The sequence below is a fragment of the Ictalurus punctatus genome, chromosome 18 (genome assembly GCF_001660625.3).
Source record: "Ictalurus punctatus breed USDA103 chromosome 18, Coco_2.0, whole genome shotgun sequence".
Lineage (NCBI taxonomy): Eukaryota > Metazoa > Chordata > Actinopteri > Siluriformes > Ictaluridae > Ictalurus > Ictalurus punctatus.
In genome coordinates, this window is record NC_030433.2 from 15,767,895 (window position 1) to 15,839,983 (window position 72,089).

The 72,089-nt window shown below is 38.0% G+C and overlaps 7 protein-coding genes and 1 pseudogene across 9 annotated transcripts in view; 2 read left to right on the forward strand and 6 right to left on the reverse strand.

The window, feature by feature from the left end:
• Window positions 1-11,581: 11,581 nt before the first annotated feature.
• Window positions 11,582-12,617, reverse strand: LOC108278647 (odorant receptor 131-2-like). The gene has a single exon (XM_017492106.3). It carries the CDS (start codon window positions 12,548-12,550, stop codon window positions 11,582-11,584), a length of 969 nt encoding a protein of 322 aa, XP_017347595.1. The 5' UTR covers window positions 12,551-12,617.
• A 5,738-nt stretch (window positions 12,618-18,355) lies between these two features.
• On the reverse strand, window positions 18,356-19,324 carry LOC108278644 (odorant receptor 131-2-like). Its single transcript, XM_017492102.3, has one exon. The coding sequence runs from the start codon at window positions 19,322-19,324 to the stop codon at window positions 18,356-18,358; it is 969 nt and encodes a 322-aa protein (XP_017347591.2).
• Window positions 19,325-21,032: 1,708 nt separating this feature from the next.
• LOC108278572 (odorant receptor 131-2-like) lies at window positions 21,033-22,011 on the reverse strand (annotated as a pseudogene).
• Window positions 22,012-24,600: 2,589 nt separating this feature from the next.
• On the reverse strand, window positions 24,601-25,569 carry LOC108278649 (odorant receptor 131-2). The gene has a single exon (XM_017492107.3). It carries the CDS (start codon window positions 25,567-25,569, stop codon window positions 24,601-24,603), a length of 969 nt encoding a protein of 322 aa, XP_017347596.1.
• A 4,666-nt stretch (window positions 25,570-30,235) lies between these two features.
• Window positions 30,236-31,204, reverse strand: LOC108278646 (odorant receptor 131-2-like). Its single transcript, XM_017492105.3, has one exon. It carries the CDS (start codon window positions 31,202-31,204, stop codon window positions 30,236-30,238), a length of 969 nt encoding a protein of 322 aa, XP_017347594.1.
• Window positions 31,205-35,818: 4,614 nt separating this feature from the next.
• Window positions 35,819-36,790, reverse strand: LOC108278573 (odorant receptor 131-2-like). Its single transcript, XM_017492022.3, has one exon. It carries the CDS (start codon window positions 36,788-36,790, stop codon window positions 35,819-35,821), a length of 972 nt encoding a protein of 323 aa, XP_017347511.1.
• Window positions 36,791-42,757: 5,967 nt separating this feature from the next.
• On the forward strand, window positions 42,758-67,381 carry st14b (ST14 transmembrane serine protease matriptase b). The gene is made up of 19 exons (XM_017492650.3): window positions 42,758-43,400; window positions 48,331-48,490; window positions 48,581-48,711; window positions 49,142-49,212; window positions 49,838-50,025; window positions 50,888-50,923; window positions 51,013-51,247; window positions 52,579-52,721; window positions 52,822-52,919; window positions 53,032-53,141; window positions 54,403-54,536; window positions 54,664-54,768; window positions 55,271-55,378; window positions 55,479-55,595; window positions 57,029-57,151; window positions 60,743-60,920; window positions 62,338-62,615; window positions 66,000-66,133; window positions 66,226-67,381. Exons 1-19 carry the CDS (start codon window positions 43,356-43,358, stop codon window positions 66,388-66,390), a joined length of 2,559 nt encoding a protein of 852 aa, XP_017348139.1. The 5' UTR covers window positions 42,758-43,355; the 3' UTR covers window positions 66,391-67,381.
• Window positions 67,382-67,477: 96 nt separating this feature from the next.
• The window catches only part of nfrkb (nuclear factor related to kappaB binding protein), a 22,591-nt gene continuing 17,979 nt past the window's right edge, over window positions 67,478-72,089 (forward strand). For all 3 annotated transcript variants that reach the window (XM_017492647.3, XM_017492648.3, XM_017492649.3), the window contains exons 1-5: window positions 67,478-67,610; window positions 68,142-68,278; window positions 69,310-69,511; window positions 71,601-71,728; window positions 71,828-71,999. In XM_017492647.3, coding sequence (XP_017348136.1) covers window positions 68,153-68,278; window positions 69,310-69,511; window positions 71,601-71,728; window positions 71,828-71,999 — 628 coding nt within the window. In that variant the 5' untranslated portion in view covers window positions 67,478-67,610; window positions 68,142-68,152. The remainder of the gene's footprint in view (window positions 67,611-68,141; window positions 68,279-69,309; window positions 69,512-71,600; window positions 71,729-71,827; window positions 72,000-72,089) is intronic.

The window sequence follows — 72,089 nt, forward strand, 5'->3', positions numbered from 1 at the left end:
CACTTTGGAGAAGCTCTAAGCAATGCCATTACCTTTACCCACCCCTCTGCCACCCCAACCCCCTTCCTCTTCACGCTTTTATCTCGTTTAATTTACAATTGACACTGTGGGATGTTTGTTAGTTCCTGCTATCTCTTTTAACATTAATAATGCAAAAAAAATTATTCTTGCTATAATTAGACCCCCAAAATTAAATTTTTCTTCCTCTAGTTGCATTTCATGTTTGTTCTTTTAGATCAATATTTTTCCCTACATTGCTCAAGCTCTCCACAAGTAAGAATAAATGAATTTTGTTATTTTCAATTAACTTCGTATTTTGAAAAAATCTTTTCTTTCTTCATTAACAGATCTGCACAGAGCCCAGGACTGAAGGACCGGTGTAAAATCCCTCATCCCTCAATACTCATCCCTTTATACTCTACCCCTCAGTACTTTATCCTGATCCCCATCACTCTATTCTTTTCCTTTACAGTTGTAAATAGAATTGTTTGTAAATAGTTTTTATTTAGTGCTTATATAGTTTGTTAATAAAGGTTTTCATTTGCTCCTATTGCAGCCTAATTGTGATTCTTTTTAATCATCTGTATATGTAATAATCCTTTAAGAAGCAACACACTGTTTTCCTGCCCCGCTAAGAACGCTGCTGTGCTTTTCTGAGGGCATCGCACAGCTGTTCGGCTCCTCTGAGGACGTCGCTCTGATTTCCTGCTCCGCTGAGGACATCGCTCTGATTTCCTGCTCCGCTGAGGACATCGCTCTGATTTCCTGCTCCGCTGAGGTCGTCGCTCTGATTTCCTGCTCTGCTGAGGACAGTTTGCTACCTTTGTCTCTGCTGCCGTGTTTTTGTCTTTGGTTTGTGTTTCGTCTTTGCCACAGCCTTAGAGTTATAGTGTCTTTTGTATTTTGTTTGTTTCTTTATTAAATCTTTAAATTCTGCATTTGCATCCGTCTCAATTTCGAAACATGACACTCACTCATATACAAATCCTTTTTAAAGAATTTCTGAAATGGTGAAAATTGACAAATAACAAAATTAAAATATTTATAACCTTGGAAAATTTGATGATGGCCCCAAACTGTAGAAAAATCAGGATTTGGAGATTTGCACATATACATTATACAAGTATAATATACAAGTGTCCATACATATACAAGTGTCCATAACAAAACTGTAAATAAAAAAACAGAAAATATATATAAGAAATCTTTAGATTATAGTTGGAAAATCTCATTGTTGAGGACCAAAATTCTGGGAGATTTGACCATTTTAAACGGGAAATTACACCAGTATAATACATTATTTATATTAGGACATCACTCTGAACTCTCAAGGTCATGTTTTAAGAAGAAATATTTCTGAATCAGCAAAAATATTTGAAAGGTGTTTTCCATAACTGTGCTTCATGTAAAAAATGATATAAATAAATAAATAAATCCTGGTTCCAAAAATGCCAGTTGGTTAGATGTTTGGAACCGCTGTTGATAATGTTAATATTGAAGATGCTTCCTTCTCTGATCACAAGCCCATTGTTTTTAATGTCCCTGCTGTGAGCTCTGCCATTGTGACTAGGCCTTCAGGATATTATTCCCGTTGTATTAATTCACTCACCGCCTCTCAGTTTAGTGGAAGTTTTCTAGCTAATGCTGTTGAAACATCTATCTTGAGTCTTCTTCTGGCCCTGATGATTTGATTGCCTTATTTTACACATTTTGCTCCAATATTTTAGATTCCATTGCTCCTTTTAACCTGAAGCAACCAAATCGTAAATCTTATTACTGGCTCGACGATAATACTCGTTCTCTCAGACAGGCTTGTCGTAGAGCTGAGTGGAGATGGAAGCATGATCAGTTAACTGTGTCCTTCCAGATTTTTAAAGATTGTTTGTTTAAGTTTCAGAGTGCAGCAAAGTCAGCTAGGTCTAGGTATTTCTCTGACTTAATTGCTGCACACTGTCATAGACCAAAGATCTTATTCACCATGATAAATTCAATTATTAATCCGAGTTGCCAATTCCATGGGGAACCCTCGGCTGAACTTTGTGAGAAGTTCAAACCGCCATCTTTTATTGATCCCGCAAACTGACCTGAACTTTTACCTGCTTGTGTAGATACAGTGGCATCGGGCGGAGTAAATTAATAATAATGCTAACGCTACAAGGTGGGTTTAATTCAAACTTCTTTATTAAATAATTCCTCACCAATCATAATCAAGAGTAGCAACTGTTCAGAAGGAGTACGCTGCTGCTCTCCTTTACGCTCTTCAGTAACTCAAATACATAGCGTATTCACTTCATTTAAACTCTTGATTGCCAGATATCACTAGAAAAGTCAGCTTTATTCCCCAAAACACAATATTATCAGCAGACATGGCAACACTGTACTGGGGGAACCCATCTAAAAGGAACAACTGTTAAAACAAACAAACAGAAAACTAATAAAATGTAAAGACAGAAAATGTGCTTAGTTATAAATAAAGCATTTAATATTAAAAATAGGTATTATAATAACTTCATAAAATATAAATAAAATTAGAAATGAAATAATGTTTAATTACTATGGGTTGCATTTAATATCAATTTGACATTACGCTTAGTTCGCTATTTCCTTAGAAGGCTATTAGCCTTTTTCCTAATATGGATCATGCTTGTGTTAATCTACTTTTAATTAGGACTCTTTATTGATTAAGATGTTTAAAAATAAATATTTTATGCTTGTTTATTTATCAATTAACTAGCAGTATTTCTCATCGCTATTATTTTAACTCAATTAACAGTGACCATGAGCAGAGAGCTTACAGTTAACTGTTTATGACAGACCTCCTGATTAAAGCTTAAATAAAAAAAGATTGGTATCTGGATCGGTTTTGGCTGTAAAAATCCTGCATCCCTAATGAACACCATTAAACTAAAGCGCTTTGCATCTGACAGGTACATGGACTCACCCAATCACATCCTATATGAGATTATTCAGATATCTACACAATATACACAGAGTGGTTCGAGAAGTGACTCCAGCCCAGAACCATGACAGCGGAAAATGTCTAATAGTGTAACTTCAATATATATTTAAGAGGAGCAGACTTCAAAGACTGAAAATTGAGGTTTATTGTATTTGTTTACAAGGTGGAACACGTTAACAGTGTTTTTTCCTTGCATACAGTCTGTAAAATGATCTGAAAATATTATATTTAGTTTATCAGAAGGTAAATTAATTTGTCATGACTCACACTATGTTCCCAAATTCTGTCATAATTGAGCAGCTCAAGTTTTCTCATGCCTACTTGTGCGTTATATTGTGGCACATTAATGTTACCATCTCTAAAAAAACTAAACAAAATAAAAACAAAATAAAAAAAACCGTGCTCCTAATTTTTGTAATTAGGTGCACAAGTGCTCCTAAAATAAATTGACTTGCGTCTCTCCACCTGTAAACACTGTTATTGCCTTTTCTGCATTCGCCTGAATTGTTTTCATTTGGTTGATGGCATTTTTATTTTTACTCATCCTATATTTTGGGTACAATTTTATTTATATTTTGCTTCTTCGAGATGATGCACTTTAAGGATCAGTCTAATTTGATGCAAAGATTTGTACATTAGCAGGAATGTAGCACAACCTGGAGGTGAAAGCAATGGTCTGTTTACTTAAATGTGAAATTGCAATAAAAATATGTTGTCTCTAAAATCAGCAAATAATCATGATAAATAATCGTGATCTCAATATTGATCAAAATAATTGCAATTATCATTTTGACCATAATCGTGCAGCTCTAGTGCAGACCAAAGACAGCTTTTCAAGAGAAGAAATGTGTTATGGTTTGGGGTTACTTCACTCTCTCAGGGACTGGACAGTTTGCATTCACTGATTTAACTATATATTCTGCATCATATCAAAAAGTGCTGGAAGATAATGTGAGGCCATCTGTCCAAAAGTTGAAGTTGAACCAGAAGTGAACCTTTCAGCAGGGTAATGATGAATGACTCAAAAAGAAGAAATGGACGGTTATGGAATGGCCTAGTCAAAGCCTGGATTTGAATCCCATTGAAATGATGTTGGGGGATTTGAAATGGGTAGTACATGCAAGAAAACCCTCAAACATCTTTCAACTGAAAGAATATTGCATGAAAGAGTGGTCAAAAATACCAGCAAGCCTGGTGGACAATTGAGCAAAATGCCTACAAGAAGTCATTTCTGCTAAAGGTGACAATACTAGCTTCTGAGGCCAAGGGTGTACTTACTTTTTCCACATAAGAATACCATATCTCTAGCATATCTCTCTAAACTTTAGATATTTCTGTTGAATAAATGATTGAAAAAGCTCATTGTCCTTGTGGTTTTGTTCAAGTATATCAACTTTATAAATAGGCACTGTTTCAAAGAGGACGGAATGTTTGCTTGTTCAAATACATTAAAAAAAAAAAAAAGGAAAAATTCCATGGGGTGTACTTATTTTTTTTCACATGACTATATGTAATATCACAAACTGTCAACAGTGACTTATAGAAGGATATATTGTGGCAATGCATATGTAACCAAGTGGTAAATGGTCTGTGTATTTTGTTTCCTTCCTTGTATTGAAATGAAATCTATTTCATGTTCAGTTGAACATTTCCAGCTAAGTATAAAGGCAAGAAAAGCTGTTATTGCCTAAGTTATCCTGGAGATGTCAGTAAGTAGCGATGTTGGGTACAAGTGAAGAGGCTAGGCACCTGCGCGCGCACACACACACGCACACACACACACACACACACACACACACACACACACACACACACACACACACACACAAACACACTATGCAATGCTCTGTGAGAAGTGTGTTTGTGTTCATCGAAAATGCTGGGAGTTTCAACTCCTGGGGATTGAAGGTATTGTGTGGTTCAGGAGCTCATAATTTTTCCCACTGCTGTATTGTCAGATGTCAAACTTGTTATAGTCAAATCACTTATCAGATCAATTACTGAATAAACTTAAATCTAAAGAACCCTTTAAATGTGTTCCTGGTGGTCAATCTAAATGCATAGACACACATTTTTGGTACCAGGAGTGAGGTTGTTTATTCAATTTGATCAATGTGCAACAATAACATAGCTAAGCAAGACAATATGGCAGTGATGAAGATTTGTAGGGATTTTTCAGATTTGCACGGAATACTTCCTACAGCCAAAGGTTTAGCTCCCAGGATTTCACAGCTGCATCCCCGGGCAGTGTGGCAGCGTGCATGCATGCCCGAGGTATGAAAGGACTGAGAGGACTTAATGAATTTTACACCAAGGACTGTACTAAAGGACTCTGTACTAAAATCGATTTAATCTTGAGAAATTCCTATCCGACCCACTCTTGTAAAATGTCAGACTCAGAAGAAATGCCTGTTGGGGGTGTGCAGGCTGTGTGTAAAGATATAATGTAATGAAAGAGCAAATGAGAGGTCAAATTCAGGGGTTAAGGGATTGGATGAATGATACCCTGGCAAATAGGGCTACCAGTAAGGGCAATCCGACCCGCTCTTATATTTATGTTCCTCGAGAACGTCAGGTTCAACCTTTTAGCAGGGAGTACATCAAAGTTGGGGGGTCCGTAGAGGAGTTTCTTAAGGAGGTGGAAAGGGTTCTAAGCACTAGAGATCAAACTCTGGTAGAACAGTTGGACTTCATCGTCTCACACTTGAGGGGCTCTGCGCTAGAAGAGGTGCATTTGTGTGTGGGAAATCAGTCCATGCAGGCTGGTGATCTCTTCACTTTCCTGCATGAGGCATTTAGGGAACGATGTAGTGGGATTCAATTGTTGCAAACCTTTTACAATCGTAAACAATTAGAGGGTGAAAGCCTTCGTAATTACTCTCACACACTTTCTCGCATTTTAAGCTCTGTTGCAAAACAATCCGTAGGAGGCATGCTAATGAGCAGGTGATATTGCATGATCAGTTTATGGAGGGGGTGAGGGACACTGCGTTAAGGTGGGAACTGCGCAAGATCATCAGAGAAAAACCCAACCTTACCCTGCTAGACATTCGTAATGAGGCCATTCTTTGGTCCATTGAGGAGACCAGCCCTGCAAGACCTGTGAGTAGCAGATCAGAAGTGCTTGGTGAAACTGGGTGATCCTTTGCTGTGGCCGAGAACAAAACATCTACTGTGTTAGATGATATTTTACAGGTGATTTCTCAGCATGACCAACGAATAAGTGAGCAGGAACAGAATATCTCAGAGCTCACTAAAGCAGTTAAGGAGTTGACTTTATAACGGTCGTTGTCAGTTCCTCAGGCTTGTGCACCTTTGCCTAAGGCCCCTCCAAGGTTTACGGAGGAGGGAGAACCTATCTGTTTCAGGTGCAACGGGGTTGGGCATATAGCTAGACGTTACACCATGAGGCGAGGTGTGCAACCCAAGAGTGTTACCAAAACTTCAGAAGAATAAAAAAACCAGGTTCCTCAGCTGCTCTGAGCCAGGCAACCCAAGGGGTCGTTTCTGGCTTACCATCAGAAGGAACTAGTTGAGACAGGTTCCTTGAACGGGCTGTTGGAACATGCCCGATGGTGGATCTGAAGATCAAAGGTGTGCCTGTGTCATGCTTACTAGACACTGGTAGTCAGGTCAGTACTATTACTGAGGGTTTCCAACAAGAGCATCTATTTGGGGATGAAAGTGATGTGTTGTCTACATCTGGCTGGTTAAAGATCACTGCAACATTATTAGTAAATGCTGACAGATAGTACAGTATCTCACATAATTGAGTACACCCCTCACATTTTTGTAAATATTTGATGATATCTTTTCATGTGACAACACTGAACAAATGACACTTTGCTACAATGCAAAGTAGTGAATGTACAGCTTGTATAACAGTGTAAATTTGCTGTCCCCTCAAAATAACTCAACACACAGTCATTAATGTCTAAACCACTGACAACAAAAGTGAGTACACCCCTAAGTGAAAATGTCCAAATTGGGCCCAAAGTGTCAATATTTTGTGTGGCCACCATTATTTTCCAGCACTGCCTTAACCCTCTTGGACATGGACTTCACCAGAGTTTCACAGGTTGCCACTGGAGTCCTCTACCACTCCTCCATGACGACATCACGGAGCTGGTGGATGTTAGAGACCTTGTGCTCCTCCACCTTTTTGGGGATGCCCCACAGATGCTCAATAGGGTTACCTTCACCCTCAGCTTCTTTAGCAAGGCAGTGGTCTTCTTGAAGGTGTATTTGGAATCGTTATCATGCTGGAATACTGCCCTGCGGCCAAGTCTCTGAAGGGAGAGGATCATGCTCTGCTTCAGTATGTCACAGTACATGTTGGCGTTCATGGTTCCCTCAATGAACTGTAACTCCCCAGTGCTGGCAGCACTCATGCAGCCTCAGACCATGACACTCCCACCACCATGCTTGACTGTAGGCAAAACACACTTGTCTTTGTACCCCTCACCTGGTTGCCACGACACACGCTTGAGACCATCTGAACCAAATAAGTTTATCTTGATCTCATCAGACCACAGGACATGGTTCCAGTAATACATGTCCTTAGTCTGCTTGTCTTCAGCAAACTGTTTGTGGGCTTTCTTGTGCATCATCTTTAGAAGAGGCTTCCTTCTGGGACGACAGCCATGCAGACCAATTTGCTGCAGTGTGCAGCATATGGTCTGAGCACTGACAGGCTGACCCCCCACCCCTTCAACCTCTGCAGCAATGGCAGCAACCGCTGGCAGCACTCATACGTCTATTTCCCAAAGATAACCTCTGGATATGACGCTGAGAACATTCACTCAACTTCTTTGGTCGACCATGGCAAGGCCTGTTCTGAGTGGAACCTGTCCTGTTAAACCGCTGTATGGTCTTGGCCACCGTGCTGCAGCTCAGTGTCAGGATCTTAGCAATCTTCTTATAGCCTAGGCCATCTTTATGTAGAGTAACAATTCTTTTTTTCAGATCCTCAGAGAGTTCTTTGCCATGAGGTACCATGTTGAACTTCCAGTGACCAGTATGAGGGAGTGTGAGAGTGATGACACCAAATTTAACACACCTGCTCCCCACTCACAACTGAGACCTTGTAACACTAACAAGTCACATGACACCGGGGAGGAAAAATGGCTAATTAGGCCCAATTTGGACATTTTCACTTAGGGGTGTATTCACTTTTGTTGCCAGCAGTTTAGACATTAATGGCTGTGTGTTGAGTTATTTTGAGGGGACAGCAAATTTATACTGTTATATAAGCTGTACACTCACTACTTTACATTGTAGCAAAGTGTCATTTCTTCAGTGTTGTCACATTAAAAAATATAATCAAATATTTTTTAAAAAATGTGAGGGGTGTACTCACTTTTGTGAGATACTGTATATGCTGAATATGATATCACTTTAAATGGTTGACTTGATTCAAACTAGGGGGCAGCTTTCCAGCAGGCATAGTCAGTCAAATTAGTCAAACGGGTTTCCTTTGCTCGAGTCGCAGGTAAGACTGCCAAGCAAGAGTGTGGATGTAGGAAAGAGGAATTGTTCTATGTGGTTATTAGAATCAGCGAATACGCCCTTGCCAGAAGGTTTGGTTGTAGTGCCTACATTAGTCACGTCTGAGTTACCTGTGTTCCCAGTAAGGGTGCTTAACCTGTCACAGGAAGACCTTTGGCTTCAGCCTTAGGGCCCACCTGGGAGTGTTGTCCACGGTAGACAGCTCCAGTGCAGATGCATCCTGGGAGGTGAGGTTTCAGAGGATTTCTGCAGACATGGAGCAGGTCACCATAGGTGCAAATCACGGTTGTGAGTCTCCGGTCAAGGCGCTTTTTGACCAGGTCAGTATGGGAGGCACGCCTGAACAGCAGGTCCAGTTGAAAGCTTTGCTGAATAAGTATTCAAACGTGTTTGCTTTGGAGGCTGAGGATTTGGGTTATACCGACAAGGTTCAACATGAGATACATCTGAATAATGACATACCGGTGAACCAGCCAAGCAGGAGAATTCCCACTAACCAGTATCAGGAGGTTAGAGAGCACATTGCTAGGTTGTTGAAGAAGCGTGTTATTCGGGAGAGTGTCAGTGCTTATGCCTCTCCAATGGTGCTAGAGCACAAAGTTGATGGCGCACTAAGGTTATGTGTGGATTACAGGAAGCTCAATGCCGAAACGAGGCGTGATGCATTTCCTTTACCCAGAATTGACGAGAGTTTTTATGCCCTCAGGGAAGCTAAGTTCTTTTCAACTGTTGATTTGGCATCCGGGTACCATCAGATTGTGGTCAGTGAGAGAGATAGAGCCAAGACAGCTTTTACTACGCCTTTTGGTTTATTTGAGTATTGTAGGATGCCATCTGGGGTATGTAACCGGCCATCGACTTTTCAGCGGCTCATGCAGGCCATCATGAGTGATTTGATCTTTCAAGTGTTGATAGTGTACTTGGACAATATTCTGGTGTTTTCACAGACGTTTGAGGAACACTTGGAAAGATTAGAGATGGTGCTGAAATGGTTGGCTGAGACCGGTTTAAAGGTCAAGCTGGGGAAATGTCATTTTCTCCAGGAGGCGGTAAGATTTCTTGGTCATCAGGTGTCAGCAGAGGGGATTGCACCTGATCCGATCAAGGTTGCTGCTGTCAGTGAGTGGAAGACTCCTGAAACTGTCAAAGAGTTGAGGTCGTTTTTAGGGTTTTGTAGTTACTATAGGAAGTTTATCAAGGGCTTCTCAAAGATAGCTGGATGCTTGCATGACCTGGTGAATGCTTGCTTGCGTGAAGGCAAGTATATGAAATGTAACCGCCACTTTATTACCCATTGGTCGTCTGAATGTCACAGTGCATTCAACCACTTGAAGGAGAAACTTACAACAGCCCCTGTACTAGGTTTTGCTGACTTCACATGTCCTTTCATTCTTGAAATAGATGCAAGCCAGAATGATTTAGGAGCCATCCTGTACCAAATGCAATGTGATGAGAAGAGGGTCATTGCATATGCAAACAGGAGGTTACGCAATGCTGAGAGAAATGACTGCAACTACAGTATCTTTTCAAGATTACCAAATCTGGATTACCTATGCTTTAAATGGGACTATATATCACAATATAGGCTACTAGCTACATAAAGAACAACAGGCAGAATGCATGGGGTCAATTTAACTGTTTTTATTTGAAGATACAGAAAACAGCACAATAAAACAATACAAGCATCCCATACTTTTTGAATTTGTACCTGCAAGCCAAAAATAAAAATTTCTCATTCATACTTACTAAATGTAAAACATACCACTCTACAAGTATATGCTTTTTCTGTGCAATATATATATTTGTTTTTAGTGTCAACTCATCTTCATTTAAGTCTTTTAACCATGTACTGGCCCTTTAATTCAGCGCGAGCAGCGCAGCAAAAAATAGACCCGATGCCGAAACTCCTGCTTCACTGCTGCTCACGCGCTGCTCCTGCACCACACTGCTGCAGCGTCTGGTGGAAAAATACACACTGCTTCTGCTCCACTGCAGCGTGCAGTGTGAAATAGGCTTTAAGCCTTCTTTTCCAATGGTGGATCCACATTCACCACATGATCGCCATCACCAACTTGAGTTACATTATCTGTAACTTTAGTCACCACAACAATTATTTTCACGCACACAAATGCTCCCAAATATATTTGGAGGTCGCACAGATTAAATTTCAGGAACATATGCGACCAAAATGGTTGCAATTTCGAGCCTTGGGTGTTGTTATCAAATTTCAACCTGGACTAGGAAAGGCTTCATGCTGTGGTCCAATTATGTTTTCCAGCTAATAGCTCCCAGTTGTAGTCATCTGCAGGCACCTCTATGCAAATAAATAAATAAATAAATAAATCAGGTGGAAAAAATATTGAGGAAACACTTCAGTGTGTCCCCTTTCAAAATAGGCCAAAACCATGCATGTAGTCCAAATGGTTCAAGAACAGCTTTAATTTAACTTTGGGTATGCCTTGGATAGGCGTTTTAGGCTAATTTTACTGAAACTCTAAGAGGTTTGTAGCTTAATGTATACTTTATCTACTTTATCACTGTAACGGTTAAACAAATCAAGAGTAAAATATAAATAAATGTATATACTATATGATACATATGTTGTATTATTTGACCAGTTTTAAAGGTTTTTTTACATTTTGTTCTTGAAATCATCCCCGAATCCACCCTTCCACTGGGATCAAGATAATACTGATTTTTTTGGACCACAGGTATTCCAATCCTACTTAAAATTTTTGAACACATACTGAAGGTGTGATCCAGATCAACAGCAAGATTGGATTACACAATCTAATGTGATTTCAGAATCCTTTTTTTCCCCTTCTGAGCAAGCCATTGTCAAGATTTGATCCAATGCGATATCTGAAATCCGATCAGATTATTTCTGAACAACTGGACCCAGGAGATTGGAACATTTTATGAACAGTATAACTATCCAACAGTGTTTTCTTTGCTTAGGTTTCCATAACAGTAAATATGACATTTAAATAGAATGCATAAGCATCTGTACAAAATTAAATATTATTAAAATGCATAACATACATTTAAATGGAATGAATAAGCATCTGAACAAAATTAGCAAACAAATAATAAATCTGAACAAATAGCTTTAATTCAGTGTACATTGACTGTAGACTTGCATTTGCCCATCGCAAAGCAAAAGTAGTAGGTGAATAAGGGCCGTACAGCATCATCTCTCAGTCCATAGATGAGTGGGCTTAGGCAGCGAGGCAAGATCAGCACAAAAAAAAAGTTTAGATAACGTAGGTCCATGAAGAGGCTGCTGCTGGTGCTGGCCATTGCTGCAGCTCGCTCTAAGAAACCGAAGAGAAAAGAGGAGAGACACAGGGCCAGCTGAACGAGGTGCAGCAGCACAGTCTTGTGGGCCTTTGTAGCAGAGTCTTTATTGGAGGAAATGGTCCTGGCTGTGATTACAATGCTGATATAAGTGAAAAAGATGATCACAGTCACTGACGCAAAGTAGAATATGTTAAATACCTGAAAAACATCTACTTGCCATTGCTTTATGAAGAGTCTTTCTCTTGTGCACATTACTTGTGAGGTAAAAAAGTTAGAATCCATCACCACTCCATAAAGCAAGTCAATTATTAAGTTTATGGAAGCAATAAACCAAATGACTCCAATAGCAATATAAGTTCTTTTCTGAGTGGCTATTTCAGCATGTCTTAGAGGAAAACATATGGCCACATAACGCTCTAGTGACATCACAGCCAGGTTTAAAGGTGCGTTATTGAAAGTAATAACCGAAACAAACACTATAAAACCACAAGTAGCCTTGACTATCTTGAAGAATGCCAGACCGAAAACATACAATAAACAAGTAACAAGGAGATGTATTGAGTCATTAAGAAGCATGTGGGTAAACAGAATGTAACGTGAGCTTTCTTTAAAAATCGGCTTCCTCCAAAGAGTGTAGACCATGGTGCAATTTAAATAAGTAAAGAACAGTGACATTATTAATGTAAAACTAACTCTTGATATTGGCCCCTCAGTCATTGCAACCTGAAACAATTGTTGATACATCAACAAAACCTCAGCGGTGCTATCATTAGTCACTGCCATAATCTTATACAAACCATGAGCATGCTATGATATTTACAGAACAAATGCTTTGATATTACTAACAGAACAAGATCAGCCACTACAAATTATCATGACTTTCTCAAAGGATAAACAGAATAAACATTTTATAACAAATTACAAATTAGGTGCACGAATAAATGTATGTCCAGTGCTGGAGAGTGGAGATCTAAGGGGCTCAGTAAGATGTGAGCTCAGGCCTGAAGAGTACCACAGTTATGAACACAACTTTATAACGGGCAATATAGTGACCCTAGAGAGAGGTGAAGACACACCTCAGACTGGAAACTGCAGTAATTATGCATACCTGCTAAGTAATACAAATTCCATAAATATTTATTCACATTTGAATAACAGTTGTAACATACATATGAAAATATGTGTGTGTGTGTATATATATATATATATATATATATATATATATATATATATATAATAGATCTAATTGTAAAAATTGAACCAATCAATTGCTTATAGACAAAATGGATTTTTCATGTTCCATTGTTTCTATTCACAATATCATCAATCTGCACCATAAAAAAAATCTCCTTTTATATAATAGTGTTTCTTTTTTATTAGCAATTTGTAGGATAACTTATAGATCAAATAAAACATTTACTCTACTACTTTCATTTTGTCCACTTGATTACTTGAGGTATTCACTGACCAAATATAAAGCTACATTCTTGTGGGATTATGCATCAGACATTTGGTAACCTTGTGGGACCTTAAATGTGTGTTTCCATGTGAAGGGAGATGTTGTGCTTTGTTTGCTCCATTGGATGAGTATGTTTGGGGTCATTTTTCTACTTACCTCATGCAGAAACTTATGACTAACAGAACAATGGCTGGACAACACCACCAGTTGAATACTATTTAAAAATGCCTTTATTGTCATTAAATGGGTGTGTGAATGTGTATGTTATTGTGTCCTGCGATGGATTGGCACCTAGTCCAGGGTGTACCCCACCTTGTGCCCGATGCTCCCTGGTATGTTCCCCACGACCCTGTAGGATAAGCGGTCTAGAAAATGGATGGATGGATGGATTTATTGTCATTAGACCTTGCAGTACAACTGCAATTAATGTGAATCTCCCAATGTGGTTCTGTTTTACACACATAAAAGTACAGACACACATACAATTAGAAATTTAAGGGGAATAATACTATATATTGTAAGTGAATAAATAAATAAGTAGGTAGTTAGGAAATAAAACAAATTTGATTAAAAAAAGAACAATATTGCACTAGCTGTGTTTTAAATAGTGATGTGTCGTTCATGAACAATTCGTTTATTTTGAATTTTTAATATGCCTTGGGAAGAACGAGTTGTCTCAGAGAGTGATTTGTTCAATTTTGACCACGCATGCACTGAACATCCCCATAAGTTCTGTACAGGATACAGAAATAATGTCTTGAGTCTTCGGGTCCGATTCGTTCGTTCTTCCGGTGACCACCGCATAGGTAATGCACCATGCAATACCGGAAACAGAAATGATTAGTTCATGTCATGAGTCTTTGGGTTCAAGTCGTTTGTTCTTCCGGTGACCACCCCACAGGCAACGCACCATGCAATACCGGAAATGGGATTAACGAATGGCTCGAACCAGAAGACTCAAGAGATGAACTAATTATTTCTGTTTCCGTGAATCAGATATGACTAATGTGACGTGACGAAAGAAAGAAAAGCTCTGACTGGCAGGTGAGGTGAACTAACAGACTGCATAGCCTGAAGACCCAGCTAAGCTATTAATGAATCATTACTATAATGTTTTGTATGTGACTCAAAAGGTGACATGCAAATTAAGTGAAGGGGAAGGCAAAACTAGTCATTGTCCTAAAGATAACTTCTGATTGGTTGGAACCCCTAGCTGGTTTAGCCAGAAAGAGTTGAAAACACCATGACTGAGAAAATCATTGAGCTGTGTTGGAGCTGGAGGTGGCAGCGGTCGTGGAATTTTGTCCTTTCTATCCCGCTGTCCAGTCTTCATCTTCATTTTCTTTTCTTCGGGTTTTATCTCACTTTTTATCCACGTAAGTAATTTCCATTTGCCACAAAGTATTTCTGTTTAATTTTACACTGATCTTAATCTGAACCTAGCTTTCAGCTGTGATCAACTTCTTCAGACCTCTAATTCTGTTTCAACTAGACCTCCTGATGGCTGACTACATCTCAATACCCTCCTGTGAATTACAGCCAGATGACTAGGTGTTCCTCTTGCTGCCCCCCACTAACTGTAATATCCTGGCCCACTGGCATGGCCTGTACACAGTCCTTGAAGGGGTGGGCTCAGTGAACTACCACCTACAACAGCTGAGTAAGTGAAAAAACACCCAAATACACCCAAGTATTAACCTGCTGAAGAAATCGATTGTGACTGTCCCTGCTGTGTCGGCTTTTAGTGATGTCCCATCAGACCCCCCAGGGAGCTCCTTGGTCCAGAAGACCTGACCCCTTCACAGTGGCAAGACCTGATCAACTGGGTGGACCAATTTTAGTAGGTGTTCTTGCTAGAGTCAGGACTGACACACTTGGTCCAACATGCAATCCAGACCAGGCCATGAGTGGTGGTCCAACAGCAGCCCTAACAAATGCCAGAGGCATGCTGCTGGGCTACTGAGGAGGAAGACAGCAAAATGCTATGGGACAGGACCATTGAGGAATCTGCCAGCCCCTGGTCTAGCTCAATTGTGGTGGTCCTGAAACCCAAAGAAAGTATCAAGTTATGCAATAACTTCTGTAAGTTTAACCAGGTCTCTGAATTTGACAGCTACCACTGCCCTGATTAGACAACCTGGTGGAGTTCCTGAGGTGAGCCCACTTCATCACCACCCTGGATCTGACTAAAGGGTACTGGCAGGTAGCCCTAGCCCCAGAAACCAAGTCCAAGACTGCATTCAGCACCTCTGGCAGCCACTAGCAGTACCAGGTTCTCCCCTTCAGGCTTCATGGAATGAGACCTTCCAGAGGCTCATGGATGTTGGCCTATTCCCCCAACAGGCTGCATGTAGCCACCTGCTGGGGTGACATTGTGATACAATCAAACACATTGGCTGACCACCTGCAGCACCTCAGGGAAGTCCTGAGTGAGCTCCAGAAGGCCAGGCTGACCGCAAATCTAGACCAAGGCATAGTACGTGGGGTACCACATCGGCCAAGGCCTACTAAAACCTCAGGGGAAGAAGATTGAAGTAGTCAAAGAGTATTCAAAACCCACCCACAACCTCTTGTACATGCCTTCTTAGGGTTGGCAGGGTATTATTGCCGGTTTATCCCTAACTTCTCCTCTCTAGCCTCCCCCCCTCACAGACCTAACAACGAATGGCCAACCAGACCAGGTACACTGGACCAAGGCAGCAGAGCAGGTGTTCCAGACTCTCAAGCAGGTGCTCACCAGTTCACCAGTGTTGAGAAACCCAGACTTTGATTGGCCCTTCACTGTACACACCGACACATCAGAGACAGGGCTAGGTGCAATGCTCTCTCAAAACTTCAACAGAGAAGAGCACCTGGTGTTGTATGTGAGTAGGAAACTGACCCCCGCAGAATGGCGGTATGCCGACATGTAAGGAGAAGTCCTGGCCATAAAATTGGCTGTTAATGAACCCAATACAGTGGATGGCCAAAGCAAATGACACAAACACTCACATAACCCTGTGGTTTCTCATTTTACAGAACTTCTCATTCCAGGTCCAACACCGAGTGGGGGCCCACCATGGCAACGCAGATGGACTCTTGTGAAGGTACAGACTCTGGGCACAAAGACTGCAGACAGTAAGCTTGGATCTGAGTGGAGAGTACTGTGATGGTGGGCCTCCAGTCCGCTTGCACAAGGCACTACACACTCCTCACATGACTGCTAAAGGGGTACTAATTGGACAGCACCATTTCAGCACCACTGTTTTGGAGCGCGAACTAGAACATAACAGAGAGACTGGGCAGAGGAATAGAAAATGGCTGGTGGTTTAAGGACTGTGCCAGCTCCTTATCATCACTGAGAGTATGAGAGATATAAAAGGGCACAGCGGCTGCAGCAGAGTGAGCAATCTCTGCTTCCCTCCTGTTGTTGACTACTTTCTCTGTCTTTGTTGCAGGTCCCCTCCTGTGCCATGCTGACAGCTCTCTTCCCATGCCCCCACAGGAGTGCCCCAGACCTCACGATGCCCCAGTGGCCCACATCACTATGCCTGGCCCATGAAGCCCACTGAGACAGGTCTCCATAGAGCCTCTACTCACTAAGCCAACACCGGTCACACCACCTAAAAGACATTAAACACTGGATACTAATGAACTTCCTCCCACTTAATTATGACAAGACAGAAATATTTCTACTAGGACTACAGGCAGCTAAAAGTATCTTTCTGATTATGTAGTAACTCTAGATAGCCTTTCAATTACATCTTGTGCAGCATTAAAAGACCTTGGTGTGATTATTGTCTCTAGTCTTTCATTTGAAGCTCATGTAAATAATATTACTAAGATATCCTTATTTTTCATATAAGAAAAAATTTTAAGATAACAGATATATGCAATGTCACTTAAAGATGCATTTAAAGACTGTTATCTGTAGTTTGGACTAGTGTAAATGCTTGCTATCTGGCTGTTCCAGTAGCTGCATGAACAAGCTCCAATTATTTCAGAATGTAGTAGCCAGTGTCCTGACTAGAACCTTACTAAAATTGATTGTAAAATATTACTGATGACCTAGAAAGCAATTAATTGTCTTGCACTGCAGTACATTAGTAATTTTTAGGTTTTTTTATGATCCACCACACCTGCTTTTAGTTCACATATAAAAAATTGTTGTAGTTCCTACATGGTTCCGCTGATTTGGATGTAAATACCCTCAAGTAAAAGCTGAAAGTCTACAGAACTCATATACAATGTTTAATTTTGGTGGTAGACAGCTAAAATAAAAATTCATTTGTCAATGCCCAAATATATATGGACCTGATTGTAAATATTACATTCAGATGCCAAAAATCAAAGAGATTTTCACTTGGCCATCTTCCAAAGAGAAACAATGTCTTAGCCTAAAGGCTAAAAGCTTTAGCACAGCAAAAGCACAAGCAGCAGAATGGCATAGCTTTGGCTCATATTTGATGTCAAATAAAAACATTTGTATAAATACAATAAATCCCAATAATGGCCAATGAGCCATTAATAAGCCATTCATTCTTTCTGAAGTCAAAACTTTTATTGTAAATTAATATCCAGTAAGCTCATTTGTTTCTTGTATGATTTTTATTTTAAATAAACACAAACTTGACAAGATCTTCAAGTTTGTGAAAGGTCTACAAGTGTTTCTTTTCTTTTTCTTTTTTTCCCAGTATTCTCTACTACATAGTAAAAGCTAATATTCTGTGCTTAATTTATTGTTTAATGATAATCTTTATTTATCAGCAAAATATAGTTAGAACATTTGTGTTAAGGCTCTGTTCAAACCTGTATAATTGACATTAATTAATTAAATAGGTTAAACACTAGACAGTTTTAACATTAGACCAGATGAAGTGATGGTCAGTCCCCTTTAAAAAAGAACACAGGATTTTGTTTAATTCTCGTGCAAACAGTCAGTGTTTGTTTTTAACTGAAACGCATGGTGATGTGGTGTCACCTGTGTTATACAGAGCTGAATCAAAACCCCCAGTATAGTGGGACTTGTGAGTTACAAGATAACTATGCATAACCATTCATGCTATATTTTCTCCATGAGATTTTACAACAATTATTATGACTTTGAACAGGTTTAAATATCCTTAAGCATCTCAAAAAATGCTCTCAATTCAGTGTACATTGACAATAGACGTGTGTTTGCCTGTGGCACAGCGAAAGTAGTAGATGAATAGGGGCCGTACAGCATTGTCTCTTAGTCCATAGATGAGTGGGCTTAGACAGCGTGGCAAGATCAACACAAACACATAGTTTAGGTAACGCAGGTCGCTGAAGACGCTGGTGCTGGTGCTGGCCATTGCTGCAGCTCGCTCTATAAGGCTAAAAAGAAAAGAAGTGAGGCACAGTCCCAGCTGAACAAGGTGCAGCAGTACAGTCTTGTGGCCTTTTGCAGCTGACTCTTTATTGGAGGAAATGGACCTGGTTGTGATCAGAATTCTAACATATGTGAAAAGGATGATCATCGACACTGACACAAAGTAGAATACATTAAAGCCCTGATAAGCATCTAGTTGCCATTGCTTTATGAAGAGTCTTTCTCTCGTGCAAAATATTTGTGAGGTTAAAAATTTAGGATCCACCAGTACTACATAAAGCAAGTCAATTATAAAGTGCATCAGACCCATAAACCAAATAATTCCAAGGGAAATATAAGTCCTTTTTTGAGTGGCTATTTCAGCATGTCTTAGAGGAAAGCATATGGCCACATAACGCTCTAGCGACATCAGAGCCAAGTTTAAAGGTGCATTACGGAATGTTGTACTTGAAACAAAAACTAAGAAAGCACAAGCAGCCATGACTAACTTGAGATAGGCCAGACTAAAAATATACAACAAAGAGGTAACAAAGAGCTGAATCGAGTCATTGAAAAGCATGTGGTTAAACAGAATGTAGCGTGGAGTCTCTTTAAAAATAGGCTTGCTCCAAAGAGTGTAGACCATGATGGCATTCAAATAGATAAAGAACAGAGACATTAATATTGCAAAAATGACTTTTGATACCAATCCCTCATTCAGTGCAACCTGGAATATTTGCTGATGTATAAGTAAAACCTCAACTGTGCTATCATTAGTAACTGACATAATATGATACAAAATAGAACCATAAAAATTTACAGATATCACTAACAATACAGGATGAGTTTCTACAAATCACCACTAAGTCCTCACACATCAGATTTTTCCAAAGTAAAAAAGAGAAGATATATATAGATAGATATTTTATATAAATTCTATGCTTGCATTATTCTGTTACATCTGCTGCAAAACCTCACTTTGATATGTGAGCTCAGCTCCAAAGAGAAATATATTTGTGAGCTGACAGATATAATAGGCACTATGTGAGCCCCAGAGAGATGATGACACATGTGAGTGTAAATGATAGACCATGTATTTTCCTGCATTCCTTGGATGTTGTCATTCTGTTTCCATATGTGATTATGAGCTTATTTGCGTTCCCATAATTTACATGTGCCAAACTTCAGGCCTGTGGCCTTATTTTATTCAGCCCATGCAAACTTGCAAAACATAACAATGAAGCAATGTTGTAATGGTCTGTAACTACTACTCATTATTTTCACACTAGAACAGTAATATCTAAAATTCAACCCAGACTAGTGTATAGTCCCCTCCAAAACTATTGGAACAGCAAGGCAAATTCATTTGTTTTTGCTATAGACTGAAGACATTTGGGTTTGAGATCAAAGTATGAATATAATCAGAGAGTTTCAAATTTCACTTTTTATTTGATTTTTTTATTACACATTCAAGCCATTTTGAAGCTGTGAAAAAAGGGAAAATCAATCAGAGGCACTGCACAAACATTGGGAATAGGCAATACAACAATTTGGAATTTCTTGAAATTAATGTACAAATTTCTGGTTGCTTCGATAAATTAACTCATTTAGTACCTGCACTTCATTAAATCCATCCATCCATCATACTGCTTATCCTTTTCAGGGCCACGGGGAACCTGGAGCCTATCCCAGGGAGCATCGGGCACAAGGCGGGGTACACCCTGGACAGGGTGCCAATCCATCGCAGGATTACATACACATACACATTCACACACTACGGACACTACATGCCAATCAGCCTACCATGCACTTGGTAGGGGGGAGGAAACGGAGTACCCGGAGGATACGCAGGGGGGAACATGTTCAACATGCAAACTCTGCACACACAGGGCCACAGTGGGAATCGAACCCCCGACCCTGGAGGTGTGAGGCGAACGTGCTAACCACTAAGCCACAAAATTTCAATGGGCAAATTAGTGGGCAAAGATGAATTTGCCTCCAGATTTCAACTATTGTTAAACATGAAAATTCAATTAAATTTGAGTCTGTACATTCTTTTGCTTGTTTTTCTTCAGATATGGCTTTGATTTTGTTTGGCCAGAAACACAGATGCATATGCATGGAAAAGAACCATGCCTTTTCTTGAATTATCTTACACAACAGTTTTAATGCTTATGAATGACAATGAATACAGTATAACCTGTACCTATAACCTATGAAATATATTGAATGCTTGAATAAAAATGTTTAGAGAAAAACAAAAAGGTTGATGTGTTTGGTGTAATTTAAGTTAACATTCCAGTGTCATCTTTAATATTTGAAACATTACCTTAAATTGTTCTCATGAGCATAATGTGAAAATGGGAAAACTTCACTTTTAAAGTATCGAAAACATGTTATTATTCTTTTCTGAATACATTTTTACTTTGATGCAGTATGATAGTCATTGTATGAGTCAGCTTTATATTGTAAGTCTTACACTCTTGCTTCTCTGATCAATCCACATTGACTATAGGTTTTATTTTGTGGGTTCTATAACAAAAATAATATTTGAATAAGGGTGCATCATCATACTGCATCATCTCCGAGACCGTAGATGAGCGGGCTCAGGCAGTGTGGCAGAATCAAGACAATGAGAAAGTTCAGATAGCGCATGAGTATGAAAAGAGAGCTACTGCTGACAGTCATCATGTAAAGTATTCTCTCTATGGTGGCATATAGAAAAGAGGTGAGGCACAGGCCCAGCTGAATGAGGTGCAGCAGCACAGTCTTGTGGGCTTTTGTAGCAGATTCTTTATTAGAGGAAATAGACCTGGCTGTGATCATGATGCTGATGTAAGTGAAAAGGATGATCACAGTCACTGATACAAAAAAGAGAAGATCAAAACCTTGAGTTTTATCGGCCTGCTACTTGGCCACAAAAAGTTTTTCTCTCGTGCAAAATGTGATCTTAAGTAATAGGCTTGGATCAGTGACTAAGTCAAACATGATGTCTGTCAAAATATTCATTGAGGTGGCGAACCAAATGATTCCTAGAGCGATGCCTGTGCTTTTCGGCGTGCCAATAGTGCAATGCCTCAGAGGGAAGCAGATAGCCACATAGCGCTCCAGTGACATCAGAGCCAGGGTCAAAGGAGCATTCTGGAAAGTACAAGTGGAGATCAAGACTAACAGTGAACAGATGGCTTTGGCTACATTTGCAAGGGCAAGAGACATGGCATACATTACAGTTGTGACCAAGAGGAGGATAGAATCATTGAGAAGCATGTGGGCAAACAGAATGTACCGGGGAGTTTCGTGGAACATGGACTTACTCCCTAACGCAAAAAGCATGATGCAGTTTATATAAACAAAAAACAGAGACAACAGAACTGCTACCACAATTTTAGTCACAGTGGCAGCATCAAAACCCACCTTGTAGACCTGCTCGTAGGTGAATGATGGCTTAGTGTCTGTGATGTTGATTGTTGCCATATGCTGCAGACAAACAGAATAAAGGCTTATTAAGGAGATTTCATACTAAATCTTCCAAAACCAGGTAGATATATGGGCCCATGAGTCCATGAATTTATATATATATATATATATATATATATATATATATATATATATATATATATATATATATATATATATATATATATATATATATACAGTATCTCACAAATGTGAGTACACCCCTCACATTTTTGTAAATATTTGATTATCTCTTTTAATGTGACAACACTGAAGAAATGACACTTTGCTACAATGTAAAGTAGTGAGTATTCTTCTAAAGATGATGCACAAGAAAGCCCACAAACAGTTTGCTGAAGACAAGCAGACTAAGGACATGGATTACTGGAACCATGTCCTGTGGTCTGATGAGACCAAGATAAACTTATTTGGTTCAGATGGTGTCAAGCGTGTGTGGCAGCAACCAGGTGAGGAGTACAAAGACAAGTGTGTCTTGCCTACAGTCAAGCAGGGTGGTGGTAGTGTCATGTTCTGGGGCTGCATGAGTGCTGCCGGCACTGGGGAGCTACAGTTCATTGAGGGAACCATGAATGCCAACATGTACTGTGACATACTGAAGCAGAGCATGATCAGTATGCAGTATTCCAGCATGATAACAACCCCAAACACACCTCCAAGACGACCACTGCCTTGCTAAAGAAGCTGAGGGTGAAGGTGATGGACTGGCCAAGCATGTCTCCAGACCTAAACCCTATTGAGCATCTGTGGGGCATCCTCAAACGGAAGGTGGAGGAGCACAAGGTCTCTAACATCCACCAGCTCCGTTATGTCATCATGGAGGAGTAGAAGAGGACTCCAGTGGCAACCAGTGAAGCTCTGGTGAACTCCATGCCCAAGTGGGTTAAGGCAGTGTTGAAAAATAATGGTGGTCACACAAAATATTGACACTTTGAGCCCAATTTGTACATTTGCACTTAGGGGTGTACTCACTTTTGTTGCCAGTGGTTTAGACATTAATGGCTGTGTGCTGAGTTCTTTTGAGGGGACAGCAAATTTACACTGTTACACAAGCTGTACACTCACTACTTTACATTGTAGCAAAGTGTCATTTCTTCAGTGTTGTCACATGAAAAGGTATAATCAAATATTTACAAAAATGTAAGGGGTGTACTCACTTTTGTGAGATATTGTGTGTATATATATATATATATATATATATATATATATATATATATATATATATATATATATATATATATATATATATATAATGTTTTTTGTGTCAACTCATCTTCATTTAAGTCTTTCAACCATGTACTGGCCCTTTAATTCAGAGAGAGCTGCGCAGCAAAAAAATAGACTCGATGCTGAAACTCCTGCTTCACTGCTGCTCCTGCCCCACACTGTCCGGTGGAAAAGCCCTCATCCGTTAACATGCACGTCAGAAAAATACACACTGCTTCTGCTCCGCTGCAGCGTGCAGTGTGAAATAGGCTTTAAGCCTTCTTTTCCAATGGTGGATCCACACTCACCACATGATCGCCATCACCAACTCGAGTTACATTATCTGTAACTTTAGGTGCCACAACAATTATTTTCACGCACACAAATGCTCCCAACTATATTTTGAGGTCGCACAGATTAAATTTCAGGAACATATGCGACCAAAATGGTTGCAATTTCGAGCCTTGGGTGTTGTCATCAAATTTGAACCTGGACTAGGAAAGGCTTCATGCTGTGGTCCAATTATGTTTTCCAGCTAATAGCTCCCAGTTGTAGTCATCTGCAGGCACCTCTATGCAAATAAATAAAGAAAGAAAGAAATCAGGTGGGAAAAATATTGGGAAAACACGTCAGTGTTTCCCCAATATTTTCCCTTTCAAAATAGACCAAAACCATGCATGTACTCCAAATGGTTCAAGAATAGCTTTAATTTAACTTTGGGTATGCCTTGGATATGCGTTTTAGGCTAATTTTACTGAAACTCTAAGTGGATGGTAGCTTAATGTATACTTTATCTACTTTATCACTGTAACGGTTAAACAAATCAAGTGTAAAATATAAATAAATGTATATACTATATGATACAAATGTTGTATTATTTAACCAGTTTCAAAGGTTTTTTTTACATTTTGTTCTTGAAATCATCCCTGAATCCACCCTTCCACTGGGATCAAGATAATACTGATTTTTTTGGACCACAGGTATTCCAATCCTACTTAAAAAATTTTAACACATACTGAAGGTGTGATCCAGATCAAACGCAAGATTGGATTACACAATCTAATGTGATTTCAGAATCCTTTTTTTTTCCTTTTGAACAAGCCATTGTCAAGATTTGATACAATGCGATAGCTGAAATCCGATCAGATTATTTCTGAACAACTGGACCCAGGAGATTGGAACATTTTATGAACAGTATAACTATCCAACAGTGTTTTCTTTGCTTAGGTTTCCATAACAGTAAATATGACATTTAAATGGAATGCATAAGCATCTGTACAAAATTAAATATTATTAAGATACATAACATACATTTAAATGGAATGAATGAGCATCTGAACAAAATTAGCAAACAAATAATAAATCTGAACAAATAGCTTTAATTCAGTGTACATTGACTGTAGACTTGCATTTGCCCATCGCAAAGCAAAAGTAGTACATGAATAAAGGCCGTACAGCATCATCTCTCAGTCCATAGATGAGTGGGCTTAGGCAGCGAGACAAGATCAACACAAAAAAAAAGCTTAGATAACGCAGGTCCATGAAGAGGCTGCTGCTGGTGCTGGCCATTGCTGCAGCTCGCTCTAAGAAACCATAGAGAAAAGAGGTGAGACACAGGACCAGCTGAACGAGGTGCAGCAGCACAGTCTTGTGGGCCTTTGTAGCAGAGTCTTTATTGGAGGAAATGGACCTGGCTGTGATTACAATGCTGATATAAGTGAAAAAGATTATCACAGTCACTGACGCAAAGTAGAATATGTTAAATACCTGAAAAACATCAACTTGCCATTGCTTTATGAAGAGTCTTTCTCTTGTGCACATTACTTGTGAGGTAAAAAAGTTAGAATCCATCACCACTCCATAAAGCAAGTCAATTATTAAGTTTATGGAAGCAATAAACCAAATGACTCCAATAGCAATATAAGTTCTTTTCTGAGTGGCTATTTCAGCATGTCTTAGAGGAAAACATATGGCCACATAACGCTCTAGTGACATCACAGCCAGGTTTAAAGGTGTGTTACTGAAAGTAATAGCCGAAACAAACACTATAAAACCACAAGTAGCCTTGACTATCTTGAAGAATGCCAGACCGAAAACATACAATAAACAAGTAACAAGGAGATGTATTGAGTCATTAAGAAGCATGTGGGTAAACAGAATGTAACGTGAGCTTTCTTTAAAAATCGGCTTCCTCCAAAGAGTGTAGACCATGGTGCAATTTAAATAAGTAAAGAACAGTGACATTATTAATGTAAAACTAACTTTTGATATTGGCCCCTCAGTCATTGCAACCTGAAACAATTGTTGATACGTCAACAAAACCTCAGCGGTGCTATCATTAGTCACTGCCATAATCTTGTACAAACTATGAGCATGCTATGATATTTACAGAACAAATGCTTTGATATTACTAACAGAACAAGATCAGCCTCTACAAATTATCATGACTTTCTCAAATAACAAACAGAATAAACATTTTATAACAAATTACAAATTAGGTGCACGAATAAATGTATGTCCAGTGCTGGAGAGTGGAGATCTAAGGGGCTCAGTAAGATGTGAGCTCAGGCCTGAAGAGTACCACAGTTATGAACACAACTTTATAACGGGCAATATAGTGACCCTAGAGAGAGGTGAAGACACACCTCAGACTGGAAACTGCAGTAATTATGCATCCCTGCTAAGTAATACAAATTCCACAAATATTTATTCACATTTGAATAACAGTTCTAACATACATATGAAAATTAATTAGTAATACCTAAATAAAAAATGGAAGGCAAAATATAACTCTATATATATATACATATATATACATATATATATATATATATATATATATATATATATATATATATATATATATATATATATATATATAGATCTAATTGTAAAAATTGAACCAATCAATTGCTTATAGACAAAATGGATTTTTCATGTTTCATTGTTTCTATTCACAATATCATAAATCTGCACCATAAAAAATCTCCTTTTATATAATAGTGTTTCTTTTTATTAGCAATTTGTAGGACAACTCAGAGATCAAATAAAACATTTACTCTACTACTTTCATTTTGTCCACTTGATTACTTGAGGTATTCACTGACCAAATATAAAGCTACATTCTTGTGGGATTATGCATCAGACATTTAGTAACCTTGTGGAACCTTAAATGTGTGTTTCCATGTGAAGGCAGATGTGCTTTGTTTGCTCCATTGGATGAGTATGTTTGGGGTCATTTTTATACTTACCTCATGCAGAAACTTATGACTAACAGAACAATGGCTGGACAACACCACCAGTTGAATACTTTTTTAAAATGCCTTTATTGTCATTAAATGGGTGTGTGAATGTGTATGTTATTGTGTCCTGCGATGGATTGGCACCCCGTCCAGGGTGTACCCCGCCTTGTGGCCGATGCTCCCTGGGATGTTCCCCATGATTGTGTAGGATAAGCGGTATAGAAAATGGATGGATGGATGGATTTATTGTCATTAGACCTTGCAGTACAACTGCAATTAGTGTGAATCTCCTAATGTGGTTCTGTTTTACACACATACAATTATAAATTTAACAGGAACAATACTATATATTGTAAGTGTATAAATAAATAAGTAGGTAGTTGGGAAATGAAACAACATTGATTAAAAAAAGAACAATATTGCACTCGCTGTGTTTTAAATAGTGATGTGTTGTTCATTAACAATTTGTTCATTTTGAATCTTTAATATGACGGGAACAACGAGTTGTCTCAGAGAGTGATTCGTTCAGTTTTGACCACGCATGCGCTGAACATCCCCATAGGTTCTGTACAGGAAACAGAAATGATCAGTTCATGCCTCGAGTCTTCAGGCTCAAGTCGTTTGTTCTTCCGGTGACCTCCCCACTGGCAATGCACCATGCAATACCGGAAATGGGATCAGACAACCTGGTAGAGTTCCTGAGGAGAGCCCACTTCATCTCCACCCTGGATCTGACTAAAGGGTACTGGCAGGTAGCCCAGAAACCAAGCCCAAGAATGCATTCAGCACCTCTGGTGGCCACTGGCAGTACCAGGTTCTCCTCTTCAGGCTTCATGGAATGCGACCTTCCAGAGGCTCATGGATGTTGGCCTATTCCCCCAAACTGGCTGCATGTAGCCACCTGCTGGGGTGACATTGTGATACAATCAAACACATTGGCTGACCACCTGCAGCACCTCAGGGAAGTCCAGAGTGAGCTCCACAAGGCCAGGCTGACCGCAAATCCAGACCAAGGCACAGTACCCGGGGTACTGCATCAGCCAAGGCCTACTAAAACCTCAGGGGAAGAAGATTGAAGTGGTCAAAGAGTACTCAAAACCCACCCACAACCTGTTGTACATGCCTTCTTAGGGTTGGCAGGGTATTATTGCCGGTTTGTCACTAACTTGTCCTCTCTAGCCTCCCCCCTCACAGACCTAACAAAGAATGGCCAACCAGACCAGGTACACTGGACCAAGGCAGCAGAGCAGCTGTTCCAGACTCTCAAGCAGGTGCTCACCAGTTCACCGGTGTTGAGAAACCCAGACTTTGATTGGCCCTTCACTGTACACACCGACAAATCAGGGCTAGGTGCAAAGCTCTCTCAAACCTTCAACAGAGAAGAGCACCTGGTGTTGTATGTGAGTAGGAAACTGACCCCCGCAGAATGTCGGTATGCCATTCGACATGTAATGAGAAGTCCTGGCCATAAAATTGGCTGTTAAGGAACCCAATACAGTGGATGGCCAAAGCAAAGGACACAAACACTCACATAACCCAGTGGTTTCTCTCTTTACAGAACTTCTCATTCCAGGTCCAACACCGAGCAGGAGCCCACCATGGCAACGCAGATGGACTCTCATGAAGGTACAGACTCTGGGCACAAATACCGCAGACAGTAAGCTTGGATCTGAGTGGAGAGTACTGTGATGGTGGTCCTCCAGTCCGCTTGCACAATTCACTACACACTCCTCACATGACTGCTAAAGGGGTTCTAATTGGACAGCACCATTTCAGCACCACTGTTTTGGAGCGCGAACTAGAACATGACAGAGAGACTGGGCAGAGGAATAGAACATGGCTGGTGGCCATTAAGGACTGCGGCAGCTCCTCATCATCACTGAGAATATGAGAGAGATAAAAGGGCACAGCGGCTGCAGCAGAGTGAGCAATCTCTGTCTCCCTCCTGTTGTTGTCTACTTTCTCTGTCTTTGTTGCAGGGACCAATGACAGTAACAACAGCAATGTCAACCAAACTCCCCTCCTGTGCCATGCTGACAGCTCTCGTCCCATGCCCCCACAGGAGTGCCCCGGACCTCACGACGCCCCAGTGGCCCACATCATTATGGCTGGCCTATGAAGCCCACTGAGACAGGTCTCCATAGAGCCTCTACTCACTAAGCCAACACTGGTCACACCACCTACAAGACATTAAACACTGGATACTAATGAACTTCCTCCCACTTAATTATGACAAGACAAGACAAGACAAGACTACAGGCAGCTAAAAGTATCTTTCTGATTATGTAGTAACTCTAGATGGCCTTTCAGTTACATTTTATGCAGCATTAAACGACCTTGGTGTGATTATTGTCTCTAGAATTTCATTTGAAGCTCATGTAAATAATATTACTAAGATATCCTTATTTTTCATATAAGAAAAATTGTTAAGATAACAGATATATGCAATGTCACTTAAAGATGCACTTAAAGACTGTTATCTGTAGTTTGGACTAGCGTAAATGCTTGCTATCTGGATGTTCCAGTAGCTGCATGAACAAGCTCCAATTATTTCAGAATGTAGCAGCCAGTGTCCTTACTAGAACCACAAGATTTGAACACATCAGTCCTATCTTATCTACACTGCACTGGCTCCAAGTAAAATTTTGCATTGATTGTAAAATACTACTAATGATCGAGAAAGCAATTAATTGACTTGCATTGCAGTACATGAGTAATTTTTAGGTTTTTTTATGATCCACCACACCTGCTTTTAGTTCACATATAAAAAATTGTTGTTATTCCTACATGGTTCTGCTGATTTGGATGTAAATACCCTCAGCGGAAAAGTCCTGAAAAGACTTTTCCGGACTTTTTTGTTTTGAAAAAACAGCGGAAAAGACTTTCGGAAAAGCTGAAAGTCTGCAGCACTCATATACAATATTTAATTTTGGTGGTAGACAGATAAAATAAAAATACATTTGTCAATGCACAAATATTTACAGACCTGGTTGTAAATATTACATTCAGATACCAAAAATCAAAGAGATTTTCACTTGGCCATCTTCCAAAGAGAAACAATGTCTTAGCCTAAAGGCTAAAAGCTTTAGCACAGCAAAAGCACAAGTAGCAGAATGCCATAGCTTTGGCTCATATTTGATGTCAAATAAAAACATTTGTATAAATACAATAAATCCCAATAATGGCCAATGAGCCATTAATAAGCCATTCATTCTTTCTGAAGTCAAAAGTTTTATTGTAAATTAATATCCAGTAAGCTCATTTGTTTCTTGTATGATTTTTATTTTAAATAAACACAAACTTGACAAGATCTTCAAGTTTGTGAAAGGTCTACAAGTGTTTCTTTTTCTTTTTCTCTTTTTCAGTATTCTCTACTACATAGTAAAAGCTAATATTCTGTGCTTAATTTATTGTTTAATGATAATCTTTATTTATCAGCAAAATATAGTTAGAACATTTGTGTTAAGGCTCTGTTCAAACCTGTATAATTGACATTAATTAATTAAATAGGTTAAACACTAGACAGTTTTAACATTAGACTCGTGCAAACAGTCAGTGTTTGTTTTTAACTGAAACGCATGGTGATGTGGTGTCAGCTGTGTTATGCAGAGCTGAATCAAAACCCCTAGTATAGTGGAACTTACAAGATACAAGTGAGTTACAAGATAACTATGCATAACCATTCATGCTATATTTTCTCCATGAGATTTTACAACAATTATTATGACTTTGAACAGGTTTAAATATCCTTAAGCATCTCAAAAAATGCTCTCAATTCAGTGTACATTGACAATAGACGTGTGTTTGCCTGTGGCACAGCGAAAGTAGTAGATGAATAGGGGCCGTACAGCATTGTCTCTTAGTCCATAGATGAGTGGGCTTAGACAGCGTGGCAAGATCAACACAAACACATAGTTTAGGTAACGCAGGTCGCTGAAGACGCTGGTGCTGGTGCTGGCCATTGCTGCAGCTCGCTCTATAAGGCTATAAAGAAAAGAAGTAAGGCACAGTCCCAGCTGAACAAGGTGCAGCAGTACAGTCTTGTGGCCTTTTGCAGCTGACTCTTTATTGGAGGAAATGGACCTGGTTGTGATCAGAATTCTAACATATGTGAAAAGGATGATCATCGACACTGACACAAAGTAGAATACATTAAAGCCCTGAAAAGCATCTAGTTGCCATTGCTTTATGAAGAGTCTTTCTCTCGTGCAAAATATTTGTGAGGTTAAAAATTTAGGATCCACCAGTGCTACATAAAGCAAGTCAATTATAAAGTGCATCAGACCCATAAACCAAATAATTCCAAGGGAAATATAAGTCCTTTTTTGAGTGGCTATTTCAGCATGTCTTAGAGGAAAGCATATGGCCACATAACGCTCTAGCGACATCAGAGCCAAGTTTAAAGGTGCATTACGGAATGTTGTACTTGAAACAAAAACTAAGAAAGCACAAGCAGCCATGACTAACTTCAGATAGGCCAGACTAAAAATATACAACAAAGAGGTAACAAAGAGCTGAATCGAGTCATTGAAAAGCATGTGGTTAAACAGAATGTAGCGTGGAGTCTCTTTAAAAATAGGCTTGCTCCAAAGAGTGTAGACCATGATGGCATTCAAATAGATAAAGAATAGAGACATTAATATTGCAAAAATGACTTTTGATACCAATCCCTCATTCAGTGCAACCTGGAATATTTGCTGATGTATAAGTAAAACCTCAACTGTGCTATCATTAGTAACTGACATAATATGATACAAAATAGAACCATAAAAATTTACAGATACCACTAACAATACAGGATGAGTTTCTACAAATCACCAAGAGAAGACAATATTTGTAAAATTCTATGGTTGCATTATTCTGTTACATCTGGTGCAAAATCCCACTTTGATATGTGAGCTCAGCTCCAAAGAGAAATATATTTGTGAACTGACAGATATAATAGGCACTATGTGAGCCCCAGAGAGATGATGAGACATGTGAGTGTAAATAGTAGACCATGTATTTTCCTGCATTCCTTGGATGTTGTCATTCTGTTTCCATATGTGTTTATGAGTTTATTTGCGTTCCCATAATTCACATGTGCCAAACTTCTGGTCTGTGGCCTTATTTTATTCAGCCCATGCAAACTTGCAAAACAAACAATGAAGCAATATTGTAATGGTCTGTAACTACTACTCATCATTTTCACACTAGAACAGTAATATCTAAAATTCAACCCAGACTAGTGTATAGTCCCCTCCAAAACTATTGGAACAGCAAGGCAAATTCATTTGTTTTTGCTATAGACTGAAGACATTTGGGTTTGAGATCAAAGTATGAATATAATCAGAGAGTTTCAAATTTCACTTTGTATTTGATTTTTTTTATTATTCATTCAAGCCATTTTGAAGCTGTGAAAAGAGGGAAAATCAATCAGAGGCACTGCACAAACATTGGGCATAGGCAATACAACAATTTGGAATGTCTTGAAAAAGAAAGAATCCACTGTTGTTCTGAGCAACAGACACTGAATGGGTCAGCCAAGGAAAACAACAACAGCTGAAGACAGAAACATTGTGAGAGCTGTGAAGAAAAACTCTTAAAGCAGCAGTAAGTGAAATCACCAACAATCTGCACAGGGCAGGAATGAAGTTACAGTTACAGTTAATAGTAAAATGCTTACAACATTGCTTCAATATTATTTTTTGGGGTGGCTGTGGCTCAGGTGATAGCGCGGGTTGTCCACTAATTGCAGGTTTGGCGGTTCGATTCCTGGCCCACTTGTATGCACATGCTGATGTGTCCTTGGGCAAGACACTGAACCCCAAGTTGCTCCCAGTGGCAGGCTAGCACATTGCATGGCATCTCTGCAATCACTGGTGTGTGTGTGTGTGTGTGTGAGAATGGGTGAATGTGAAACAGGTTAATGAGGTGCAGCACCACAGTCTTTTGAGCTTTTGCAGTCTTTATAGGAGGAAATGGACCTGGCTCTGATCACAATATTGATATAAGTGCAAAGGATTGCCATTGTTTTATGAAGAGCCTTTCTCTTGTCCACAATATTTGTGAGGTTAAAAAGTTAGGGACCATCACTGCTACTTAAAACAAGTCAGTTATAAAGTTTATAGAACCAGTAAACCAAATACCTCCAAAAGCAACATGAGTCCATTTCTGAGTAGCTATTTCAGCATGTCTTGGACGAAAGCAAAGTCCACATAACGCTCTACTGTCATTACAGCCAGGTTTAAAGGTGCATTATGGAATGTTGTAACTGGAACGAAAACTATAAAAGCACAAGCAGCCATGACTAACTTGAGTAAGGACAGATTGAAAATGTACAATATGGAACACACGCACACACACCTGGACCCAACCACAGTTACCACCACACACACTATAAATAGACTCTCAGTGCTCATACTCTTTGTGAAGTATACACTCTGTGTCCACTTGTGCCAGGTGTTATCCCGCCTGCCCCTTGCCTTTATCCTGGTTGCTTCGATAAAGTAACTCATTTAGTACCTGCACTTCATTAAATCCATCCATCCATCCATCTTCTATACCGCTTATCCTTTTCAGGTTCATGGGGAACCTGGAGCCTATCCCAGGGCACAAGGCGGGGTACACCCTGCACAGGGTGCCAATCCATCGCAGGGCACAATCACATACACATTCACACACCCATTCATACACTACGGACACTTTGTACATGCCAATCAGCCTACCATGCGTATGGACTGGGGGAGGAAACCGGAGTACCCGGAGGAAACCTCCACAGCACGGGGAGAACATTCAAACTCTGCACACACAGGGCCACAGTGGGAATCGAACCCCTGATCCTGGAGGTGTGAGGCGAATGTGCTAACCCCACCGTGCGCCTACTTCATTAAATCATAAAAAAAAAAAAAGAGTACAAAATTTCAATGATTAGTGGGCAAAGATGAATTTGCCTCCAGATTTCTTTAGAGCATCTTTGTGACAACTATTGTTAAACATGAAAATTAAATTAAATTTGAGTCTGTACATTCTTTTGCTTGTTTTTCTTCAGATATGGCTTTGATTTTGTTTGGCCGGAAACACAGATACATATGCATGGAAAAGAACCATGCCTTTTCTTGAATTATCTTACACAACAGTTTTAATGCTTATGAATGACAATGTATACAGTATAACCTGTACCTATAACCTATGAAATATACTGAATGCTTGAATAAAAACGTTTAGAGAAAAACAAAAAGGTTGATCTGTTTGGTGTAATTTAAGTTAACATTCCAGTGTCATCTTTAATATTTGAAACATTACCTTAAATTGTTCTCATGAGCATAATGTGAAAATGGGAAAACTTCACTTTTAAAGTATGAAAAACATGTTATTACTCTTTTCTGAATACCTTTTTATTTTGATGCAGTATGTATATCAATCCATGTATATCAATCCACATTGACTATAGGTTTTATTTTGTGGGTTCAATAACAAAAATAATATTTGAATAAGGGTCGTACTGCATCATCTCCGAGACCATAGATGAGCGGGCTCGGGCAGTGTGGCAGAATCAAAATGATAAGAACATTCAGATAGCGCATGTGTAAGAAAAGAGAGCTATTGCTTTCACTCATCGTGTAAAGTATTCTCTCTATGGTGGCATATAGAAAAGAGGTGAGGTGAGGTCTTAATGACCTGCCACTTGGCTGAATTAGCCGAATTTAAGTGCTCATTATTATTATAGTAGCAAAGGGGGAACTAAACCTGTAATGGGATGTTCAATAAGCACATATGGGCATGATTGTCCACAAATTTTCTCCATATAGCTTATGTGCACGTTTCAGCTAAATAACTTAAAACATTAATCAAACTAACAAAATCTACAGCACCTTCTGTGGATTTTGACATTTCAAAATTAAAAGAAACCCCTCAATACTATTATTTTTAACCTGCTACTCATTTAACAGCAAAATGCAGCTATTGTCAGCAAAGGAACTTTGTAAAAAATTAAGGTATTGTTATCTGAGATGGGTTAAAACATTGTTGAATGGTTGAATGCATGTTTTCTTAGATCCAATGCTGAAAAATAATTTAAAAGAATAAAGTTTAATTTCTTAGAATTACTTGGGCTAAATGGAATACGAATCATGCATATAAGGCATTTACATTCATGTGTCTACAAGACAGATATCAAACCTGTGACTTATGTTGAAAAAATATCACATACTGTCAGGCTTCCATGTGCACCAGCTATTGGTTTCCCATTAAGCAGAAAAGAGCCTTGCTTTTCTGGATTTTTCTATCCTCCAAATGAGAAGTCTTCATCCCTTGTGGAAGTGCAAAGTGACCAACAAGTGTGTGTGTGTGTGTGTGTGTGTGTGTGTGTGTGTGTGTGTGTGTGTGTGTGTGTGTGTGTGTGTGTGTGTGTGTGTGTGTACATGTTGGTATGTGTGTCAGAGATTTAATAGCATGTTCGTTATTTTTAACCACAGTGATCATTTCTGATCTGTAACTAATAAATTAAAGATGTGAACTTTTACTTATTCATAAACAGTACAGAGAAAACATTAATGTAAATACAGTGTATGACTTTATGGACATTTTTGTGCTGTTTTGTGTAACAAGCTCAAACAAGCAACACATTTAAAATCGCTGACATTGCCTACAGAAGTATTACAGCTAAAATCTGAACTATGCTGTATTTACCGTTGGCAAAGCCATTTCCAGTAATGTGTAACACTTCACACAATATGTAAGTCACTAATTGCTAATGAACACATGAGTAAGTAAAGAGTTGTTCCTTTAAAGGGGAAATATGAATTTGTCTGGCATAATCTATCTACATCTAGATTTCAGTAAAGCATCTTTGTGACAAGAACTATTGTTAAAAATAAAACTGAAATGAATTTGAGTCTGGGCATTATTGTGCTTACTTTTCTTCACATATATCTTTGATTATGTTTGAACAGTAATGCACAGATATTGAATTATCTTACACAACAGTTTTAATGCTTTTGAATTTCTGAAAATGACAATGTATATAGTATAACCCATATGTATAATCCATCAAATATTTTGAGTGCTTGAATAAAAATGTTTAGAGGGTGGAAAAAAGGTTGATTCACACATGTTTGGTGTAATTTACGTTACATTGCAACTCCTTCTTTAATATTTCAAAACATTACCATGAATGATTCTCTCAGTGGGAGCTGACATATTTGAGAACATGAGCATAATGTGAATATGGGAAAACTTCACTTTTAACATATGTTAAAAAAAAAAAAACCCTGTTAATGTTCTTTTCTGAATATGTTCTTAATTCAGTGCAGTATGATAGTCATTGTATGAGTGACTCACCAGCTTATACTGTAAATCTTACTCTTTTGCTCCTCTGCTCAAACCACATTGACTACAGGTTTTATTTTGTGGGTTCTATAACAAAAATAATATTTGAATAAGGGTCGCACTGCATCATCTCTGAGACCATAGATGAGCGGGCTCAGGCAGCGTGGCAGAATCAAGACAATGAGAAAGTTCAGATAGCGCAAGTGTATGAAAAGAGAGCTACTGCTTCCAGTCATCATGTAAAGTATTCTCTCTATGGTGGCATATAGAAAAGAGGTGAGGCACAGGCCCAGCTGAATGAGGTGCAGCAGCACAGTCTTGTGGGCTTTTGTAGCAGATTCTTTATTAGAGGAAATAGACCTGGCTGTGATCATGATGCTGATGTAAGTGAAAAGGATGATCACAGTCACTGATACAAAAAAGAGAAGATCGAAACCTTGAGTCTTATCAGCCTGCCACTTGGCCACAAAAAGTTTTTCTCTCGTGCAAAATGTGATCTTAAGTAATAGGCTTGGATCAGTGACTAAGTCAAACATGATGTCTGTCAAAATATTCATTGAGGTGGCGAACCAAATGATTCCTAGAGCGATGCCTGTGCTTTTCGGTGTGATGATAGTGCAATGCCTCAGAGGGAAGCAGATAGCCACATAGCGCTCCAGTGACATCAGAGCCAGGGTCAAAGGAGCATTCTGGAAAGTACAAGTGGAGATCAAGACTAACAGTGAACAGATGGCTTTGGCTACATTTGCAAGGGCAAGAGACATGGCATACATTACAGTTGTGACCAAGAGGAGGATAGAATCATTGAGAAGCATGTGGGCAAACAGAATGTACCGGGGAGTTTCGTGGAACATGGACTTGCTCCCTAACGTGAAAAGCATGATGCAGTTTATATAAACAAAAAACAGAGACAACAGAACTGCTACCGCAATTTTAGTCACAGTGGCAGCATCAAAATCCACCTTGTAGACCTGCTCGTAGGTGAATGACGGCTTAGTGTCTGTGATGTTGATTGTCGCCATATGCTGCAGACAAACAGAATAAAGGCTTATTAAGGAGATTTCATACTAAATCTTCCAAAACCAGGTAGATATATGGGTGAGTCCATGAATTGAGGTGCCAATTGTGTCCAGCTGATATTACATTTAGAAATATGTATGCACATTAAAAATACAGATGTTGTGTTCTTCACAACAACCTATGTATGGTATGTATATTTCAGATAAATGAATTAAAACATTACATCGCTTTTTGTGTATTCTCTAATTCTATGATTAAGAAAAACCTCAACACTGTTACTTTCAACCTTGTTACTCATTTAAGAGCAAAGTGCAGCCACCGCAGCAAAGAGACCTTGTAAAAAATGAGATATTGTTATCTAAGATGGGTTTGAATGGTTGAAAACACTTAGAAAACAGCAGTTTGCTAGATTCCAGCCAACTATCCCTACACTTTACCTTAAAAAATTATCAATAAAATACTTATAGTTGTATTATTTTTCATTAATGTGTAAATCTTGGCTGAAATATGTTTTTTTTTTCCTTTTCCATAAGTATATTAAATCTATTACAGGTTATGAAAAAAGGTGAAATTAAGAAAATATATATTCAACCATGTTACCTGAACACATTCACTCTTATGAAATACACTAGATGACCAAAAGTATGTAGACACCTGACCATCACACCAATATGTGCCCATTCCAAAATCATGGTCATTAACACAGTTTCCCCACTGCTGTTTACCCCACAGCTTCCATATTTCTGGAAAGGTGTTCATTGGCGTTGAGATCAAGACTTGGGAAACTTGTGTTCTTACACATCAACGTTGGCAAAACTTATATTTATAGAACTGGTTTTGTGCACAGCAGCACTGTCATGCTGGAACAGATTTGGGCCATTTAGTTATAGTAAATAGAAATCTTAATGCTACAGCATACAAAGACATTTAAGACAAATGTCTGCTTTCAACTTGGCAACAATTTGAGGAAGGCCCACATACAGTATGGGTGTGTTATTCAGGTGTCCACATACTTTTGGCCATAAAGTCAATTTGGAATATTCCAAAGGTCAGAAATAATTGTTTTTTTCTTTACTTTTAAAGATATTGTGTTATTGAGATATTGAGGTTATTGATGAGGTTACAAATTATAACCCTGTTAAATAATTTAGACATTTAAAATCTATATTAAATGTAAATGATTTATTTAAAAAATAACAACACATTTTAAATAAATAATTTAATAAACCTTACATCCATAATCAGCGATGTTACTTCACCACAGTTTGTGTCTTTTCTAATTCTACAACGTTGTATAATTAACCTCTCAATGCTGTTATTTTCAACTCTGTTACTCATTTAAGAGCAAAAAATGTAGCCACTGCAAAGAACCCTTGAAAATGAAAAATAAAAGAGTGAGAGAGAGAGAGAGAGAGAGAGAGAGAGAGAGAGAGAGAGAGAGAGAGAGAAATTGTTATCTGAAATGGGTTAACATATTTTTGAATGGTTGAATGCATGCTTATTTATTTAATGTTGAAAGTATTATTATTTTTTAAATAAAATTTAATTACAAGGGCTAAATGGAATCCCAATCATGGAATTACCTATATTTCTATTTATGATATTTATATTCATCTGTCTTTTGATTTGACATTTGATATCAGGCTTGAAAATGTTTTAGAAATGTTTAAGATACCAACCGACTGTCAAGGTCCCATGTGCTCCAGCTACCACCAAACAGAATAGAAACTTCCATTTCTGGACTTATGTAGCCTCCATTGTGTGTGTGTGTGTGTGTGTGTGTGTGTGTGTGTGTGTGTGTGTGTTTGTGTGTGTGCGTGTGTGTGCGTGTGTGTGCGTATGTGTGTGTGTGCATGTGTGTGCATGTGTGCATGCATGTGTGTCAGCGAGTCAGACGCATTTTCATTATTTATAACAATACTGATAATTTACAAAGATACTGGAAGCTGTTCTGTAATATCTGTAAAAGATAAGTCACTAATAGCTAATAGACATTAATCATTAAATAAATGCACATATTAAAGAGACTAGAGTTATTTTTAAGTGGGATAAATTTGTTGGGATTATGTTTGACATCTTATACAGGATCTAGAAAACCAACAGGGTTTTGTAAGCATTATTTATGGTATGACTTGGTGTTTTTGGCTTTATTGAAATGATGGTGCTTACACTATCAGAAGGTGATGTGAGGATTCTGCAGGATCAAGTACACAAAACTGTTGATGATTTAAAGTATAAATATAATAAAGGATGAAATGTAGCTACAATATTTAAGGTGTTATTTTATAGTTTATAGCATGCTTAACTTCCTAAATCTGTTCTTATTTTGAATCTTTTCTGACCAAGAAACACTCTGTTACTGGGTTCTGTATGGAACCTTATAGAAGGACAGAGATTTGATCTTTTTTTCTTTATGGTGTGCCTATTTATGGTCACATCAATTACATGGTTCATGCAACTGAAACGCCGTCTGTCAACCTGGACAGTCACCAGTGGAGAGCGGCACAATCAGACCACTACCTCTTTATTCTGGTCAGGGTTGTAGTGGATCCCAAGCCTATCCCAGGAACACTGGGTGAGAGAGAGGAATAGGGGCAGTGGTAGCTTAATGGTTAAGACGTTGGACTACTGATTGGAAGGTCGTGAGTTCCAATTCCAGCACCACTAAGCTGTCAATGCTGGACCATTGGGCAAGGCCCTTAAGCCTCAACTGTAAGTTGCTCTGGATAACGACGTCTGCCAAATACCATAAAATGTAAATGTAAATGTAGGAACACACCCTGGATGGGACAACAGTCCACTGCGAAGCACCATGAACATACATTTAATTTAAAGTAGCCAATTCACCTACTGGCATTGGAGGGGATGGGGGAAACTGGAGACCCCAGAGGAAACACATGCAGACACAGAGAGAACATGCACAGAAACTTTGCACAGGGATCCTAGAACTGTGAAGTGGAAATACTACCACTGTGCAGCTCCATGTCTGTACAGTACAGTAAAATGCTTTCTTTGCATAACCCAATTAGGATTGACACTGGGGTCAGAGTGTAGGGGAAGTCATGAGTGAAGGTTAAGGTCCTCACTCAATAGCAGAACTTACAGCCCTGGGATTTGAACTCAAAAACCTTCTAATTCACTAGTGCAGACAGTTAAAGCAGCAAGATTAAGAAAGCTCCAGTGGATAGGCCAAAGCTCATGAGTGTAGGTGCATCAACAATCTCTCAAACTCCAGCACTTCCCTTGTGCCCTCATTACTAGATCCATGAATTATTTATCCATGAACTGTCTATCAAGCATGTTATCTTGCCATATTTTTGAAAAACACACTGTCTCCTGGGCCATAAACTAGGGTGTATTAAGACCCTGTGGACAGGAACTTGTGAATTACAAAGCAATAACTTTATAATTATTTACATATATACTTCAAATCTTTAAACAAGCAAAAACCATGCAACATGATATCCCAATACTCGAATACTAAGTATAGCTAGACAAAAATTTTAAACAAAAATGAGACTAAATCCCATGCAACACTGAGTCATGGTACAGTTTTCTATTCTGTACTACTATTTTAAAGATTAATAGGTTCGAAGAGCTCCATGGCTCCAATCTCCAGTGCATCCTTGTCTTCCCATAGAGGACTCTTGTTTTTCAGCTGCATGATAGAGGTGTCATAAATTGCTGTAAGACAGTGCATGAATAATTAATGCATTAATGCTTTGGGGTGTCCTTAAAAGCCCCCTGCTGTATTTCACCTATGTTTGACAAACAAAAATATTTACTCTACAGAAGTGTGTCATCAGTTTGCACCCAAGAGTATCAACCTAGAGTGGAATGATGAATGTTAGAGGTCTAAAATACCAGGTACTCCTGATGGGGAAGTGGTAGGAAACCTGAAAATTGATCGTTTAAGAGTTTAGAGGTGGTTAAAGTCATTAATGGCCTATGACCTTTAGCTCTTTATGTATGCATGTTGTTGGTTAAACTGAATAACAGAAGACCAGAAGTCTGAGGCACTAAAAGACACTGTGTGTATATGTAGATCCCAATTAAACAAATTATTTATTACATGTCTGTGAGTGGCAAAAGTACATGAACCTTTCCTTTCAGTATCTGGTGTGACCCCCTTGTGCAGCAATAACTGCAACTAAACATTTACGGTAACTATTGATCAGTCCTGCACAATGGCTTGGAGGAATTTTAGTCCATTCCTCAGTATAGAACACCTTAAACTCTGGGATGTTGGTGGGTTTCCTCCACTCCAATTTCTATTGAATTAAGGTCTTCTTTAAGCATTTTTTCATAGAATGACTTGTGTGCTTAGGCTCATTGGCCCTCTTTCTCTTGAGATTCAGTTCATGATCTCAATCTCAGATGTCCTGACATGTTACTTTAGAATTCGTTGGTATACTTGAGAATTCATTCCCTCCTGGCCCAGATGCAGCAAAACAGGCCCAAACCATGACAATACAACCACCATGTTTTACATATGGGATAAGGTTCTTATACTGGAATGCAGTGTTGTCCTTTTGCCAGACATAACACTTCTCATTTAAACCAAAAAAATTCTACTTTGGTCCACAAATCATTTTTCCAATAGCCTTGTGGCTTGTCCATGTGATCTTTAGCAAATTCAGACAGGCAGCAATGTTCTTTTTAGAGAGCAATGACTTTCTCCTTGCAACCCTGCCATGCACACCAGTGATGTTCAGTGTTCTTTTTATGCTGGACTCATGAACATTAACATTAGCCAATGTGAAAGAGGCCTTTAGTTGCTTAGAAGTTACCCTGGGTTCCTTTGTGACCATGTAGACTATTCCACATCATGTTTTTGGCGTGATCTTTGTTGGTTAACAAATTACTCCGGGGAGGGTAACAATTATCTTGAATTTCTTCCATTTGTACACAATCTGTCTGATTGTGAACTGGTGGAGTCCAAACTCTTTAAAGATGGTTTTGTAATCTTTTCCAGCCTGATGAGCATTAACAACTCTTTTTCTGAGCCAAAAAGCTCTATTTTGGTGTCATCTGACCATAGAGCCGGATCCCATTTGAAGTTCCAATAGTGTCTGGCAAACTGAAGATGCTTGAGTTTATTTTTTAAGATAATTTTCAGGATCTGCAATTTATGCAGAATCAAACTGGGAACCAAGAATCCAAAAACTTAAATAAAATAAAATAAATAACTAAAATAGCTCCTAAGGATTAACTTTATGTAGTTGATCAAAATACCAGGTTATACTTATTAATACTGAGGTCATGATGGGCAAAAATTAATCAATACTCCTGTGCTTGATATATTTTCTTCAGAACCACACACACTACATCAGAGTCACTGCTGTGATGAGAATTTTCCATAAACTATAAGGTAAAGGCAGGCTGATAAATTGCATATGATGTGCATCAATATGACAGGATAAACCTGCAAATTCAGTGTACACTACTGTGGGTTTGTTTTCCTACAAATTCTAACTGGACACATTTCACTATCAGCAGTTTGTCCCTTGGTACTTGTCTCAGTGCATTCAAGCAGCTCTCATAGTTGCTCCTCAATGCTTATTAGCATCTGCAGTAGGCCCTGATTATCCTCTGTCCATCTCACAAAGTTCCTGTACACCTTCGCTATTTTCTTATGCAACTTTTCCAGCATTACATCCTAACTAGAAAGGAGACCAGTGTGATATACAGTCGACAAAAGATGTAGAAGTACTGCCCTCTAGTGGTATTAAATGATATCTAATCTAGAGTCAAATTAAATCTAAATTAAATCTTTTTTAAATCTGATTAAAAAATTCCGCTCTGTATTTGCCATGGGTGGAAATTTTGGCATTAAGCTCTAGTTTTGCTGATCTCTTTTTCTGTCTGTGTATGTTATGAGTGAGGTTGTGAGTCTGCAGTAGAAGTGTGCATCGGGATTATCTTCATAAACCTATAAATGTAGGATCTTGGTCAGGGACGTTGTGGTTTAAATTCCTAATTTGTTTATATTTGGGGAAATGGTATTGTGCGCAGTTAACAAGTATGGGTGGGATTGGTGAAACTTTCTGCGGGATTCTAAGAGTTGAGTGTTTCCAAAATTGGTCAGAAGTTCTTGAAGAAAGAGTGCTAGTGGGATTGGCACACACTGCTCATGGCTATTGTGCTTGTGAAGATGTTTGTGGAAATAGGTGCAGTCACTCGTTCACTTTACATGAAAGGCGGCTCGCTGTGGACCTGAGCTAATTACAAACGTCGTTGTTTTACTGCATTTGATCGTTCATTTGGTTCAAACTGACGGCTTTGTGAGGAGCTGTCTTAAATTATATTGGATTTTCATCGTGCTTCGACTTCGCTAACTTTAGACACCTGTTCACAGAAGTCAAAGCAAGAGACCGGGGCTACACTCAAACCGCAATTTAGCCTACTAAATAGTGTACCAAAGTAGTACCCGACACTAGTGTTACACCGTAGGTTTTGTATTATTTTTTGTTAAAAATTTGTCTTTATTTTATTGTTGTTGCGAGGCCTCTTTGAAGTATTGCGAGTTATAACACTCAGTAAAGCCTTCTGGATCCAGAGAATACAATGGAGTCTGTCGGGGATGGAGCTGAAGACAGCCTGAAACACCCGGTATGCTTCACGCAATCGCACCGAATTCATTTAATGCTAGAATGCTAACACACTGTCATGATAATGAACAGAACTTTCTACTTTGTTTCGAAATAGGCAGCTTACAGTTAGACAATATATTGTAACAATTGGGTTGTTAAAGTTTAAAAGGGATTTACAAAGGCATACAGTGGTTCAGATTTGAAGGGGACGCAAATTGTTTTCAAGAAGAAAAAAAAAACAGACAGGGCATCATTTGGGTTCTCGGTGTTTTTTTAAATTGCTTTTCAAATATAATGTGCATAAATGAAAAACACCCGCGTTCTCTCTCCCTCTGTATTTTCTATTTGCTGGGGAGAGGCGGAGTTTAACCTGCCTTTTATCTAGCTGTCAGTGCAGACCAGTGTTGCCAATTTAGCGACTTTTCAGACCCCTTTTTGCGCCCCCTCCAATAAATGTATTAATTAAGTAATTAATTAATTAAAAGCGCCTAGCGACTTTTTGGACAAACCTTAGCAACTTTCCAAATGTCACCAGTACTGTCCTGCAAGCGCGAGGTCTTGCTTTCACACTGCACTCACACCTCTCTCTGCTTCTGCTCCCAGTTGACATCACCCATATGCGAATGATTTTAGAATGCAAGAAGAATGGAGTACAACATGTTTTACATGTAAAATAGTACATGTTATTACAACCTAGTTCTCTTGTTCAAAGTAGTTATATAGCCTAGTGTTCAGAAACATTTTTGATAATTCATGTAATATACCTGTCTGTTATATAGTTTTACAAAAGTTATTTGGAAAAAAAATCATAAAAGTTATGAAAATAATTTAAAAAGTACAAAAACCACAAAAGCAAAATATCTATCTATCTATCTATCTATCTATCTATCTATCAATAACAAATTATAGATTAGGTATATATATATATATATATATATATATATATATATATATATATATATATATATATATATATATATATATATATATAGAGAGAGAGAGAGAGAGAGAGAGAGAGAGAGAGAGAGATAGTAAGATAGATTTAATATAGAATAGATAATCATTATACCTGGTCTCTTCCAATATGGAGGGGGGGCGGGGGTTAGCTACAAAAGGTTCAGAACCTCTGCACTAAGCTGTACCATTCTTTGTCACTGGGGTGGTAGCTTCAAGGGTACATCTTTTCTACGTTCGGTGTGTATCTTTTACCTTGTAATGTGAATGTAGCATACCTTTTAAAAAAACTATTTAAGGTACATACATTGGGGGAAATAAGTATTGAACGTGTCAAAGTTTTTTTCAGTAAATATATTTCCACTGAGGTTATTCACATAAATTTTTCACCAGACATCAGTATTAACTCAAGAAATCTGGAAATATAAAGAATTCACAACATTATAAAGTCCATAGATAAAGTTATTTGTAATAAAGTGGAAAGACAGGGGGGAAAAGTATTGAAGACGCTAAGAAAAAGCAGTTCTCCAAGCCAAGGCTGAAAACTGTAAGTAGTTAGAAAGTAATTAAACCCCCTATCTGTGCAAATTAATATCGGCTGGGTTAGTAAATTGATGGTCTATAAAAAGGCTTTTCGTTACTAAGGTGTCACACAAAAAACATTTCATGATGTGTAAGATCAAAGAGCTATCCCAAGACTTTTGCGACCTTATTATTGAAAAATATATTGATGGAATCGGATACAGACGCATTTCAAAACTTCTGAATCTTCCAGTAAGCACCATTGGGGCCATTATCCATAAGTGGAAGCAACATCACTTCGTCATCAACCGGCCACGCACAGGAGCTCCTCACAAGATTTTTGGGAGTCAGAAGAATAGTCAGAAGAGTAGCCCAAGCCAAGGATCACTCGGAAAGAGCTCCAGAAACACTTGGAGGCAGTAGGTACCATCGTCACAGAGAAAACAATGGGCAATGCACTCCACTGCTCACGCTCACCCTGCAAGACTCCATTACTAAAGAAAAGGTATGTCGAAGGTCGTTTAAAGTTTGCTACAACTCATTTGGACAAGTATATGAAATACTGGGAGAGTGTAACTGGTCAGACAAGCGCAAAATTTTATTTTTGGCTGTCATACTACACACCATGTTTGGAGAAGAAATAGCACGGCACATCACCCTAAAAACACTATACCAACAGTGAAGTTTGGATGTGGAAGCATCATGTTGAGGGGCTGTTTTTCATTGCATGGTACTGACAGACTTCATATAATTGAAGGATCGATGAATGGAACCCTTTACCGGAAGATTCTTGAGAAGAATCTGCTACCATCCACCAGGATGATGAAGATGAGACGTGGGTGGACCTTCCAGCAGGACAACATTCCAAAGCACACAGCTAAGGAAACTCTCAATTGGTTTCAGAGAAAAATAATCAAGATGTTAGAAAGCCCCGTCAATCACTTGACTTGAATCCAATTGAACAAGATTTAAAGACGATATATTTAGAAGAATGGGCCAAAATCACACCTGAATACAGCAGCCAATTAATTTCTTCACACAGGAAGTGTATTGAAGCTGTCATTACAAAGAAAGGCTTCTCCACTAAGTATTAAATAAATTTCAGTTAGCATGATCAATACTTTTTTTCCTGTGTCATTCCTCTTTATTACACATAACTTCATTTATGGACTTTAATGTTTGGATTTCTTTATATTTGTGGATTTTTTTGAGTTAATACCAAAGTCTGGTGAAAATTTCATGTGAATAGCCTCATTGGAAATATATTTACTTTAAAAAATGCTGACACATTCAATACTTATTTCCCCCACTGTAATTGGACCTTGAGGACTATTCTTGTACCTCTAATTAGCTTTTAACAACAACAACAACAACAACAATAATAATAATAATAATAATAATAATAATAATAATAATAATAATTTAAAAGTGTACACTACATGGACCGTTCCAGGTAAAAGAAACAAAAGATGTACCCTTCAGGGTAAGGTACAGTTTAGTACCCCTATTTTTATGAGAGTGAGCTATATTAAAAAAAGAATATAAAAATTAAGACTCTTCAACTTTGATTTATGCACCTAAATCCTATGTTTCAGTATTCCAGGCTTCTGAATGATAGGGAGATATTTTAACACTTTATTCCAATGGATAAAGTTTCCCAGTGTTTATTTGAGCTGTAAATTATATTTCATAGACTTACAACTTCTACCTTGCCAATAAATTAAAATGTGGTAAATACCATATGTGAGCAAATTTACAGATTGTAAGCAATCGTTGCACCTTTGATATAGTTTCCATAGAACAGACCTTCGTACATAGGATAGTAATTATTTTGAATAATATCATTTGGTAATACTATAACAATGACATCCAATTTGTGTCCAGTTCTGGACAGTATTGTCATTGATATATTATATATCTATTATTAACCATTACCTTGTATTCAAATAGGGGTCAAGTGTGGTGCAGGAACCCCCATGGATCTGTTATTTTTAAATTTGTTACAGTGGTAGAAATCACAAGCCAATTTTATCAATGTTATTATATTTCTTATTGAGTTATTAGTCTATTTGATATGGTCTCTTGAACTGATAGGTTTAATCCAAAACTCAGTAACAAAAAACAAAACTATGAATAATGTGTACTGAAATCTAATTACAATTCTAATTTAAAAAATGAAGTGGAAAGTTAAGGAAGGAAAAAACAACAATAATAAATTATAATAAATTATATTGAATAATAAAGTATTCACTAATGAGTCTAATATTTGAATACATATTTACATTTACTTTTATTTACTTGGAAGATGCTTTTATGCAAAGCGACTTGCAAATGAGGAAATACAAGCAAAGTGATGTATCAAGCGGAGAACAAAAGTAGTGCTACCATGCAAGATTTATAATTGAGTAAGAGTAAGAGTAAGGTTTTTTTTACTTCTGTTTTTATGTTTTGTTTTTAAGATAATGTTGGGGTTGGCATTTTAGGGGTTAGTTAGGTGTTTACGGAAGAAGTGGGTCTTTAGCTGTTTTTTGAAGATAGTGACAGATTCTGCGGTCCGGATTGAGGTTGGAAGTTGATTCCACCACTGAGGGACAGTTAGTTTGAAGGTTCTGGAAAGGGACCTTGAGCCACGCTGAGTAGGCACTACTAAGCGTCGGTCGTTAACCATTAGCAGGTTGCGTGAGGGAACGTAAGCCTTGAGGAGAGTGTTGAGGTGGGGGGGGGGGGGGGGTGCTGTTCCAGACAAGGTCTTGTATGTGAGCATCAAGGCCTTGAATTTGATACGGGCGGCTACAGGAAGCCAGTGGAGGGAGATGAAGAGGGGTGTGACATGGATTATGTTCATAAAATAAATCTATTCTGATTTATTAGGTCTTTATTTGAACTTTTTTTAGAGTTTAAAATATGCAATGTACAACATCACAACATGTTTCCCATAGAAAAGAAAAAAAGAAATTTCATTGGCATGACAATAATGAAGAAGGGTGTGGTTTCAAAATAGTTTTTCTATTATGTCATATGTGCTATTTGGCTATGGCCCATTTACATGTCAGACATCCTAATCCAGAGCAACTTACATTTTTGTAATATATCTGAGCAGTTGAAGATTAAGGGCCTTGCTCAAGAGCCCAACAGTGGCAGCTTGGTGGTGCTGGGGTTTGAACTCATGACCTTACGGTCAGTAGCTCAATGTCTTAATTTATGAAACTTTTTTATTTCTTAAAATGTGTTTTTCTCAGATGGGTGGGGTTTTATTTAAGCAGACAGTCAGTCTTTTATTTATATTTCAATTGATTTTAAATATGTTGCCATGCATTGATTTCCATACTAAGTGCATAGGTGTTTTGCAGTCTTACATACTAAATTGCATTTTTATTTTTTATTTATTTATAAAATTTCTTGCATGAACATAAATTGCATAACTACCCTTTTTTAAATGTAAAAATATTTTTGCCACTTTTACACCTTTGTAGGATGACCTCTTGGAACCATCACTGCAATTTCTTCCAGCGTCTGATGCTAAGAAGGTGAAGAAGAAGAAAATATACTTGAGAACCATCTTAGTAATCACTCTGATCGTATTGGCAGCAGTCACTGCACTGCTAGTAGTACTTCGAGTGAGGAACTTTCATTGTGAGTATTCGCTCTAGACAATTTGCAGATCCATACAGAAGCACTGATTGTATTGTATTTTTCTAAAGTTTGTATCTCTGTCTCATACAGCGAGAACCGATGTAAGAATAAAAAAGTTCATTAGTGGTTCTCTGACGGTCGCCAATCGGAGATTCATAGACTCTTATGAGGATAGCAGCAGTGCTCAGTTTAAAGAGATGGCCTCTCAACTCTCCAAACAAGTGAGTCATGTATGAAATTTTACCTTGGTCTTTTCATTTTAATATTTAAGCACCTACCAGACTCCTAAAATATTAGGGATTAGTTTAGATATGATACCATTATCAGAGTGCTGAGGTCATGGTGAATTCAGACCTTATCCCAAGAACACGGTGTGAGGCAGGAATATACTGTACCCTGAATGGGACCACATCACACACACACACACACGTTCACACCTAGGGATATAACAATTCATCTACTGGCATGTTTTTTGGAGGTGTGAGGAAACTGGAGAACCCAGAAGACACTTGCATGGTTATAGAGAGAACATGTGAAACTCAACATAGGCAGTAACCTGAGCTCAGACTCTTTGAGTTGTGAAGCAGTAACACTACCCACTGCATCACCATCCTATGCTTCTAACTTCCAAGCTATATTCATGTCTTTCAGATAAAAAATGTTTACAGTAGTATGGAAATACTGTCCAGATATTACGTCAGCTCCAGTGTTCAAGCCTTCAGGTATGGAAATTATATTTCTTGCATCATAGTACTTATTCCTGAACTTTGAGTTCATTAGCAAGTTCTGAAATGAACCAACATCTTGTCTTACCATATCACAAGTAAACTTGCCTGATTTAAAATTATACATACAGTTTACCATTAAAAGGTAGTTTGTAATGTTTAAATGTGTTCCAAGACTTGTGATAATCATATAATTTCACATTTCAGTTCAGGCTTGTGTATTTCTTTCTGGTCCAAAAATTAGTTTTGGCCCCACCTGGATCATATTTTCCCCTTTTGTAAACCGATCCTATAGATCCAGTTATTCCATGTATTCCATGTGTTTCATTGATTGGAAAGGAAAATATGGAAAACCCATATAAAAGTACCAACTGAAATAACCTGCTTTTAAGGATTGAAGAAACTTGAATTTTATGAAAGGTCTGGTAGACTGGAGCAAAAAACGTAATTGGGAAAAAATGGCTTTACATTTATATGCCTTGATGATATTGGGTGGAGTTTTGGCACACTCCCTAGCACAAATTCATTTTATCTTTACTCTCAATATAAATGGTTTTTAGATTTTCTTACTTACAAAACATTGAACCTCAGAATAATAACAAAAAGTTACTCTATGTTTCAGTGAGTCTAGTGATGACAGTGTTGTAGCCTACTTCATATCTGAGTTCAGTGTGCCAGAGGCTCAGGTATCTGCTGTGGAGGAAGCCATTGGGTCCTTCATGCGGCCCACGAGGCCAGGAAAAACACGGTGGCTGTCCAAACACTTCATGCCCACCAAGGATCTGCTTATCCACAATGTGATATCTGCAGGTAACTAAAAATGGTATCAACAATACTTCATTTACTATCATTAAATTTCTTATGTTTGGTTTCCTGGGAAAACCCTTTATATGGTCAAATTTTGCATATACATTCCACTCTGAAAGTATTGGAATGGCAAGGTTAGTTATTTTGTTATTGCTATATGCTGAAGACATTTGGCTTTGAGATCAAAAGATGAATATGAGATGATGGATCAGAATTTCAGTTTTCATTTCCTGATATTTACAACTAGATGTGTTAAACAACTTAGAACATGGCACCTTTGGTGGCAGACCACCCACTTATTAGGAGAGCAAAAGTATTGGAAAGATAGTCTTAAAGTAAATAACACTATTTATATAGTAAATAAAACAGGCCAAGAAATAAAATCTGATAGATCGGAATATCATTTCAAATTCATCTTTTGATCTCAAACCTAAATGTTTTCAGTGTTTAGCCAAAATGAAAGAATTGGCCTTGGTGTTCCAGTACTTTCAATCAGAAGTTATAACATTTTGAGTTTTGGTTATCAAAAATGAGAGAGAAAATGCATTTTCATGCATTCAGATTTCATTCACATTTTAATGAAAGATGCCCTACCTACCTCTACCGTCATAACTTAATCTATGCATACTAAAACAACATTATTTCCAAGTATAAAAAATATTATAAGTTTACACAGGGATATGAGTCATCACTCCTTACACATGGTTCCAATTTATTTTGGAGTATTTTCCAGAATTCAGGTGGGTTTTTCCTTAAAATGATTAAATTTGTAATTGCTTGCTGTGTATAACAATACATTGACCTAAGAAATTTTGGCTGTTTTATTTATTTATTTTTTATTAATGGGTTAAATCCATTGTCACAGCAATTGATCCTCGCTTGGTTGCTTCAACTCTGAAAGGTAATATACTGTACCTCTGCTTTTTATTCCATTTTATTATACTTTCTCATACAATTTCAGATATCTACTAATCTTGTTGCTAATGTCAGGTCACAATAAGGAGTTCCATCACTGTCGTGCGGGTGAGACGGGCATCATCCAGTCTCCAGGCTTTCCTAATTCTTCCTACGCTGCCAACACCTTCACTGAGTGGCAGCTCCGTGCTGACTCCAGCCACAGAATTCGGCTGGAGTTTACAGCGATAGACTTGGAGAATGACTGCCACAATGACTTCATTAGAGTGTATGATTCTCTGGTGCCCAGTGAGAATCAGGTCATGGCAGAGTAAGTGCTCCTTCAGTGTTCAGTGTAATAGTACTGAATTAAAGGTACTGAATGAAAACTTTTGCACACACCCAATTTTTTGTTTTCCCAGTTCGATAATGGTGCAGTTTGTCATTTTTAGATCCTGCTGCTTCCTGCTAAGTGAATTTGAAAGAAATGTTTGACAAGTCTTCCCTTTTCTCCAATCGAACTACAAATGCTAATTTCTGGGCCAGAAAAATATCAATAGAAGCTTTAAATAAAGAAACTAGTCAAAGTCAGTGCATAGCAGTTTTTATTATTATAAGGTATCAGATTATTACATGTTTTTTGACTTGTGTGACTTATACCATCCGCAACATAATTTTTATGTTCCTAGCAAAGGATTTTTCTACTCCGAAAAACAATTAAATGTAATTTGGCTTTAAATACAGTTGTGCGCAAAAGTTTGCATACCCCTTGCAGAATCTGCTAAATCTTAATACTGTTAACAAAATAAGAGGGATCATAAAAATACACGATACATTAAGAGCCAGGAGGATGTAACCTTTGAACAGGGTGATCGATGTAAATTGTTAGTATTTATCTTCTGGGAGACATGTAACTATCTTATTTAGTGTCTGAAGGGCAATACTAAATGAAAAAAAAAAAAATCTTTAAACAAAATAATAACAATTTACACTGATTATCCTGTTCAAACGTTTACATCCCCCTGGCTCTTAATGTATCATGTTACGTTCTTGAGCATCAGTGAATATTTGTACCTTATGTAATAGTCATGTAGGAGTCCCTCATTTGTCCTCAGTGTGAAAAGATGGATCTCAGCATCATATAGCCGCTGTTGAAAAGGGGTCAAATATGCAGAATATGCTGAAAAAGCAAAGAATTTGCAGGACCTGGAGGATTTTTTTGAAGGACAGGGGGCAGTTTAACTGCTCAGGACAAACAAGGGACTTATGAACAACTATCTCATAAAACAAAAACAGTCATGGGTCATCCAAGCAATGACACACAGTATTAAGATTCAAGGGTATGTAAACTTTTGAACGGGTAATTTTTATAAATTCAGCTATTATCTTGTCTTGTGGACTATATGTAAACATCTGTTATGTGAAATAGCTTATTCAGGGCAGCACTAAATAAAAAACAATATGGGATATTTATGATCCATCTTATTTTGTTAACAATATTTAGATTTAACAGATTCTGCAAGGGGTATGCAAACATTTGGGCAAAACTGTATGGCTGTTTAAATGTTTTCTTATGACTGCACTGTGTCGAATTTAGTAATTAGAATAATTGTTATAATTCTGTGAAACATCACTGTCACCACTCCTTACATATGCATGCAGGAAATGTGGACACTACACCCACAATGAACAGTTGGTCTTCCTGTCTTCTGGAAATATCATGTTAGTTACTCTGGTCACAAATGGAGAGAAGAATTTCCCAGGCTTCAGAGCAAAATACTCTCAGGTACCTTCGGAAATCCAAGGTACAGTTACAAAGTGATGTTAGAGGAAGAACTCTGTAGCGCCTTTGGGTTATATTGCAAAGTTCTTACAATGAAGAAACTCTCTAATCTCTTCTTTCAGGGTGTGGTGGGAAACTAACAGGGATGAAAGGCACATTTATGTCTCCAGGCTTTCCCTCCAGTTATCCCCCTCAGATCCAGTGTGTTTGGAACATTAAAGTAACTAAACCAATTCTTTAACTGGGGATGCACATTGTGCGGGGTCATATAATAAAACATTTTTGTTGTTTTTTCCATTTTTTTGTTAATCCATCTCTATGCCCTCTCTCAGGTTCCAGATGGAAAACACATCATCATAAATTTCAACAAGTTTTCACTATCTGATCCAGGACAGAGCCCAGACAACTGTTCTAAAGATTACCTGGAGATTAATGGCAACAGGTTAGACCTTTACAGAAAGCAAAGTTATTTTTATATAGGTTAAGTAAGTGAAACCTTATTAACTGCATTAGTTAACATGAGCAAACCAGGAACTTCAGAATTAATACACATAAGAAATGTTAACAAAATAAAAATGAAGGGACATGATGGGTTGTGTGATGTGGCATATTACCACCATAAAGTTATTTTGATGATTATTTTCCAATAACAGCATGCCCTGAAGTGTTTTATTCTTCCTATTCCATAGAAGGTTGCCAGCACTAACAGTTTAAATTTATTCAAGAACAACAGATACTACATTTTATCCATTTCTGGTTACAGTTAATGTTGTGGAACGTCTGTGAAACATGTTTTAACTGTTATGGCTTACATTCTGGCAGTATTTCTCTCTCCCGAACTTAATAAAGCAGAATACAGTGCCCTCCACTAATTAGCACCCATGGTAAATATAAGCAAAGAAGGCTGTGAACCTTTGCAAACACAGCCTGTGTTTGCAAACACACAGTTAAACAAGAAAGACAATTTTTCACAGCCTTCTTTGCTCATATTTACCAAGGGTGCCAATATTAGTGAAGGGTACTATAATGCAGCTTGTCATGTTAGAGTAATCGCAAAGTGCAAAGTCCCCTGTCCTGAATACTTTACAGTTACAGCTTAAACTTAGTTACTGCTTTATGCCTGACTGTTACAAAGCATCTTCTCACAGTTACACAGTTACAGTTATAAGTTGCTACTATAGAAACAATAATGTGTTAGAATGAATGCATTGATATAAAATGTAATTTGCTTTGCAGCTGGCTCTACTGTCAGAGCTGCTGTTATAGAAAATGTATCCACAACTTCTGAAAAGTCAGACTGGAGAATTCAACAGCAGTATGCTATCAAGTAAAATAAATTCAGATAATTTAGCAAAACAAGCATTTTCCTGTTACTAAATGCCCTAAAACTTCCTGAAAAATATTGTAAATATTGGAATATGCTTTTCAGTCTCAGTTCTGAATTTTGCCAGTTAACAACCACAACTGTTGTTACTTAGCTGGATTTCATTTGACTGATTTCATTTAATTTCATTTAATATCAATTAACACCAGTGTCGGTTACTTTGTTAATGTTATTTATTGTGTATTAATGCTGAAGTTTTTATAAGCACATTAAAATAGTGATGTCTTCACATTCACAAAGTATTTTTCCTATTAACATAATGGCTCAAACATTTCCACGTAATTCTGCTAGGTAATATATTTAATTTCTTATGTTAAAGGATGTGTGGACAAAACTCTGAAAACATACCCCTCATCATCAAGACCAATAAGACAGAGATCAAATTCTTCTCTGACATGTCCTATGTAGATAAGGGCTTCGCTGCGCAGTTTGAAGCCTTCGAACCCTTTGATCGTAAGTTCACTGCTTATTCTAATTGTGTATTTTTTGACTGAATTTAATAATATGCATGAAAATAAACATATGAACATGCTAATGCAATAGTCATAATGCTGTAAATATGCTTGTTTTTAATGTGTAGGTTGCCCTGAAAAATTCCACTGTGAAAATGATGCCTGCATTTCTCAGAGGCTGAAATGTGATGGTTATGATGACTGCGGAGACATGAGCGACGAGAAGAACTGCGGTACGTTCAGATCCTTCACTTTTCATTTTAAAGGATCAGTTGAGCCAAAAAACGAAATGTTCATGATTAGCCTAGACATTTTTGGTATCTGAAGTTTTCTGAAGTTTAGTTTAGCATAGAAGCTATGAGGCTGATCTTTTAACTATACTTTATAGCTACCAGTTTAACACTGGCTTAAATCACACACTTGCCTTAAAAGACATTGTGTTGATTCATGTGTAATATCCATCAGTAATAACATGTGGAACCAACTGTAACTATATTAAAATTTGAACCACTTCTAAAATATAATTCTGCCTTCAAAGAAATGGGCTACACCTCCGTACAGATACAAACCATGAGCTAAAAGAAAGTGACTTGCTTTAAAATGGCATATTACTTAATGCAGTAAATAATGTTAGTTAAGGGAAATGTGATGTACAGCATTACCAATACATGATACAAAAGCCTGTTTAGTAATTATGTGGAAAGATGTTTTTGAGATATCCTTTTATCTGCACAGTCTGTAATAAGTCTCACATCACATGTAAGAACGGCTTCTGCAAGCCCAATTACTGGCACTGTGACGGGGTGAATGATTGTGGTGACAATACAGATGAGGAAAACTGTGGTAAGAATGGAAATAAAACATTAATTGTACGCAAATCCTTACAGTTTGGTGAGAATTTATAGTAATATCGTATTTATAGTAGTATGTGCCCTATCTGCAGGATACTGTAAAGCTGGGGAAGTACCCTGTCGAAATGGCCGCTGTGTCTCTGAGGAGAAGAAGTGTGATGGCCATGATGACTGTGAGGATGGTACAGATGAGTCCAATTGCACTAAATGTGAGCCCACCCAACACAACCATACACATTTTTGACTCTTAGCTTTTTTTGACTGGAGAATCCAGGAAAGCATTTAGAGAAGTGTCCAGTTTGGGAGGCTTGAGGTTAATGTTATTTACAGATGATGTTCTCTTGGCACCTTGTGGACAGTGGATAGGCAATAGAAATTAGGTTTCTCCACAGGGCTACTGGCTTTACTCTCTGTGATAAGGTGAGGAGCTCGGGGAGAGATTTGGAGTAGAGCTGCTCTTCCTATGAATTTAGAGGAGCCAGTTGAGGTGATTCAAGCACCTTAAAAGAATGCTCCCTGGTCAGCCGCCATTATGTATCGGGCACACCCTACTGAATGGAGACCCCAGGGCAGTCCCAGGACCCTTTGGATATTATATTTCACAGTTGGCTTAGGAAGAACTATTTACCAGGACTAGCTGGAATCTGTGGCCTGGAATAGAGAAGTCTAGACTAACCTTCTCAGCCTGTTGCCAACACAACCCACAATAGGATATGTCTAAGGAACCCGAATGAATGAATTAACATGTTTCACTAAACAGGATTTCCATCATTTTCTTAGTAAAATTAGGTTCCAAGGATCTCAGTCCATACAGGATTTTGTGATTGTTGCAGCTAAAAATGCTTGATTTTGCTTTTTGTGCTTTTTTGCAGAAAACGACTTGAATCTTGCAGTTGCACAAAATTGTTTTGCCGGTCTTTTGCGATGATGTTTGTCGGTAACTGAGGCCTTTTTAGCTGTACTCCTGTTCGACGCACATGAATCGAAGAGAGCTTTGGCTAAATGCGTGTTGTGATGATGTCACATGATGCATCTTGGCCTAAATCTGCAGAAAATCACTGATAATTTTGAAAAATTGCAAATTCCTTTGAATATTATGGCGTTTGCTTGATTTTGCGTTGATTTCTGCGATCAAAAATTGCAAAATCCTGGAGGGACTGAGTTCTTGTAGAAAGGGGTCAAATTGAAAAACAGTAGAATTTCTCTAATGAAAGAAATCTAATATGTTTCCCATGAAACTACTGATATTAGGTGAGCTAGAAAAGCCCATTTGTCGATTGTGGTCTTTTTCTTTTATGAACTACTGTACAGATTGGTGTAAAAGACGAATGAGTTGTCCTGCTGCCTGTTGCATAGTGGGACTTGGGAAAGTATAGTGTGACACTTTAGACATGTTTGATGTTCTATCAGAGTGGCTTATTCAGAAATGTAATAGTAAAACATAGATGTATTTGATCAGCTCTAGAACTAAAAGGTTCTTTAGCAAAAGATAGTAGTGTATATAGTAAAATAGTCAAATATTTGACCTTTATTTCTAAGACTGTAATTATATATTCTGTCTGTAACTTACATGTTGTTTCAAGCTATTAGTCTCTGCAGGTAGATTAAGGAGCTGGTTTTACCTGTTGTCTTGTGTGTCTAGCTATTGTCCTCACCTGCTCCGAATTTACCTTCAAGTGTAAGAACAACATGTGCATCAGCAAGCAGAACCCACAATGCGACGGGCACAAAGATTGTGAGGATGGTTCAGATGAAGAAAACTGCGGTAAGCTTAGATTAATGACTTTATTAAGCCACTTAAATTCACAACTACTTCAGTGCCACCTGCATTTGTGGCCAAGGATAGGCTTAATGTATTGTTATTCATGTGTAAAAAGCCCAAAATGTAAATGCACTAAATAATCCACCAAACACTTTAAATAAACAGCTCCAGGGTCTCCGGTTTGATCTTAACCTCGGGATAATGTCTATGCATGTTCTTGCTTGGTCTGCCTGGGCTTTCTCTATATCCTCCCACTTCCGAAAAACATCCCAATAGATGTATTGTCTGTGATAACCTTGATGATAGCACTATGTATTCTAAAGAAGTATAAAATGTAAAGTACTTCTTTATAATGAATGTTAAACAGATGGTGTATTTTCCACCAGTGTGTTGCCAAGAACTATGCATACTTTGCATACCATTCTCTTTTTCAACCGAGAAAGCTGGCTAGAATCCAGCTTGCTAGGTAGAGACATGTAAAATTCATAACAAATTACATTCATTATTTTGCTGGTTTAACAACATGCTGGATAGAAAGCAGTCACGTGTCTCTTTGCCCTTCCTTTGGTATATACAGTTGCGATCGGAATTTACATACTCATGAACATGAATGTCATGACAATATTGGGCTTTCAATAATTTCTTTGAACTGTTCTTTTCTTGGGCAGAATGATTGTACAACATACATCTTTAATAAAAAAAACAAGAATTTGGTTCACAAGTTTTAATTTATTTGGGTTCGTCTGTAGTCAACACTTGGTCAAAATTATACATACAGGGTCAACATACAGCACACCTAATATTTAGGTGAATGTCCCTTAGCAAGTTTCACCTCGAGCAGATGCTTTTGGTAGCCATCAACCAGCTTCTGGCAGAATTCTGGTTGGATATTTGACCACTGTTCTTGGCAGAATTGGTAAAGTTCAGTGACATTTGTTGGTTTCCTGGCCCTGGCTTGACTTTTAAGCACAGTCCACAAATTTTCGATAGGGTTGAGATCAGGACTTTGGGAAGACCATTCCAAAAGCTTAATGTTAGCCTTTTTTTATCCATTCCACAATCAGCTTTGATGTGTGTTTGGGGCCATTGTCCTGCTGGAACACCCAATTGTGTCCAAGTTTCTACTGTCTGGCTGATAATTAGAGTTTATGCTGAGTAATTCTAAAGTAGTCCTCCTTCTTCATTATTCCATCCACTTTGTAAAATGCACCACTGACAGCAAAACAGCCCCAAAACATAATGCTACCACCACCATGCTTAATAGTCGGTACAGTGTTTGTTACTCCTCCAAACATACCTCTGGTCATTGTGGCCAAACAACTCAATCTTTGTCTCATCTGACCATAAAACTTTCCTCCAGAATGCTTTTTCTTTGTTCATTTGGTCAGCCACAAACTTTACACGGGCTTGAAGGTGTCGATTTTGGAGCAATGGTTTCTTGGACGACAGCCTTTCAGTCCATGGTGAAGTAAAACTTGCTTGACTGTAGACAGTGACACTGATGTTCCAGCAGCTTCCAGTTCATGACGGGCCTGTGCCTTGGTGGTTCCTGACCATCCAAACCAGTTTCCTCTCAGCTGAGGGTGACAGTTTGGGTCAAGTGGCTACACTTCCCAATAACTTGTATTTATGTACAATTGTTTGAACTGATGATCTTGGATCTAATTTTTTAGAAATGGTTCCAAGGGACATTCACGACTTGTATAAATCCATCATTCTCTTTTTCATATCTGCACTATGCTCCTTGGACTTTCCCATAGTACTGTGTGTTGGTCAATCCAATACGTGCTGTCAAACAAACCCTTTTTATGTTGGCACAGAGAAGCTGCCAGCTGTAGTCACTCATGATCACTAACAGGAAATTAAGAGGGCTTGGTCTTGGCAAATTAAAGGACATTTTGGCTTAGTGGTTAGCACGTTCGCCTCACACCGCCAGGGTTGTGGGTTCGATTCCTACCGCTGCTCTGTGTTTGCGGAGTTTGCGTGTTCTCTCTCTCTTGCGTGTACTGCCGGGGTTTCCTCCGGGTACTCTGGTTTCCTCCCCCAGTCCAAAGACATGCATGGTAGGCTGATTGGCATGTCCAAAGTGTCCGTAGTGTATGAATGGGTGTGTGAATGTGTATGTGATTGTGCCCTGCGATGGATTGGCACCCTGTCCAGGGTGTACCCCGCCTTGTGCACCATGCTCCCTGGGATAGGCTCCAGGTTCCCCGTGACCCTGAAAAGGATAAGCGGTATAGAAGATGGATGGATGGATGGTGTTGGTAGGTATATTTTTGACTCTGCATGTATAGTTTTGGTCCTGTGTCGATTACAGAAAACCCCAAATGAATTAAAACTTTTTTTTTTCTATTAAACATGTATGCTGTACAATCATTCTGCTCAAAGAAAGAAATTATTGAAGGCCCAATATTGCCATGACGTTCATATTCATGATGCGTGTACAGTATGTAAACTTCTGACCACAGCTGTATGTATTGCATAGCTGTAGGAAAAAATGACGCATCACATTTTTTTTTTTATCCATTTATAGTAATATTTACTGGTGTGAAATGTCCACAGAACAAGTTAGTTCCTGTTATAAATTGTATTATAGTAGCTTTAATCTGCCATTCCCTCACCAGTCTTTCTTTTTCTCACTATTGAAGATATTAAGGCAAAAAAACAGCTTCTCATGTTACAGAGAAACTGGAAAGCACAAAGTCATCTGTCCACCACTTTGCTGAATGTTACAAAACATTGACATTGGAACCGACTTCTATAAATGTTAAATGATCGTAACTAGAGGCATGACCAATCAATCGGCACCGATAACCAGTTGCTGGAACTATCCAGTTATCTGCAAAAATCCACACCGATTGTTTTTCCTGGTTGCGTCTGTTGTGGCAGCGGCTGAGAAGTGTCCACTGTCCTTATACAGTATGCCTCTAGAGGTGAAATAAATACTGTCACTGACCAAATTTGTTGTGTTATTTGAAGTGTTTGGGTTTTTTTTTTCATTTTGGATGTCTCTAATTTTATTTGTTATTTGGAGTGTTACTTTTTGGTTCAGTTTGGATATATATCTTTAATTTACTTCCATATTTATTAATATTTAACTTGTGTGTGTGTATATATATATATATATATATATATATATATATATATATATATATATATATATATATATATATATATATATATATATCTTTTTTAAAGTAAAATACATTTTCATTGTACAGTCAACACTGTTTATTTTTGTAATACAGTTCAGCAGGATTTAAATTTGAGTGTTATGTTTTCATTCAGTATCAATTTTAAAAACTATAGGTTGATTAATTGGTAATCGGCAGGTACTGCCCGACTTAGTTATCGGTATCGGTAAAATCCATTGTCGGCCGACCTCTAACGATAACCTCACAGAAAGCATTACTGACAGAACTGCTGTTCTTAAAATCAGCAGCAGAAAATTAATCAGTCAGATCCCAGAACTCAACAGAACACAAAAACAAATATCAGAAATCCTGCCCATCTATGGATACTGCTGTGTTCATGTCAAGTAGTACCTCACTATGTGCCCTGAATAGTTATTTGTTTGTGCTGATTTCTCTTCAGAATGTGGTACGAGACCATACCAGTCCTCGAAGATTGTGGGTGGTGAGGCCGCCAGTGAAGGCAATTGGCCCTGGCAGGTTAGCCTTCACCTGCAGGGCAGGGCTCATGTGTGTGGAGCCTCCCTAATCAGCAACCTCTGGCTAGTCACTGCTGCACACTGTATACAAGAGACTAACAGGTATGTATACTCCATCCTGCTTTAAGTACTGATTCATTTTTTATTTTGTTTCATTGATTTATTGTTAAGCAGCATTAGAGATTAGTGTGCTGTTTTTAGAGGGGCTCTGAAATATACAAAAAAGCAGAAATTATTCTAAATAATAGAATTAAATAAGTACAGGAGTGCTAGGGAGTTATGGAGTTATTAATTTAATTAAGTTAACTTATTAAGTTAATTAGGGAGTGCTGTTATAGGAAAATAATCAACAACAGGGTGGTGTGAATCAGCTTGAGTTACCGTTGCCACATCAAAGTTATTATATTATTTTCAAATAATGGCCTTTAAGTGTATTATTCCTCTTATACACAGCAATTCACCAATGCTAACAATTTCTATTTGTTAATGGTGACATGGCATAATTGTTTTGATCCAGTTATAGTTGTGTTTAATGTTGTGGAATGCCTGTAGCACAAGCTGTGGCAGCTCAATGGTTAAGACATTGACAACTTTTGATAGAAGGTTCAAATCCCAGCACCTCTCAACTGCTCACTTGTATAAATGAGATAAATGTAAGTTGCTCTAGTGAAGGATGTATGCAAAATGTACTCTTTTTTTTTTTTTTAGTGTTATAAATAATAGACACTATGAACAGTTGTTCTGTCTCCAGCGACTCTCTTTTTTATCTCTCTTGAAGTTAATAAGACAAAAAAAAATGCACCTTGACAGTCCTCTGTCTCGAAGACTTTCTCATGCAAGGAAACAGTTACAACTTTACCCCTGACTAAAGTGCTGCCACTGGACACTCCTTACAAAAATGCTAAATAAACATTTGCAAATAAACATTTCCTCAAATATCAGAAATATGAATAAATGACACATATTTTTAAAATGTGTTTATATGGAGCATCTACCATACAAGTCGCTCTATATGAGCTCTTACTATAGAAATGCTAGCATTTGCCTTACATTGGCAACCTCAACACTCTCTAGCCTGGCCACATTGGATGTACTCTTTCTTAGATATTGTGAACATGGAATTATCCGAGGCAAGAATGCATGGAGCCACTCAAAAAACTCTATGGTCAAGGGTAATCTCTAAACTTAAGGGGCTGTTGTAATTGTTTTAATTGTTTTACATGTAATTAATTGTTGGATTATTTTTATTTTTACCCCTCCGATTGTCATCTTATTAGGAGTTCTGATATTATCTTATTTTATGTATCGTCAATAACTTATATGGGGAAGTGGAAAAAGAGTAGATTACATGGTTGCCATGGATGGGTGGGATGGGAACTTAAAAGGGTTAGACTGTTCGGTGGGTTGCAACTTTATTTTATATCAGTGTATCTGTGTATGTTAACATTGTTCACAGTCTTGAATAAAAAAAATACTAAACATATAACAAAGATTATTGTATGTCTGCACATCTGAGCAGATATTCCGAGCCAAACCAGTGGGATGTCTACCTGGGGCTGCACACTCAGAGTCAGGTCAACACAGCCAACACAGTGCATAAGGAAGTGAAGCAGATCATCTGTCATCCTGAGTATAGCCCCCTTAGCTACGATAATGACATTGCTCTGATGGAGCTGGACAGCCCTGTGACCCTCAGCCAGTACATTTGGCCTATTTGCCTACCTGCAGCCACACACATGTTACCTGCAGGCCAGTCTGTGTGGGTCACAGGTTGGGGTAGAATCAGAGAGGAGGGACGTAAGTATGAATACATTAAGGGAAAGAATGTTTTATTGTCTATGGAAAATAATAATGTGAAGCAATGTTTGCACGCAATGGAGCGAGCACATTCTAGGCGTCTTAGTTTTTATTAAACCAAGGAATATTTTGGGCAAATTACCTCAAATGGACATAATGCATTTTCTGTGACCCCAAGCCTTAACCACCCTACATTTAATTCCAGATTTATAAATTAGGACTAAGGTACGTTTGAACAGTTTATTATGTCAGTAACATATTTGTAAGCAATTAAAAACCAAAGGAATATTCCTCAAACCGACCTGCGAGTCTAGTGGGAAGAGTGAACTTGCATTACTTAACAACACCTTTTCAAAAGGGTGTGTTTGAAAAGGTGCATCTCTGCATCATGATACATAAGAAATAAAACATGACAGAGCATGTTCTTATAGGAAAACAACCCAGGCCAGGGTGGTGTGATAAGGCCCATCCTGAAGTAAACGAGCCTGGTCTATATGCGATGCATGGCTTTGCGTGCATGTGCAGAAGCAGTGGCTGCACAAATGTTGTCATGCACACACTTGCCTACATCTGAGCGATTAAATGTGCCAATCACTAGATAGCACGTCATAGCCAAAGCATTGCTGTCCATCAGGTTTCCAAGTCAGGCTGTAAAATATTTCACAGTGTCATGCACAGAGATGTTAAACATACTGATCATCTCTATCTCTCTTAAAACTTTCTGCTGTCGTCATGATTGTCGTCATGATTGTTGCCATGAGCTGTGTCTCAAATTGACCTTACATTCAAATGTATTACTTTATTATAAAAAAAAATTATAAAATATTTTAAGTATTAGTAAAGTATAAAATACAGAAGACATGTATGTAAAACAGAACTTTTGGTACATTTGAAGGCTACATGAGAGGTTATTAAAGTGCACTTAAAACACTAATTGTAATAGCTATTGTAACCAGCTAGTGTTAGTACTCAATAAAGGTCTAAAATAGTACTTGGTACAGCTTTTCATTTAAAATATTAGCACACAGAAACCAGTTTTGTAGTTATAGTGAGGTTTCTAATAACAGTTTATACAATAAATTAATAAATCAAAAGAGGAGATTGTAAGGGGTCGCAAACTCTAGTTTAGGAATCCTACATTAAACCCTTAACAATGTTTATCACATTAACCAATAAACTGTATGAACACAAGCACATGAGCAAAAAGGTGAAGAGCTAAATTTCATTCATTAATTTATCTTCAGTAACCACTTTATCCTGGTCAGGGTTGTGGTGAATCCCGGGGATACTAGGTGTGAGGCAAGACTACACCCTGTATGGGACAACACTACACAAGAGACCATGGACACACATTTACACTTAAGGGCAATTTAGAGTCACCAATCCACCTACCTGCATGTTTGTGGGAGGTCAGAAGAAACCGGAAAAAACCTAGAGGAAATATGCAAAACTCCGAACCCACCCCAACCTTGTTCAGGAAAGAGCGGTTGTCCTGCAACAAGGTTAATCCTGATAATACTGTTCGTTTTAATCCTGCCACATAAGGATATATATGGTAAAATAAACACCGAAATACAACCCCAATTCCCAAAGAAAGTTGGGACGCTGTATAAAATGTAAATAAAAACAGAATGCAATGATTTGCAAATCTAGTAAACCCATACGTTATTCACAATAGAACATAGAAAACATGTAAAATGTTTAAACTGAGTAAATGTACCATTATAAGAAAACAATAAGGTAATTTTGAATTTGATGGCCGCAACACGTCTCAAAAAAGTTGGGACAGGGACAACAAAAGGCTGGAAAATTAAGTGTTACTAAAAAGTAACAGCTGGAGGTTACTTTTGGCAACAGGTCAGTAACATGATTGGGTATAAAAGGAGTATCATAGAGAGGCAGAGCTTCTCAGAAGTAAATATGGGCAGAAGTTCACCAATCTGACCAAAAACTGCATGTACAATTTGTGGAACAATTTCAGAATAATGTTCCTCAATGTAAAATTGTGAGGACTATGAATATCAATCATCTACAGTATATAATATCATCAAAAGATTCCAAGAAACTGGAGAAATGTGCACAAGGGACAAGGGTGAAAATGATTCTGTCATGGAAATCACTGCATGGGCTCAGAAACACCTCCAGAACTCATGGTCTGTGAACACAGTTCACCGTGCCATCCACAAATGCTAGTTAAATCTCTATCATGCAAAGAAGAAGCCATATGTGAACATGATCCAGAAAAGCCACCATCTTCTCTGGGCCAAAGCTCATTTAAAATGGACTGAGGCATAGTGGAAAACCGTGGTCAGACGAATCGAAATTTGAAATTCTTTTTGGAAACCATGGACGCATCGTCCTCTAAAGAGGACTAAAGAGAAGAGATGCCATCTGTCTTTTTATCAGCGCTTAGTTTGAAAGCCTGCATCTCTGATGGTATGGGGGTACATTAGTGCTTATGGAATGGGCAGCTTGCACATCTGGAAAGGCATCATCAATGCTGAAAGGTATATTCACATTTCAGAGCAACATATGCTTCCATCCAGATTCAATCCCATCTTTATTTCTGAGAGACTCTGCCTGTCTAAGATAATCTTTTTATATCCAATCATGTTACTGACATGTTGACAATAAACCTAATTAGTTGCAAAATGTTCCTCCAGCTGTTTCTTTTTAGTAACACTTACTTTTCTAGCCTTTTGTTGCCCCATCCCAATTTTTTTGCGACGTGTTGCAGCCATCAAATTCAAAATGACCTTATTTTTTTCTTATAATGGTACATTTATCAGTTTAAACAACTTATATCTCATCTATGTTCTATTGTGATTAACATGTTGGTTTACGAGATTTGCAGATCTCGCTAATTTGATTAAGGGAGTGTAAAACAGGTTTGTCAGGAAAAATGTATGAAGGAATAGAGACGCTCCAAAAGCTTCTTAGAGGACACTAATAAGGTTGGAGGCAGTTATAAAGGCAAACGGTGGGCATACAGGTTGTCACATTCAAAAAGGAAAATGCAAACTTTTGAACTGATATCAATTTGTTTTTGTTTTTTTATATACTATTAAGATCTGGACACTATTTGAACATTATAAACCCAACACTATTTTAACACACTAAATATCTTATCAATTAAATGTATTTCTCTTCTTAATTCTGTTCTAAGCTTATGCACAATTTTGCACTCAACTCTACTTACTACAACTTTCTTCTCCGAGGCTGAATTTGCTCACTGTATGCACTTGTTTGCAACTTTTGTAGTTAGCTTATTCTAATGCACACAAGAACGGCTGTTGCGTTTACACTTTACATGTAAAATTAAGTTTATGTTTAGGGGGATTGTGCTTCAATTAAATTTAGACTTTGAGTTTGTTCTTTGCTCAGATTTAGCGTCAGTGCTGCAAGAAGCAAAGGTGCGTATCATCAACGAAACAGTGTGCAGTCAGCTGATAGAAGATAAGATCACGCCACAGATGATCTGTGCAGGAATACTGACTGGAGGAGTGGATACCTGTCAGGTAAAGAAAAGCAACTGTTTTCTTTCTTACGGCTTTTTCTATGTGTATTAAATCTGCTCTTATTTTAAAAGCATTCATCTCTCCACCCTAAGGGCGACTCGGGGGGGCCCATGTCCTTTGAAGACCCAGAAACCGGCCGCGTGTTTCTGGTCGGGGTCGTGAGCTGGGGTGAAGGCTGTGGCAGAAAGATGAAGCCTGGCATTTACACACGAGTCACGATGTACCGCAGCTGGATCCGAGATGAGAGTGGGGTATAAAATGCACGTTTGAGGTGTGTGGGACTGAAGGAATTCTGACCAATCTCAGCCACTTCCACAGACCCATTTTAGACCAATCCCGCCTGCTCCCCAAATAATTTTTATCTGGTAGCTTCAGCTGTTTCATCTGTATGTATGAATGCTTTATGTTTTTATTTTCTTATTGAATATGATAAATGTTTTATACATCCGTGTATTATTTCAAATGAGTTATGTTTTCAGGGACTGTTATAATTGGTGCTGATTACATATGTCTTAAATATGTAAAATGTAATATGCAATGTGTAGATTATGTGAAATATAACAGAAGGGTAAATTCCTGCATTATGTGCACTTATGTTAATTTCTGTCTTAAATCTATGTTTTGTTATTAATTTTCTCTGGCAAAGAAAAATATCATAGAAATCATTACAGTTTTGTAAAGGCTCCTAATGGTTTAATGGTTTAACTTGTGATATGGTTAATGGTTTTAGATTGCAAATCACACAGGTCCTGTGGTCTCTGATGGTGATCTTGCAAAAAATATGATGATTACATGGTGTCTATGGCGAATGGACAAAGTGGACTATTACCTCAGTAATAATGCTGTATTTCTCTGTAGTTGTCTATTTATGACAACAAGAAGACGCTTGTATTAATGCTTAGCTACTGTAGAGAGAACTGGCAAATGGTTTAGCAAGATACAACAATTCACATATAGATATACATACTATATCCTGGATAAAGAATGAGTGTAAATCGTTAAAACCATTGGATTCTGATGAAAAATGGTTGGTTTAAACCCATACTCATTAAAAGTTCAGTGTATTATATATAAACATGGAGGATGTACTGTGAGTTTGGGAGTTACTGTAAGTATAATTATTTTTAAATGGTTTGTGTTTTTCGAAGATTATAGATGTATAGACTCCATTCACCTCGATTTGCATTCCCACAATGTGCCTTATTTCTGACAGTTGATTTACAGAATAAATGTATTAATAGTTTTGTACGTGTTGTTTTTAAATACATTTATGTCTATATTACAAGATATTAGACATGAAAAGAAAGACGGTACCATTTGGAAGAAGGACCGGAAACGCAGGACGGTGCAGCGGTGTTATTGTTCCTACCCGTCTTTAACGATGCTAATTCAGGGTTTAACTAGCTAGCTGCTGTCCTTTTTATTATTATTATTATTATTGTTGTTGTTGTTGTTGTTTTCCTTTAACTTACGTATGGTAAGTATTTTAATGTAGTGTGGACATCGAATATAAAGTAGACAAAATAAATAAATTATGCGACATTGACTAAAGTTGTTTTTGATAAGCTAAGCTAGCTAAACGAAGAAGCTAGCACTAAGCTAAATGAGCTGTCTGATTCCTATATGCTCAGTGGATATTTTAATTACACAGGTTATGAGTATAAGTGTAACGCTTAACTTTAGTGTAAAGTGGAGGTTTTAACTGCTGTGAATGGGATTGGATGTGGAGGTTCTTGCTTGCTAATCGGCTAACAGAAATATTTGCAAGGATAATAATAATAATAATAATAATAAGCAATATGAATCACATTTAACGTTGCAGATTTACTGTTTTCTCCTGAATCTAACTAGCGGTCCAATCTAAGCTACATAACTATAATTAATTATAATTCATTTGAACGTAATGTGTCAGCCTGCAACTCATCATACATGTGTTGTTCAGATTAACTACAAGTGTTTAAAAAAGAAAAGAAAAGAAAGAATCTCACATTGTGTATTTCCTTTTAAGGTTTCTAAAATATGGAGTCTTTAGATCATATGCTAACAGAGCCCTTAGTCTCAGGGATGGATTATGATGGCTGTGTGATGGAGGAGTGCATGTTGGGAAACTGCAGAGTTCGGATACCAGAAGATTTTCTAGAAGATGTGAGTAACAAAATATTCTGGTACTTTGGATTCACCGATATACCAGATACAATAGTGGTTTGCTTTAGTACAAATTAAGTCTTGTGTTCACTCATGATCAGTGTCCTGCCTGCCAACATTAAAAATTCATGGCATTAAAGGAAAAATCCACCCTGAGTGTGTTGCATATTACTCTTTATAATTAACTGAAATGTAATCTGCAATACCATCAGTAATTTTATAGACGGTCTCCTACATTGCCAACAGTTCCATTCGACTACCTGTTAAATAGCGAAACCACTGGGATTTCACCTTTCGCATCATCTCGACCTGAAAGAACTGATGAGCAGCGCTTTAGTCATTCACTCTGTCCACCTGTCTCACCTCCTCTTCTGTACACGCTGCTCAAACCAAGCAGCTTCCAAAGCTTCAACTTTCATGCTAATACTGCCTTTGAGTATTACTTTGTCATCTCGTAGATCTCTAACTAGCCAAGCCAAGCTTCTGTAACTCTACTACTATATTGTATAGCTGCACTGCACTCTGGAACTTTGAGTCCAGGGTTAGCGTTTCTCATAAGACATTGAGCGTTGCTGGAAAATGATGAGTGTGAAAAGAAGCACTTGCTCTTTTGTTTTTACGAGTTAACAGCGAAATCTGATCATTATTCTATATGCTTTGAAATTCTTTAAATTTTTTCACCTGTTAAATACCATTTTTACTGTGCTAGCAATGTCACTCTGTGATGTCAGCCTTCCAGACAACTTCTCAAGGGAATGATGAAAGTAAATCATCAACCAGCATATTAAGATCAGAATCACTAAACACATCACATGCAGTATATTTCAATCTAAACATATTTAATGTGTTTCAGTGTGGAGGTTTAGAACGTATGCTGTATATGAAATCCAGTTCACTACTGATTCAGTATTTCAGGCCAATATCACCACCAGTACATTGTAATGTTTGTGTGTGTGTGTGTGTGTGTGTGTGTGTATAATTAAATATAATTTCTTGTCATTAAAGCATGTTTTTTTCATGTATCTGAGCAGCCAGAGATTTTCTTCTCTGTGATGAGTGAAAGCACCTGGTCTGAGGTTCTGACTGATGCCCAGAAACAACATCTCCGCCAGTTCCTACCACACTTTCCAGAAAATAACACTTCAGAGCAGGACAGAGTCATTAGTGACCTCTTCAATGGCCAGAACTTCTGCTTTGGAAACCCTCTGCACCTTGCCCAGAAACTATTTAGAGGTACTTCTCTTTCACAGTCCCACTGATAGATACCGCTACTCTTCAGGATCAGCTGTTATCATTGGGCCGAAGTTCAGTTCGACTCACTGTCTACAGGATTGGATGCTTTCCATATGATAAGACTTACTCTTTCACAAACCAATGGCAATAGCTGAGGTTGTTTGATAGAAAATAAAACTGGTAGGAAAAAAAGAGCCACTAATTAAATGTATAGAATAAAAATCATACACAAATAGCTCAGCAGGAAACTGTAGTAATAGTAAAAATTGCAGTTTAATGTACACAAAGTTAATTAACTACATTTATGTAAAATATAAATTATACCAAAGCACTGGTTCTTAAATCTGAAGGTTTTTTTTTATTGTTTATTGTTGTTTTATAACAGCAGCTCTGAGAGTAGTTCTGTCTGCAAGGCAAATGACAGAATTATATTCATGTCCTTATTAAGCCCCTAAGGAGCTGCAGCCCCTATTGTAGTCTTCTTCTTCTTCTTCTTCTTCTTCTTCTTCTTCTTCTTCTTCTTCCCCACTGTGAGTCTATGGCAGTCCTATGAACCGTAAGTAGGAAAATGATGAAATTTGGCACACTCATAGATATGACCATGAATAGTATCTGTGGGCTCTCCAGGACCAACTATATAGCTCCACCACTAGTTCAAAAATTCAGTTTTCAAATGGTTATAATTGTTAAACAATTTGCCCTAGGGAAAAGAAATTTAGTTCATCAGATTAGTCTACTCATGCTGATCACAGTACATATCTTTATTTTTTTAATTAAGACTCCACCCATTACAGTAATGACGATTTTGAAATGTACAGTATTCAGTTTTTTCACTACTCCTCGTTCAAATTTTGTCCAATTCTATTGGCTCAGATGATCAGTGGATGGAGCTGCATAAAAATCACTGAATATTGATATTCATATTTGTTCATAAGTTATGATTCAATATCTGTTAACATTCTAACTGTTGCTTTTGTGTGCTCATTCTCAACTTGGAAGCTCTCCTCAACATCAAGCCAAACGTGTGTCATCTGTGTGGTGCACTGTGATAAGCAATAAATACCAATTCTAAAGTTCCTGGGTTCGAGTCCCGTTTGGTGCAAGTTCTTAAAAGTGTGTGTCAAAGAGTTAATGTTGTGTCATTTGGTTCCTTTCTTTTGTGGCTCAGCATTGCACTTTCAAACTCTCTTGGCATGCAAATAAATGATCTGTTAATTTCCTGTTCAACTTTATTCTCAGCTGTGCTTCCAAATCTATCTTTTATTCATTCATGTACATTCTATTTCTCCTCTCTGGGCTCCGCATTGTGCTTGCTGCGCCTTTGATGCTTGGCCCCTTTAATCGCTGCCTGCAGCTATATTTCTAACATGTTTTCTTTTCTATAGTAACAGCATACACAGGGACTTGTATAGCGGACACGCCACATAAACAGAATAAAAATGTGTGGTTTTTTAACAAAGAATAACCTATAATTGTCGATGTAGTGTAGTTTTCTGCAAGGTGATGTTTATGTAACATTTATTGAAGGAGTCTCCAGTGTCAGTGCTTTGTAACAGTCAGTAAGTTTTCCACCACATGAGAGTCTTCAAGACAACGGAGTTTCCGTTTTCTGGAGTAAATGTTTAACAAACGCAGTAACAGGAGCTAAGTTGTTTCACGGATGTCCCACAACATTAACTGTAACTGTAATTGAATAAAAGGTATGACATGTTCTTTAATAAATAAAAAATAAAATAAATTCATTGCTTATCTTTTTCACACATTCTCAGTTGAGTTGGATGGAAAGGGGAAAAAAACAACCAACTGTAGTGCAAAACATACTTTATTACATACTTTATTACAAGGGTAGCTGCTTGAAGAAGGTGTAGTTTTTATCATAATTGTATTATTTAGTAGTTTTGGGATTTTAATCACTTGCACTAGTGCCATGAATTGATTTTTCACATGTACACATTGTAATTCACAAATGTGACTAAAGTGATCTAATAGTAGAGTCATGTTCATTTTAATTGACAGCAATCTTTGCATGTGCACATAGCCAGTCACGTTTAAAGTAAATTATAACATTGCTTAAAAATCTGCTATTTAGATGGCTACTTTAACCCAGAAGTGGTCAAGTACAGGCAGCTCTGCACAAAGTCCCAGAAAAAGCGTCAAATCTACTCTCTCCAGCAGTACTACCACAAACTGCTCAAACAAATCCTTATCTCCAGAAAGGTAACAAGCTGACGATAGAAAAAGATCTTTAAATGAAATGAATTTTAAATAAATTTTCCTTCTTCTATTGTGTGATGTCATTGCTTTATTTCTGGGTAGGAGTTGTTAGATATGGCTGTTCGCAGTGGGCCCGAGCTGGCAGTGAAACGGCGTTACCCTCCTCCTTCACACAGAGAGGAGCGAGAGCAGCGTGTGAGGCGCAGAGTGAGCCATATACTGCGGGACGTGAAGACTGAGTGTGGGGACAGCAACGTGTCCTCTGATGAAGATGGTGAGTCTGATGAAAAGTTTTGTCCACCGTGTTTGCCAAGAGGCTACAGGTAGGGTTCTGTGACTGCTAATTTGCCATTTAGATTGTCTG

Bases quoted from the DNA above. Each gene is read 5' to 3' on its own strand.
- LOC108278647 (XM_017492106.3), bottom strand. From the start codon at position 12,550: ATGGCAGTGACTAATGATAGCACCGCTGAGGTTTTGTTGATGTATCAA.
- LOC108278644 (XM_017492102.3), bottom strand. From the start codon at position 19,324: ATGTCAGTTACTAATGATAGCACAGTTGAGGTTTTACTTATACATCAG.
- LOC108278649 (XM_017492107.3), bottom strand. From the start codon at position 25,569: ATGGCAGTGACTAATGATAGCACCGCTGAGGTTTTGTTGACGTATCAA.
- LOC108278646 (XM_017492105.3), bottom strand. From the start codon at position 31,204: ATGTCAGTTACTAATGATAGCACAGTTGAGGTTTTACTTATACATCAG.
- LOC108278573 (XM_017492022.3), bottom strand. From the start codon at position 36,790: ATGGCGACAATCAACATCACAGACACTAAGCCGTCATTCACCTACGAG.
- st14b (XM_017492650.3), top strand. From the start codon at position 43,356: ATGGAGTCTGTCGGGGATGGAGCTGAAGACAGCCTGAAACACCCG. The intron at 43,401-48,330 runs GTATGCTTCACG...ACACCTTTGTAG, and splicing joins AAGACAGCCTGAAACACCCG to GATGACCTCTTGGAACCATC. The intron at 54,769-55,270 runs GTACGTTCAGAT...TTATCTGCACAG, and splicing joins GAGCGACGAGAAGAACTGCG to TCTGTAATAAGTCTCACATC.